General features: G+C 44.9%; 2 protein-coding genes across 3 annotated transcripts in view; one reads left to right on the top strand and one right to left on the bottom strand.

Annotated features, from left to right (window-relative positions):
* The window catches only part of LOC116822783 (charged multivesicular body protein 3), a 50,415-nt gene extending 50,000 nt beyond the window's left edge, over window positions 1-415 (bottom strand). Inside the window, exon 1 of one of the 2 annotated variants that reach the window (XM_032776875.2) lies at window positions 1-152. This exon is cut by the window's left edge and continues 368 nt beyond it. The gene's annotated coding sequence lies outside the window, so the exon portion shown is untranslated. The other variant, XM_032776872.2, reaches the window with a different exon arrangement.
* A 14,006-nt stretch (window positions 416-14,421) lies between these two features.
* RMND5A (required for meiotic nuclear division 5 homolog A) lies at window positions 14,422-51,473 on the top strand. Its single transcript, XM_032776876.2, has 9 exons — window positions 14,422-14,771; window positions 22,870-23,012; window positions 33,745-33,879; window positions 34,078-34,178; window positions 41,571-41,737; window positions 43,651-43,816; window positions 46,608-46,710; window positions 48,324-48,478; window positions 49,750-51,473. Exons 1-9 carry the CDS (start codon window positions 14,630-14,632, stop codon window positions 49,811-49,813), a joined length of 1,176 nt encoding a protein of 391 aa, XP_032632767.1. The 5' UTR covers window positions 14,422-14,629; the 3' UTR covers window positions 49,814-51,473.
* Window positions 51,474-72,089: the final 20,616 nt, after the last annotated feature.

The raw sequence follows: 72,089 nt of genomic DNA on the forward strand, positions 1-72,089 counted from the left end.
CCTCCTCGCCCCTGGCTTCTGGGCCCGCTCCTTGCTGCCCTCATCCCAGTCAGGGGTTGGGGGGAGGGAAAGGAGATCACGGGGTGTTACCAAGTTGGCCGGGGGAGGGTGAAAGGGGATGGGGGCTGCGCTCCCAGTGGGGACGGGGATGGGGGGGGCCTGCGGCCCCCAGGGAGGGGATGGGGATAGTGGGGGAGCTGAAGCCCCCGGTCAGGCCGGGGAGGGGGGGGGGATTTAAGGGGAGGCGCCTCCGCTCGGGGACTCCCCGGGGCCGAACGGTCAGCGGGGCAAGACGCTGGGCCTGGCGACTGCCTGCGGGCTCCGGGTCCCGGCCTGCCCCGCCCGGCCTGCCCCCAGCGGAGCCCGAGCCGCCGGCGGAGACATAACAAGTGACGTCGCAAGCGGGGACAGCCGCGGGAGGGGGCAAAGGGCGCCGGGGAGGGGGGAATCTCGGGCCCCGCCCCCCGGGCGGTCCTGGGCGCTCAGCCAGTCGCCAAAGGGAGCGAGTCCGGAAACACAGACCCCCGTGAGCGCTATTTGTAGGAGGAGGTGCCCGATCCCAGACAGCCTCCTGCTTCCCCGGCCCTGGACACTCACTGCCCCCCATCTCTTCTCCCCTCCCACGCCACTCACTCCCCCCCATCTCTTCGCCGGCCCCGCACACTCATTGCCCCCCATTCTCTCCCTCCCCATTCCCCGGCCCCGACACTCATTGCCCCACCCTTCCCCAGGCACTCACTCCCCCCATCTCTTCCCCGGCCCTGGACACTCACTGCCCCCCATCTCTTCTCCTCTCCCCCGTTTTCCTTGGCCCCAGACACTCACTGCCCCCATCTCTTCCTCAGCCCCGCACTCTCACCGCCCCCGCCATCTTCCCAACCCCAGGCACTGACCGCCCCGATCTCTTCCCCAGCCCCGCACACTCATTGCCCCCCCCGTCTCTTCCCCAGCCCCTCATCCGGAATGTTTACCCTCCCCTGCTTTATCTTGTGACTGGTATTACCCTTTGCTAAAGCACACGGGCAGCAGCAGCGTCTTTACCTCGGCCCGCAACTCCCGGGCCCCCTCTAGGACTGACCCGAGGCGGAAGCGGGAGGCTGAAGCGTGGGGCAGGCAGGCTTGTAACACCCCGAGCCTGGCGATTCCGCAGCTCCCCTCCCCACCCCCGTCCCTGCTGTGAAGGGCTGACCTCAAACAAACAAGGGAGCTCCAGGGCAAGTGAACGGGGGTGTAACGCGAGGAGCCCGCTCCTTCCTGCTCATAGAGGCTGCTTTAGCTATAGGCAAGCTAGGCAGCTGCCTGAGGTTGCAGGTTTGGCCCGCCCACCCGTCATGATGGAGAGGTGGCTGGGTCAAATCTAGGTGGCCTGTGTAACCCCAGGCACCAGGTCACCATGCCACTCACAAATGTGCCCTGGTTGCTGCTCCTCCATTGTGACAGAGGGAGGGCAAATCCGCTGTCCTTGTGTGAGGGGGCTCAGCTGCAAACTGAAGTTTTGCCTAGGATGGCAGATTGGCTTGGGTGGCCTCTGTCTGATGGAGATTAATATATGCTTTCCCCTTAGCTCACATGATTTATTCCTCTCACGAAAAGTGATAACAAGCAACCCAAATGCTGCTGCTCCCCAGGATCAGGCCCTAAGTGCTTCCACAGATAAGCCCCCCCAACCCCCGTGATTTGCCTGAGCTTGAGTTTAATCTAGGTGCTCAGTTGGACATTAATGGAAAATTCTATGGTGACTGATTAAAATGTCAAAAGTATTAAGTCTATAATGTTAAAGCATTTTTTATTGAAATTTTCATAATTGAAGGAAATGGGGGGCATCAGATATTATTTAATGGTAGTAGGCATTGAGATTCAAAAAGTAAAGTCTTTATAACCATTAAAACACAAATTCTCGACATCACATGCCAAAATATACAAAGTATTTATCCTTAAATCAAACTCTAAAGTTCTCAAGCAGGATTTTTCTTACATTGCCTCTTTACATTTCAATTAGCAATTCTGTCATTGTGTGTGGATGGTGAAACTGACATTTACCAATAAAGATGTGATCTCTGCCAGCCTAACTATAGAAAAGCCTTGCAGAGTTAGATCAGTTTAGGGTGACCAGATGCCCTGATTTTATAGGGACAGTCCTGATTTTTGGGTCTCTCTTATATAGGCTCCTATTGCCCTCCACCCCCTGTCCTGATTTTTCATACTTGCTGTCTGGTCATCCTAGATCAGTTGGTCAGGCAGCTTAGGCCACCCCATTTAAGTTTTGTATGGAAAGAAAAGCTTCACACGTCCACAGCACTGATGCATGTTCCATTTGTAACTCTTATCCAATAAGCCATGAGAAATCTGACCATAGGTATTGAAGTTCCTACAGCTCAAGCAGAGCTGGGACTGTGACTGCACAGGCATCTCTCCCCATAGTGCCAGCAGGATCCAACAATTCAGGTGTGCTCCAAGTGGGAGACCATTTGCTGCACAGAGCCCCCATGGTCAACTGGGAAGATGCGTGAGCTGTCCCTGGGGAGAAAATTGGAAGTAGAATTTTATGACATTCTTGGGCCTTAAAAGGGGGAAGTGTGGATACCTGTGTACCTGGCTGCAGCACAGAAGAGTTCAAATCGCTGACCAGAGTGGTCAGGATGGGTATTGTGGGACACCTCATGGAGGCCCATTATAGCAACATAATCAAAGGTGGTGTCTACGCTGATACTTAGTTGATATAACTCTGCCTCAAAAAGCTTTATGCCTCTCATCGAGGTGGTTCTCTTTTGTCAGAACAAGAGAGAGTTCTGTTACTGTGTAATGTAGACAAGGCCTAAGGCTCCTTAAATAATAGCAGGGCCTGCAGAAAAACAGAGTCTAGCAACAGCTGTCTCAGGACACAAACTCAGCCTAATTTCTGGTGCAAGTTAGTTCACAGCCAGGGCTCCCTCAATGAGAACACCATAGATACCGCAGCAAAGAGTTCTGTGGCACCCTATAGACTAACAAACATATGCATCCGACGAAGTGGGTATTCACCTACAAAAGCTCATGCTCCAATACGTCTATTAGTCTATAAGGTGCCACAGAACTCTTCGTCGCTTTTATACATCCAGATTAACATGGCTACCCCTCTGATATTTGACATCATAGATACCATTCCCCAGATTTGAACATGGCCACTCTTATCCTCAGTGTATTTGCTGAGTAGAGTTTGGGTAGTCAAGATTAATTGGTTTTAGTGGTAGGTGGTCACAAGCTGAGCCTTTTGGTTTTGCCAGCTTTGCTCCCTACATTGAAAGGGATAGTCCTTTATTCTTATTATGTACATTTGTGATGGGGTAGTCAAAAGTAAAGATTTGAAGGGTGAACCACGTAGCTCTAATACTGGACAATTAAGGACAAACCGATTTTATGAGATAGTTTTGCTAAATACTGAGCCATATGGGGGAAGACCAGCTTGAACAGAAAGTACCAACTGATCCCTGGGTATATTAACATTAGTCTGAGAGGGAAGCGTTGTAATGCTCTTGCATTTCTTCATAACATCTCACAGTCTACAAAACTTTTCAAGCTGACAAATGTGAGGTATAATTTCTGGATCTCTCTGTCAAATCTTCCATGCACTAAGGATCCATCTAAATAATGAGAAAGTGACTCACTGCTGTAATGACCACTAACAGGACTAGCCCCCACATACACCTCCTGCCCACACTGAAAATGGTTTGGCTACTAGCATAGATAGGACCAAAATGTTAACAGCATTATAGAAAGCATGTTCAACATCACCTGATGTCAGGCCCCTAACAGATTCTTTGTACCTATGCTGCAACTGGTTTGCAAAGCTACAACCCTCTTCTCCTTTAAATCCCTCTTAAAGACCTACTTCTTCTGAGACACATACAAGAACCTAGCTGACTAAATCTATTTGTTTATCTAAAGTGAGCAGCTCAGACATATGTGGAGTGATGGGTGGGAGGAAAGCAAGAGAAGCACCTACCATGTTTAATTTTAGTTACAAGTTTGTTTAGGGTTTTTAAGAAGCAGTGGACTTATTACCATATGTTGCTCATATGTTGTATCCCTAGCTGCTTTTGTGGTTTTAGGGAGTAGGGGCTGTCCAACTCCTCCTTACTTTGGAATGCACACAGCAATAATTAAAATAAGAGTCCACACAGCAAACTGTTTAATGTCAATTAAAGGAGGTGTGGTAGGTGCATAGAGACAATGCTTGTCTCTAATATGGCATTTGCCTATTGTCAATGGAGTAAGTGAAGCAGAACAGCATTACCTTTGCCAACAGCCTCAAAGTTAATTCCCAACATTCCCCCTACACTATTGGGTGTGTTTTTTGGTTAAAATAGTTTTAGGTTTGTAGTTCAACTTTCTGGCTGTTCATATATAGTCACATGCTGATATTTTGGCCAGTACACCAAAATATGAAACTCAGGAATATGACTGTCCTAATTGTAAGGAAACAGACATCACTACTTTTTAAAATTTGATTTTCTATCAAAGCCCAGAGGTAGACTGGGCAGCAAGATAACTGAATTAAACTTTCATTGCAAAGAAGTGGAGACAACCAATGTTTCTCTGTAGAGGAAGAAGGTTAGAAGAAGAAGGGCCTGTGAATCAGGATTTGGCTTAGCTTTAGTAGTTGAAAGGCTCCCCACAACACTTCTGCCTCAACTCCATTTTGCACCTAGGTGGTCCAGTTAGGGGAACTGAAGCAGGAAGAGCTCTTGAAGTAGAGGGCTATCAGCAGACAGAGACTAGGCTGTATCCCCCATCACATTGTGTTAGGCCTTGTCTATACTACAAAAAGTTTTGTCAGCAGAAGGCAGCTCTTGCCGACAAAACGGGAGGTGTACACATTACAAATCTACTTTTAGTTGACAAAATAAGACCACCTCAACAAGAAGCATAAAGCTTTTTGGGGCAAAGTTAAAGCAACAAAGGGTCAGTGCAGACACTGCTGCTATTTGTTGACATAACTGGCTTCCACCCTATTCTACCTCCTCTTGGATATATTACTACATTTTTGGTTGCACTTTTCCCCTCACCTGTTCATCTACACACTCCCCATCCATGGCCCCACAAAGTCGCAGGATCTCCTTGTCAACCTCCTCCTAGCCCTGGCCATCTACAAAACGAGGGAGAGGAGATTAGCCAATGGGGGTTCCTGCAACTGTGGGGCCTATTTCTGCTCCTTAGTCCGTTCACCCATCTGGGCAGAGTGTCTCTGGGCAGTGTCCGCTAGCTCCCTTGACACCTTCAAGGAGCAGTGGGTGCTGTCTGGGGTTCTCTGGTCGGTATCATCAGGTTCTCTTCGTTTAGCCCTGTAACCTCACTCTCATTCCTGTTATCTCCTTAGTTGTCCCCCACAATTATTTGGAACCCCAGATCTGTGGATCCTCCCCTTAGACTGGGGGGAGGTCCTTTAGCAGTGGGCAGGCTTCCGCCCACCCACTTCCTGGATCCCAGCAGGACCAGTATTCCACAGTGCCTGCCATGACCCCTCTGCTCACTGTTTTAATCTCTGCTGCCCCGCAGGCATGCACCCCTCCCCTCTCAAAGCTCCAGGAAGTATCTAACAGCTGAGCATGCTGCACCCTTTTGGGAACAAAGAGCAAATCATTAATGTGGAATGCTCCTCTTCTGCCCTGCACTAGGAACAGAGCAGCAGGCAGACTGCTGCTGCAAGTTCAGGACTGCTGTGCTGCTTTGACAGAGGGTAGGTCTACACTGGAAACTTCAAAGTGCTGCCATGGGAATGCTCCCACAGCAGTGCTTTGAAGTGCAAGAGCTCTCCCAACACTCCTAGTAATCCACCTCCACAAGGAGATTAGCTCCACATGCAGCTCCCAGAGCTCAGAGCCTGGCTACACTAGCAGTTTAAAATGCTCAGACTTGCTGCACTAAAGGGGGTGATTTTTCCACACCCCTGAGCCAGCAAGTTAGAGCACTATAAAATGTAAGTGTAGACAAGCCCATATTCTTCAGCAGGAAGAGCTCAGAGAGCTGCTCAGAATACAGCTCACCGCAGATGAGGCTGCTGTGTGAGAACTTGGAGGGAATCATAGAACCATAGGCAGGGAGAGTGGGCTGCTTCAGGAGAGACTGCTATGCCCAGCAGAGCCAGGGGCTGATGTGGGGGGGCATCCCCCTTCTCCTGCCTCAGGATAGGCTGTCATAAGTAGATAGATAAGGGTTAATTTTCTTTTACCTGTAAAGGGTGAACAAAGGGGGAACCAAACACCTGACCAGAGGACCAATCAGAGACCTGGATTTTTTTTTTAAAGTCTGGGAGGGAACTGGAAACTCGGGGTCTTTTTGTTTTTCCTCGGCTGGGAGTAAATAAGCTCTTCTAACTCCATCTTCTCTCAAATATTCTACTATCAAGTGAGAGTACAAAGGAACCAAAGTAATCGGCTGTGATGTGCTGTTGATTTTATGTTCCTGTGTGTTGAGTTTACTGGGACTGATAGTTTAGATTGGGCTATCTTTTAAATGCAGGGCTTTAGGTTCCTACTTTTTATAACCATATCCTGTATTGAGTTTTCTATAATGCACGAGTATGCTTCCTCATATGTAATTCTTCTTTTTTTTTATATAAGTTTTCTTTTTTTTTAAACTGTGTGGGTCTTCGTGTGTGTCCTAGTGAGGCAAAGGGAGAGATGAAATTTCTGGTGCCCTCGGGAGTCTGTTAACATTCTGTGAAGGATTAGGCGGGGGGCTCGGAGGAAAGCCAATGGCTTCTCGGGCCTCTTAACTGCGTGATTTATCTTTTCCTGATTGTCCCAGGGCAGGGAAAGTATATTGGGATAGTAAAGAAAGAGAGAGAGAATCAACTCTGTCTCTGTTCCGTATTGGCGTTGATTTCTCTCGCTACTGACTACGAGGACACAAGTGATGTGCTTATTGATGAATTCTCTTTGTGTGTGAGTGCTCTACTAGGGTGGTAATGCATAGCGTCTCCGAGTTGGGTCGGCAGTAGAATTTATCTCGCTGGTTGTATCAAGGAGGCTTGTTAAGGCAGCCAGCTCTGGCAAACTCCCAGGAAAGGGAAGGTGGGCTGTGATGCCCCAGTGGTTGCGCCACCTTGGAAATACCGGGTGCGGAATCACTGTTTTTTAGCTGTCGCCGAATCACAGGTGGGTTTCTCCTTCGCCACCGCCTTGTTATGACGAGGCCAGGGCCTCCTGCGAGCGGGGTTCGTTGTGGGAGTCGCGTGGGGTCGGCATGTTGGGGCCATCCCAGTGGGACTAGGTCGGGGGTTGGTCGCGTGTGGCCACCTCGAGTGGCGACGCTTGTTCTCGGCTGTGCCTGGAGAAAAACGGCAACCACTAGCAACAGGGGAGAGTAGACAAATAAAAGTCATACACACTAAATTTTTTTCAGATTATGAGAGGAGCAGACAAAAAACAAACCAAGCCCCCCACGGAGCCACCACAAGAAAAAATTATAACCAAACCCAAAAAATCACAAAACACCAAATTTAAAATAGTCTTTCAAGGACCACGATAAACAATAAAAAAAAAAAGAATGAAAAACGGAAAGAGGAAAAAAAGCAAAATAAGAAGGAACGATAATCCAAAGAGAGACAAACACAAAAAGAAATCAATAAAGTCGGCTCCAAAAAGTCGAACCAAAAAGAAGTAACAAGTCGGCTTTAGACAGCAAAAAAAAAAATCAAGAACAGCAAAAAAAGGAATGAGCAGAAACAGAAAGGAAGAGACTTAACTCAAATAAAGGTACACTACAGGCGGACAACGTGAAGGAACCATGATAAGGAGAAAAGAGGGTAGAAGCGGAAACTAGGGATAAAAAGAACGGAAACGACCCGCAGGAAAGAATCATACAAAAAACGACAAGAAGATACGGAAAATCTCTCATAGATGCCTCTCTATCACAAATGGAGGTACATAGGTCCACGGAAATTGACTAGCGAACCGCAAAACACACTAGCCAAAGAAGAAAAAAAAGGCGTGGGCGTGTCTGTGGCGGAGGATCCGCCCCCATCCTTATTAGCGTAGTGATATACCTTTTTGCATATTGGAACCGGGGTGGTAGGATGGGTTCGCAGGAACAGGTGCTTTCTACTCGGGAGGGGGGTACTCTGTGAATTTGTTTTCGGGTACCTAGTGGATTACGGACGCCACCAGAGCTGAAGTAAGGCTGAGCGAGAAAATGGAATTGGGAAACGAGGTCTACTTTCTGGCCCAGGCTTCTTAGTACTCGGCAGCATAGGTGAAGGATATACAGAGGTTTGGGGAGACACGACGTTGTATATCCCCCGAATAACGTGACCCGGGGTAGTTGCTGTCTAATAGGCTAAGTGCTTGAGGATAATGCCGGCAGCTGCGTGAAATCAGCTCCCAGGGTCCGCTGGAAGGGTACCAGGGCTTGCTCGGTTAATCTGTCCTATGTTTCGGCTGTCTCCCTGATGGCGCCCGGAGAGGTTGGTCTCACTTTTCAGAGGAGTCCGCTTTCTCCGGTCCTGGAACATCCATCGGAGGCATACGTCATCGTCTTTTGCAGACTCTGGGTCACCTCCTCTCAACCACCTGAACGACGTCGGGGCCGAGCAGTGCTGGCCGCCGGCTGGTCCTCCGGGAGTTGTCAACGCCCTCTGGTGGACGTCTGGCTCGCGACCAACCGGACGTGTCTTAGACGTTCATTTCGTCGGGGGTGGCGGCCACATCTCGGTCTAGCGCCATTGTCTCGGTGCGACCGGTTCATTATAATCTGTCGCGTTTCCCTGTTTAAGCGAGAGGACCCGTCACCTCCGTGAGTATCTATAGATGCCCAGAACATGGGCATTTGAGAAGTCATGCACTAATTTCACTGCGGGTACCTGGGGCCCCCCCTCAGTTTGCTAACCTTCGAAAGAGCACCAGTGTCTAGTTGCATAGTGAGGGATAGAGAGCTCAGTGCTTGTAATTCAGCGGCCTGTGTCAATGCAAGTACGCGTGGTCTAGCGTGGACTGCACTCCTCTTTACCTAACACTAGGAGACTAGTGTGACATGAACGCGCGGTAGTTTTAATGTAGAAAACAGCATAACTTGGTTGAAGACAAACAAAACAAAAACAAAACAAACCAAAGAACTTAGGTAGACAGGCCTAGTACCTAACACAGCCTCTTCCTCACCACTCGTTTTCTCCAACCTTAAATTGGACCCTACTTGTACATGATTTGTATAGACTAGATACAACATCCAACTTTGCTGATTACAAACCTATTTTTTCAAATTTAGCACCCCCTATATATAGAAAAGTCCTTAGTTCAATTGTTAAGCCTGTTATTGGTGAACAATGAATAGTGAGATATACATAGCTGTGTATTTCAAAGGCCCTATTTGTACGAGAATTAAATTCGTTGACGAGAGTATTTTGGATAATAGTGGTTGGTTAGGTCAAGATCACTCTCATCCTCCTGTACTCACAAAAGCAGAGTACTGTGGGTGTGTAGTGAGAGTACTCTCATTATTGGATATAATGTGGATAGTTGATTTATGTACAGAAGAAGGCTGAAAGATGGAGAAGTAGCATTTCTAGACATTACGGCTTTTCTCGGACAGTCAACAATCTTCATCGGTATTTACCTGAAGAACAGGAGTGTGTGAGCTGCGGAAACTGGGGACGAACCCTGTTTTGTCCATCAGTCAGATTGTACTTGAAAGCATGGTGATCGCACTGAGACAACATAATCAGACTTGCTTTCAATTCTCACCACTGCTAGTCTGGAACTAAAAGCAAGAATTCACAGGTTAGCTTAACCAAAATACAGTTAAAGTTAATTGAGAAATGGCATAAAAACCCAAAACTTTGCTAATGACAGGGAATAGGCTAGTACTTTCCAAGCCTTTAAGATGCAAGTTTACCAATGAAATTATAAAAAAAAGTTTTTAAAAGACACTCCAGTTAACAGTACCCTTTTAAATGGAATTTTCCATGAGCATAATACTCTTATTGTTGCAAAGGCAAGATATCATTGTAGTCTGTTATTACTTGGCAGTTTTAATAGTCACAAATTCACACAAATTACCAGAGCACTTGTGCTATCACAAATTTGTGAGTGTTCTGAGCTCATACCCTTAAGAACTATCTTCCACTCCTGTCGCGGTTATAAATTGAATTTGCAGAGGATTACACTGTCATGCTCAACATATTAAGCACAATTTGTTTTCCAGTGTAGAAAGATACATAACGTGTTTTAAGAATCACTTCTTAAAGCTTGGGATACATGTCATTATTTATCGACCAAGTATAAACAGTGAACAACGCAACATGAGCATAGAAACAGGCATTCATTATGTCGGAGATTAACGGCTCAGGAAGTAGATTTACCACCTGCTGGGGTCCACGGCCTGATGGGCTGAAAGGGATCGCCGGCCCATGGGATGCTGGAGCGGGCGTCACTTTGGAGCGTGGAGACGTTGGCCGCCGATCCGAGTTCCATCCCTGGGAGAGTTGGCCGGGGATGCTTGGGGGAAGAGCTCGACGCCTCGCTCCGAAAGACCATCTCTGCGGTTGCCCACGGAGTGGCTTTTGATTCGATATTACTCTACGGACCATCCTACCCTTTCATTCGGTGGAAGTGACCGCGTCCTCACTGCTTTATCTACGTCTGTTGAGAAAAGGAGGGGGCCCAAGAGACGTCCCTGCGTCCTGCGAGGGGCGGCCCCCTCACCAGGACAGCGGAATGGGACACTGTGGGAGGCGGGCCATGTTAGTGACCTTTTTCCAGGATTCGACAGTGCCTAACGCTTGCGGTACTTGGGCGGTCCCCGGTCGCGGGCGCCGGCGGCTGAGTCCACTCAGTGACCTCCTGTCACTTCTGGGGCTGGTAAACATGCTTGTTTCGGTGCGAAAGTCCATCCGTCGCATATATGGATCCCCCCTGACAATGACTGTGTCTGGGTTATATAGGTCGTCTCTGCGCCTGAGACTTTAGTGGTCACAGGTCTGGTCTGTCCACTGGTCCATTATCTGACATTGACAGTCAAAGTTGGGGGACTTACACTCGAATCCCCAAGCTCTACTCCAGCTTGGTTTTCTCACGCTGACCAGAACTGGGATTTGATTATGGAGAGACCTTATCAGATCCCTGCTTTATTCCTCCATGTGGTCGTACCTCTACTCTTTTCCTTGGTGGGTGACGATTCATCCTTGGTGTAGCGAGGAATTACTTCCCTTCCCTTTTGATCAAGATTGTGCTCTAGCGTTGAGTTCTAACCTGTGTGACCAAGAAACCGCTCTTTCTGTTTCCATCGGACAATGATTTGCCAATCAAGCTGGGCTCTGCACCCCTTGCTAGGGCGAAGGGAACTGTAACCCAGGACAGAGGATTCTTCATTCTCTTTCGTGTTCTTGCTTTTCCTGGACCAATAGGAATGCACAGCCTGGCCTTTCTTTGCCTCCTAGGAAAGAATTTAAAGGTTTACAAGAACTTTATAGAAAGATAGAATTATATACTCTCTTGATTAAGGAAACTCGATACGGTTTGTTATAGAAATCTGAGAAGTTGATTTAAAGTGCAATTAAACCACAAACGACATTACACCAGGTAATAACCAAAGCTTAGTGATTTTTGCGGTTCTTGGTCCTTAGATGTTTAGAAGCAGTTAGAGCCAATTAGAAGAGACTTGTTTTACCTCATAGCTAAGAACACGACCGAGTTATACAAATTCGCCCCTGACTTTAAATCCAGTTCTTCTGATTGGTCGCTTGGTTTGAACGTATTCTCGGTGTTACCTTTTTCAGGGTAAAGAACTTAGCGCCTTTTATTCCTTACTATCCATTTATGAACTCTGCCGTAAAATCTCGGCTAGTGGACGGGTGACGTGGAGTGTCTGACTGAAATATGTGGTTTTGGGACGGTGCCTCGGTACCCAGACCTGCTTAGGTCACACGTTGTGGCTGAAGTCTTTTAGCGCGGTGGTACTCCTCGGTTATCCAGTTGCAGGTGAGCTGTGTCACATTGTTTGCCAAGAGGGGGGCGCAGACTCTTAAACAGAAGAATTCAGCTGGCCTACTCAACAAACTCTCACCTCGACTTGGTACTGGAATGATATTACAAACCGGTGTCCGTATCAGCATTCTTAACCTACCCACTTGCAACTCGTTACCCCGCAGTAGCAAAATTCCTAATTCAACACTGCCGTATTCCTATTGCGCTTCTGGTTCTAGTTCCTGTATTTACTACCTTTTCTGTTTTCCTCCAACTTCTCTAGTCTCATATCCCTGAACATTCCTCATCGTACATGATAGAGTCCCAATGGCATAATCAAGGAGCAGAATAAGTTTAAGTAGCTCTTTAAAAATTCTGATTACTACTAGCCAACTATCTTCAGGTGTTGGTCACTGCACCAGTGGCTGCTATTTTGAATTCTCACTCTCTCACTCTACAGAAATTAAACATAAGAAAAAGATTAATGTGAAGCAATTTGCATGTACTGTAGTACAGCAGAAGCCCAAGAAGATGGACAACCTTGATAGTGCAGTTGAAAAAAAACCATAATTGAAAATAATCATTACGTTTATATTCACTTAGCCATAGGAATGAAGAGTATTCCATGAAGATAGAGTAAATTAATACTGAAGCATAATTTGTGATTCCTACCATAAGATTTAGCTATGGTGCCACAGAAGACAGAGCTTATGAGCTCGGTGCCTCAGTTTCCCCATCAGAAAAGTGGGAACACAGTGAATACCGAGTAAGTGATGTTAAAGAAATAGGATGAAGTTTTAAAGCAGGGTTTGAAAAATTTACCAGATACCAACTAGTCAAAAGATTAAACTCACTAGACAGAGTCCAAAATAAAAAGACAGGAGGAAGCTCACTGGTCAACTTAATGACCTAGTGAAAAGTCAACTGCCCTTCCCAACTTGCTGCTTACCATGGTGTTGTCCCTTAACCCTACTCCAGGGCTCCATCCTTTATGTCAGCTGCTTGCTAGTAGGTGTGTGACAAGTTTTGAAGCCCCCTCCCCATACATTTCCCTTGCAAAAGAAGGAGCATTTTCTCTACCAGCCCCTAACCTTAAAGTTGTTCTACTAGTTTATCCTCCACCTTCCTTCATACTCTGAATTTCCCTCTCCAGTAGTTTCTTTTGCTGCCACTCAGGATTTTTTCCAAGTAGCAGGGTTAAAGTGACATAGTTTTGGTCAGTTGCACTGCTACATATGTATGGGATGGGATTCTGAATAGCAACAGTAAAAGCTACCAAAATTCTGCTCTTATTCCAGACCACTGCTGTTTGAGAAAGCTCTGAACACTAAACTACATGCAGGTTCACGAAGCTAACAGCAATAAGATGAAATGATCTAGTTACATCCTTGGGAGGGTGTTGCAGAGATGGAAATAAGATCTTTAAAGCTTGATTAGACAAAGCAGGTGGTAAGTTTAGCTACAGAAGCAAAGTGGTGGAAATGAAGAGACTTTAAACAAGTATTATCTTCCATTAGTTTTCAAGACAAGATGCTTCTATTTGGGGAGAATCCTGGGTGAAGTCATAGTTCTAGGACTCCTCAAATGCCTTTTTCTTGAGCTAAAGTGCCAGCTTCTTCTGCAAAAAGGCCACTGGCAAGTCACAAAACCCAGGAAAGCAGCAAGCATAATCAGCCCCACCCTTCCACCCCTAAGCTAGTACTGCTCCACTGGTATCACCATAGCCCACCGACACCGCATACCCGTGTACGATCACGGTTTGTACAGTTTCCTCAGGGGCAACTATTACCTCGACAGCAACATGTGTGTAGCTGGAAGCAGAGCTGCCTAAGTTTCCCCGTCAGAAGCGCACCTGAGCATTTATATCTGCAGATACAGGACTTAACAACCCCCCCGCCCGGTACCTCACCGCCTCTCCCTTGCATGCTCCCACACCTGACGTTGGCTGAAGCAAGCCCGTTGCCTACCCAGGGACAGGAGATCCCCCAGGGCGCAGCCCCCACCCGCCTTCCCCCAAGCCGCCAGCCTTCTCCCTAGGAATCGCCTCTTCGCCCATAGGAGCAGCCAGTCGGCTCCTGCCACAAACCCGAGCCCGAGCCCCACCCCCAGGACAGGCGCGACAGTGGCCCCCCACCCCATCTCCGCCAACGGCAGCAGCAGCAGCCTGAACGGTAGCAAAGCCCCCCAGCCCTGCTGTCTATGGGGCTGCCTGAAAACCAACGCAGACGAGGACCCCACCTATCCATCCTATCATAGACCTTCGAAGACCCAAGGTGCCTGGAGCGGTGCCTGAAGAATAATTCCACCGAAGACTCCAACCGTCTGTACAACCACAGCACGCGGACTAAGCAAGGATCCGAGCGATCGTCCCTGATCCCGGAGTAACAAAGCCACCGACGACCCTCAGCGCATCGTCCAGCTGTTTTACATAGAGCTTTTCTCAGGACCCCGAGTGTCTACCATACAGCCTGCACAATAATTGCCTGAGGACCCCGGGTGCCTAGTACAGTGCCTGCGCAACGAGTGCGCCCGCTGCCGCTGAGGACCCCGGCTGCCTGTGCGTTGCCTGCACATTAACACTGCTCAGCCAGCCTCAGAAGTTCTAAACAAAATTCCGCCCGGCGAGCGGCGGGGAGCCCGGCGGCAGCAGGGAGACCCGGCCTGAGGGAGCGGGGGGCCCCGCCGCGCTCGCTATGGATCAGTGTGTGACGGTGGAGCGGGAGCTGGAGAAGGTGCTACAGAAGTTCTCGGGCTACGGGCAGCTCTGCGAGCGGAGCCTGGAGGAGCTGATCCAGTACGCGGGGGGGCTGCGCCGCGAGATCCTGCAGAGCGAGAGTACGTGCGGAACGCCGGGCCCGGGACTCGGGGGCGGGGGAGCTACCCCTGAGCCCGCCCCTGGTTCTCCTACCCTCCCCCCAGATCCCGGTTCTCCCCAGGCCCCCCTTCCCCCTTCAGATCCCGGTTCTCCTAACCCCCCTTAGATCCCGGTTCTCCCAAACCCCAGATCCCGGTTCATCCCTCAGCCCTCCCCAGACCCCACCCCAAATCCCGGTTCTCCTGTCTCTGCCTGCCCCCCGATCCCGTTCTCCCCAGCTCCCCCGAATCCCCGGTTTCTCAGCCCCTTCACCTCCCATCCCGTTCTCTTTGGTCCCGCCGTCCCCATTCTGCTACCCTCCACCGATCCTGGCGTCTTGGCCACTCGCTTCGAATGACCCCCCGATCCTCGGCTCTCTTCGGCCCTTCCAGAGTTCTCTAAGAAGCTCTGGGGGTTCCACTTCCTCTGTTCCGCTCACACCCGTGTCCCAAGAGACACGGACCCCCTTCTCCCCCTCTCGACCAAGTCCCAAGTCTGGCTTCTCCTTGGCCCCTTTTCCCGCCCCAGCCGCCCCTTCACCACCGACTACTACACGATCTGCCGCGCTTCCCCAGTTGGAACAACTCCCCAGCGGGCTGCAGGTGTCCTTTCTTTACCCCACCTCCCATTCATGGCCTCTATCAACCTCAGACCGCAGTGAAATTTTTAAAGCTACTCCAAAGAAATGAAATAGTGATTTCATAAACAGAGTGTAAAAAGGGGGAAAAATCCAGCCCATCAAAACATGTAAAAAGTTAAAGAAAACTGTTTTTAAGACAAAACTTCCTTCTTCCTTTTTTTTCCCTTTCTCTTGCCTTATACAGTGTTCCTAAAGGGAAAAGCCTTCGTTTACGGTTTCTGAATGGTATTAAATGCCTTGTAGGGGGACACGTAACCACATGTGGCAGTTTAGTGAGAGTGTTACAAATCATATTAAATTTAGACCTCTGTCCACCACTATGATTTATAGTTATAACCGAAACAATGCTACTAAGAGTATTTGAGCACTCATTGTTGCTAGTATATTGTCGGGGTTCTAGCAGAGTTTTTCATGACCTGCTAGACAGGGAGACAAGTGGGTGAGGTAATGATATTTATATAGACCAACTTCTGGCATACTGCACAGGAACAGGCAGTTTTCTGTACTTCCTGACAGATTAAAAGAAAGAAAGCAACTCTTTCATGCTCACATTCAGGGAAACATGCAGAATTTGCTGCACCCTCTGATTAAACAACTTATTGCTACTCTGGTCAACTAATCATAAACAGAGCCTTGTTTGGCTGATGGAGGAGGTAGGGACTTCGTTGGGGTTGAGAGTGGGAAATACGTTGGTTCCATTTTGGAGTGGCTACTCATCTTTAATGACTAAAAATATTATTCCGGTTAGGAGATTCTGCTGTGTCATCTTTATATTTGTCTAATATGTGTATATCTTTGATTCTTGCATTGATATAGTGAGATTAAGCACTGTATGAAAAGAGTCATAAAGGCCAGGCTGGGTGACATAAACAAAGGTTTATTGGATTTTCCTGGTGAAGAAATTTTAAATGGGCTTGTCAGATGAAGAAAACATAGCACCCCTAAGTATATAGTTGCAAATAATATTTAGCACTTTCAGAGTGTCATATTCCAGCACCAGCTTTTTTAACTAGTGAACATGCAAATCTTGCAAAATCCGAGAGGTGAAGTAACCAGTAATTTAAATACATGTAATGGGAAGGAGTGTGCAACAAATCAATGTGATTTTACCCACTGCCATAGAAGCAGTGAGTGATAGATTAAATGTGATTAGCGTCTGGGCATTCCTGGCTCTCACGTCCTGTATTTTACTGTCGCTAGGTTCAAGAATCCACGTTTGTTAGTTCCAAGAGTGTATTTGTTTGTTCTAGCATGCAAATCAGCATGCGTGCATAACTTTAACGCTCGCACTTGAGTCAGTTGGGATTACTCATGGAGTAAGTTTAGATGTTGGCAGGATCGGGGCTGTTATTTATATATTGGCAGTTTACAGAGAACAATTGAGCAGGCCCTGTTCTGATGTCTACGATTAGTATTGGTAGAAGTCCAGTCCAATAGAGCATGTAGAGTCCATCCTGGTGGAGTTCTGAACAAACTGTTACTCTGTTCCAGCGCACATTTTTCCAAGGAACGAAGTTGGGGGAATAGAACTTCCTAGTGGCTTATTACGACCAGAAAATAATTCTTAAAGAATCTTCCTCTTTGGAAGTACATTTTTAAGAATTCACTCAATTTTTTCAATGCGCAGCGCAAGTAAATAATATTAAATCTGTTTCCTTTCGCACCACCCTTTTAATCGTCCACAATTCAATAGAATTTTTTTTGTTGACAAAACGGTTGACTAAATGGCCCAGCACTTGTATGTTTTCTATTATTTTAGCGTGTGCATGAGTGTTCTAGCCCAGTGAGGCTCTTCAGTGGTGGAAATCGCGTTCTTCTAGGCCACCAACTGAACCTAGTCAGCGGCATTCTTGACATGTGCGTCGTCGTGTGTGTGCGCATCTGCACAAACAGGGCTGTTGCGACAGGTCTCAGTGATATCTGTTTCGATCTTGGTTGTCAACAGTAGACCGGCCCGGAATCCAAACCTGTTACCATTACCGCTGACATCCTGGCGTGGCCGATTGAAACCAAATGGCGAACGACGGCAGACGTGCAGAGTGTTGGAAAGGTGGTTGTGTTCAAGCAGCAAGCTTGATTGGCGCCTACTTTTCTTCGAGTAAACTGGCCAGTGGCAAACACGTCATCTGATAGTAGAGAGCATTATTGCTGACAGAACTGGGAGCCAGGGAGTGAGTCGGACGCAGGAGCCGGAATTATACACGTGGCGGCACGTAACGGTGAATTCGACCAGTTGTGTGTGAATACGACTTCAAAACTGGTTCAGTACTTTCGCACACCCGGAATTGAGGTGGCAAGAGAGCTGCGTCCGCAGAGGTTGCGAGATCGATGAGCATGCAAGCACCTGACAGTTTTCCTAAGAAGATTGGTTGCGCCTCTCTTACTTTAGCTGCTGTCTCTCTCAGGTGGGTCATGGTAACTCAGGGGTGTGTGTAAGGTTCACACCTACGTAGAACGGTTCTACTTCGTGAACTTCATCCGCTAACATTCAGATATACATTCAGTTGTCAGGTTGCCTGGCTGTGATTGAAGATGAACAAAGTGGAGATTGTTCTAAAGCTTGGCTGCGAGGTGGCCGAAAGTCTTACAAATACGTCACGTTAACTTTATCATGTCCCGGTTTAAGGGGAATCTGTAGATTGCCACGTATTCTGCAGGGCGAAAGAAAATGCAAGCCTGTTATTTACCAGGGCGCACGTGGCAACAAGACTAATAGTACCGAGAGATGCAAGGGAGAGGAAGCAACTGCGGGGTATCATTTTAATTTGGTAGGTTCGGGAATGATTGACTAAAACACACAATGCCTAAAATATCTACATATTAACAAAGCAGCAGTTAATAATATCATAACACAATCACGACCGCAACGTAGAAGACTCTATTTGAAAAACACCGATGAGGGGGGAGGAGGGGTTGCTGGACAGAACACGGGACACGTTTTCTCCTCTCTCTGCCTGCACATGGCAGGGCAACCCCTAAAATACCCACTATGACATCACAGAAGTGTCATAGTGGACAGACCCCAAAACCTGTGTGTGTTCGCCTCTGATTGGCACAAGCAATGTTTATACCAAATAGGGGAGCAGGTGCCAAAAAGTCTGGCTTTGCCCCCAAAAGGTGAGGTAATGCATATCGTTGTAGAATGCGTTCAACACTGAATGACAAAGGAAGAGGCCAGGGCAATACCGGTATGGCAAGTGATACAGGATGCAGACAGGAACCCATTCTAACAGCATCAAGCTCATGAAACGTCCAGGCCTGGGTACCGAAACAGATGTCGTCTGCGTAAATGAACTTTTGTGACTCTGTTCTTGGCAGGTCATTGATGTAGAGGTTGAACAGGGTTGGAGAAAGCACAGAGCCCTGGGATAACCCATTGTTCTGTTGTCTCCAAGCACTCGTCTTCTCCCCCATATGGACTCTGAACTGCCTACCATGGAGGAACAGTTCAATGACACCTGTGACCCAAGGTGTTAGGACCCATAATACCTTCACGAGTAGGCCAGTGTGCCATATTGTATTGTACGCCGCTGTTAGATCAATGAAAACAGCACCCGTTTTCAGGTTTCTCTGGAAGCCATTTTCAACAGATGTGGTCAGAGCAAGTACTTCATCGCATGTGCTACGGCCTCTGTGAAAGACAGCTTGGTGAGGGTCAAAATTCTCTCCACATCAGGTAATATGAGCTGTAGGACCAAGCGCTCCAGTACCTTGAAACACACTGACAATAATGATATGTTAAAGACAATCAATAAAATATACATCTTAGAAATTAAGACTCTTATCCTCCAAGGAGAGTTGTGTGGTAGGACCTTCCTGCTTACAGTGGGTCTTGTTGACCTCAGTGAGGTTCTGCTTAGCCAGAAAGATCAGCCTACAAGGATCCCTTTGTGGGATCCAAGCCTCTTACCTGTTAAAAAAACAAAACACTCTTGTATGTCTTTACTCTTCTGTGACTGTGTCCCCACTGTGCTTCTTTTCTAGACCTTTAGCAAGGCTGGTGCTATCTTTTTTCATATCTTGAAAAGGGCCATGTATGTTGTTGGTACCTAACGAGTGAGCAATGTGAATGTGAATATTGCCATTGCTTAGTAAACACTCTGGAATAAAGTAAGAGGTGTTTACTGTGCAGCTTCAGACAGTTTGGGGACATTATAAAGCAACCTTTTTGGATAGCAAAATTTCCAATTTAATTTTCAGTAGTTATTTATAACTTTTTAAATAGAACAAGGTGTTCAAGCTTTGCTTGTTATTAGTAATTTATCTTATTGCTTACATTCTCATTTTTACCATATAATTATAATCAATTGGAATATAAATATTGTACCTACAGTTCAATGTATAGTATATACAGCAGTATAAACAAGTTATTGTATGAAATTTTAGTTTGTACTGAGTCCAGGGTGGATTTGATTTAAATAGGTAGTAGGTTTAAAACAAATAAAAGGAAGTTCTTCACACAGCGCACAGTCAGCTTGTGGAACTCCTTACTTGGGGAGGTTGTGAAGGCTGGGACTATAACAATATTTAAAAGGGGACTGGATAAATTCATGGTGGCTAAGTCCAAAAATGGCTATTAGCCAGGAAGGGTAAAAATGGTGTCCCTAGCCTCTGTTCATTAGAGGATGGAGATGGATGGCAGGAGAGAGATCACTTGATCATTGCCTGTTAGCTCACTCCCGCTGGGGCACCTGGCATTGGGCCACTGTCGGTAGAGACAGATACTGGGCTAGAGGACCCTTTGGTCTGACCCCCGATACGGCCGTTGCTTAGTTCTTACCAAATGTATTTAGATCACTGGTCAGGAAGACTTGATTTAATCATGGTTTTCGTCTACATAAAAAGTGTGCATTCGTGTTGTGTTGTTATAAACTTAATACATATTCTCTTCCTCAACTCAAGAAGATGTAGGTTCATTTTTAGAAAGGTACAACGCTACATTTTGAAACAGTGATTTAATTGAAAACTTTACAGATTCTTTTAAGCGAATCAGAAAATGATGATGTTTGGTTATTCATTTACCGAAAGGTAATGAATAGATATTTTAGAGTCATTGGAAGGTGAACTATTCCAAATCAACAGGTTAATCGTTAATATTTGGAGGATTTTCTTGCCATGCCCTGAGTAGGAGGCAACATCACAAGACAGGACATTTAGAATGTTTAATATTTAAACTAAAACAACAACAATTAATATTCTGGATTTTTTTCTCCAACAGCAAACGTATAATCTTTAAAACAAAAACAGCATAGTCCATCGCTTCTCAATTATCTCTAGACTCCTTCTCCTTATCCAGAATCTACTTCGCCTCAAATATTTCTATTACATTGAACTTTTTGAAACTTTGAAACACTTTTAGGAGAGTAGAGGATTGACCTGTGACACAAATTTGCAGAGGCATAAAGGTTAGGTCTGTATGTCTCACACCTCTACCAATATTATATGTTTTTAAAGACATTTTTGCTGTTAATAGCATGTATCCTGGAGAATAATCCACATTTGAGAACATGCAAAAACTAAGCATCTCCGATGGTATCTTCTAGACTGAGCACTGAGTCCCATTGGGTAGATAGAAAGATTAATTTAAGTAATCTGTACAGAAGCCTGTGGAACCCCGTAAGATTGGGTCCCTAATCCATGAACTATTGGAACTCATTTACAAAACTTTTTCTTGAACATTACATGAATATATTGTCGCATACTATAGAATTAGAATTTATATTCCCTATTCCATGATGAGATATCTTTGAGCTATAATGTATCTTAATTAAAACTATTTTTAGATAGGGTTTTTCCTCAAAAAGCATTTTATCATAGTAGTTGCATTTTGTTTCTCCTCTCCCCACACTTGCAACTCCTGTGATGGCAGTTTGTTATGCATGTTGTAATGCCTGAAATATCAGAAGAGAAACTGGCTGAGTAACACTCTGCTCCAACCAACAGTAATTCAAGACACAGAATGATAAAAGAATAGCGATTAAGATTGGGGTTGCTTTTTGATCCTTGTTTTATTAAATGTTGTGGAACTATTAGGATCTCATCCTTTTAAATATTTCTCCTGGGAAGGATTTATGGGAAGCTAGGACTGTTAAGAAAACTATTCTTGGACTGGTTATTTACTTCAACCATCACTGTGTACACTACCTGAGGGATATTTTAACACAGACTTGAGCTTGTGCCTGATTGAATGATGTAACTCGTAGAATGAGCTGGGTGGAAGCAGTGATGAGAAAAATCCTCTCATTAGCAATAGGTTCCGACACGAGACTAGAGGAGAAAGTATTCCTGAATCTGGGATCCGAAAGTGGGACTGAAGCAGAACACTGAAGAGAAAAAGTCCATTTCTCCAACTGTGACTATGTCTCAGTTTCCCTATGGGTTAAATAGACAGTGTGAGTTGCCTGGGAGATACTGGGATTAAGTTTAGGGGTTCTCAAATATTTTCATATTTAATATTTTATACATAGAGTGTGCCTCCTCCCCTCCCGCTGATAATCCCATAACATTCCTGTGGCATCTATTGAAACTGATGCGATGGACTATCTGGAAAGGAACAATGTGTTTTTAGCTGTCACATGTGATTTAGCAACTGGAAATGAGGAAATCCAGCACAGTGTGACAAGCCATTTTTTTGTGGACCACCAGCTTGTGCTCCATGGCCCAACTCTGCTCTTTGAATCAGTATTTGAGACCTGTTGGTTTAATTATTTAGACATGGGATTGTGAGTTAGAAGATTTAGGACCTGAATTGTATTGCTTTGTATTTTGTTTTGAATGTAATATGCTACCAAATCAGAGTGGTAATACTGGGCACTCACTTTGCACTGGTGTAAATAGCTATATAAGGTGCAGGGCAACAATGAATTGGGTCTTTAGGTTCTAATCCTGGACTCTGTGTGTGTGCGTGCGCGCATGTGTGTGTGCGTGTGTGTGTGTGTGTGTGTGTGTATATACAATAATGTAATGCCTAGCCCTAGTACATCCTCAAAGAACTCCACAAATGAAAGCTGATCCTACGGTGAGGGTAGAAATGATACCCCAGTACATTCTGTGAGGAAGGTTGGTTTAATGTTAGTGCTTTGAGATCCTCTGGTGAAAGGCACTAGAAAGTCCAATTTATCACTAACCTTGAATTCATCAATTTAAAAAAACTGTTATTCCATTCAGGAGAATTTGTACCTGCCATAGCAAAACCAGGACTGGCATCTTAATGAAGTTGTCCCATATCCTATAGGTTTTATTTTTTTTTAAATGGTGTTTAGCTGATGATACTTTGCCTACACTTTCTAAAGATTGGCTTTTGACTTTGTTTTTTTCAGAGCTCTTCACTCTTCCAGTACCATTTTCATCTTTTATTATCTTCACCTATTTGGGAAGGATTTAGCATTATCATTTGTTTATAATAAAGTTTGTAATCAATTTTCTTGTCTTCTGCCTAGACCAAGATGGAGCCTTGTCAGGGACAATTTCCCTTGTTATGACACAGTGCTGTAAAAGAATAAAAGACACAGTTCAGAAATTGGCCTCAGATCATAAAGACATTCACAGCAGCGTTTCCCGAGTCGGAAAAGCCATTGATAAGGTATTTACATTATGAGTTTTATTGTGTTGAAACTTGTTAAGTATTTTTTCCCCTGTATTTTATAGTATATAGTCAACCCTGCTATATTTGGAATCAGAAGGTTGGGATTAAATCCTGGCCCAATAATTGGAAAAATTCCATGGACTTCAGCAGCGCCAGGATTTTATCCCTGTGTATAAATTAATCTTCTGAAAGTTCAGACCACTCTGTATGGAGACTGTCCCCCTTTCAAGCATATGAACAAGAAAAAATGCCCATTAGCATATATAGGATTAATAGTTCAATGTCACTTGATCATCTTGATCGATCGGTCCTTCAGCCCTTGTATAGATTACACTGACAAAACACGTTTTCCATTCTTCTCATATCCTGGCCTTCCGTCTCCATGTGCAGCCATGTCTTTTCAAGATAAAATCTTCCCATCTCTTTGGAGGTCGGCCAAGTGGCCGTTTCAGTTCCCGTGGGTACCAGTTGGCAACAGCTGCAGTCCATCAATTGTCAGTGAGCTTCACTATATGTCTGGCCCATCGCATTTTACTATGCCTGCTCTCAACAACAACGTTCTACACTCCACTCTGCTGTCTGATCACTTCACTGGGGACTTGATCGAGGATTGAATTTCCCAGAATTCTTCTTTCCATCACCCTCTCTGAGACAGACAGTTGCTGCTCCTCTGTCTTTGTCAGCGCCCATGTTTCATTGCCATACAACATTGCTGGCAGTACTGTTAAGTTGAAGAGACTGGTGCGTGTTGCCTTGTTGATTTTTTTCCTTGGAGAACATCCTTGATAGAATTGAATGCACACCAACCTGCTTTCTTTCTTCACAAGAGTTCCCCTTTCTGATCGTGGCGCATGTTCATTTCTTGGCCCAAATAGACATATTGCACAACTTCTTCTGTTTGTTCTCCCTTGATTGTTGTTTGCATTTCTGGCAAGGTATCAGACTGCATAAATTTTGTTTTGAAACGGTTAATTTTCAGTCAGACATGGCTGCTTTTTGTGTTGCAATCTCGTAGCATTTTCTGTAGTTTGATAGTATTTTCTGCAATCAACGCAATATCATCCATGAATCTGAGATGGTTCAATGTATTATAGTAATATAGCAAGGTGCTAACAGGATTAATAGAAATCTTCTAGCTAAGAAACATGTCTTCTTTCTGTCTAATCACTGGTAACAGATGTTTAGACAGCTGTATCCTGTTTTAGGAGACCTGTTAATCTGGAACAGCTTTATCAAGAAAGGCATTTTTGAAAGATTTTTTTTTTTCTAGTTTGCTTTTGCTCACTTCACTGAGGGCTTGGTCCTGTGAGGTGCTGATGACTCTCAGTGAGAATACAGGATGCTGAGCACCCCACCGGATCAGGGCTATTAATATGATGCTTTTGTGTACTTAATAAAGAGAGCACAAAAATTAATCATAGTTGAAGCTTTTCTGGTGAGATATTCTGATACAAATTCCGACTTCAAGGATTTCTGGGAGCTCCACAAGTTACTGTAGGATAGACTTCAATATCCCTTCGAAAAAGTACCAGAATTCTCTCTCACAGCAATTGATGCCATTTGTAAACCTTCAAACCACCCTTTTCCATGAAACAATATTGTGAAGCATTCTTCCCTCCCGTGGAAGATAAATCTCTGTGTAAGAGTAATAAACAAAACAAAACAAAAAATCCCCCAAACCCTTTTTTCAGATTTTCGTTTGTGTTGTGGTTTAATATTTAGACATGTTTAGATCTCAGATTGTGATTTCTTAAACACAGTGACAGACATAGAGTTGGTAGACCGCAGACAATCCTTTTATAAAGAAGACCTCTGTGAATATGTCTCTTGCCTCTAAAGAGCCAACCCAGCTATACAATGTAAGGATTAATCTTTTATCTTTCATAACCAGGTTTAAACAAGACATCTAATCTATTAAATTTTAATTTAGTAGAGCAGAGTGCACTAACAATCGCAATACACAGCACACTGCATTATTGGGTGGAATATCTGTGCAATTATTATGATTTTTTTTTTTGTTTTCCCTGTTTTTAGCTATCATGTAGATCTAAAAAAGAATGGATGGGTTAATACCAACAGTGCTAATCCAAGCATCAGTGTGATATTCAAAGCTTAAGGATACATCTGTTCATGATCCTAGCGACTGTATCTAAACCAATTAACTAGAGTAAAAGCAATCCATCCTTATTACTAGCTTGAAACCTGCTATAAATCCGTTTAATCTTGTCTTGAGTTTGAAACTTATAACTTTCAGTCCTCTTTTGATTTAACAGATGGACTTCATATGAACCATTCTGAATTTGATTAGGTTCTTTTTCTATTTAATTGCTCTGGTAAAACGGAATAGCACTAAATAATAGCAATGTAATTTAGGTGGACTTGAGTACTGAGTGAAACAATTGGGATATTGTTTGTAGTAACCAAAAAATAAGAGTATAACCCGCCTGACATTTAGGTATTTCATAAAATTAGACATGGTCTTTTGTTTCCAAATAACTGTTTCAGTTATTCACTCGTGTAGTTTCCCAATAGTTTTATTGTCACTTTTCCAAATTAAGTTTGCCCAGTATTTAAAAAATGGACAATATAAATAAAAGTTTTATTAAACTGTAGGAACCACATTTTTAGAGACTGACAGAAACAAGAAGTGGAAAGACATCAACAAGTTCATCTGGTCTGTGCCCACAGTGGGTGCAGGATTGCCAATAAGGACCCATAGCTGAAAGTTCAGTCCTGCGATATTCTGAGCAACCTCAACTCCCATCAATATCACCGGGAGTTCAGAGCACAAACACTTCTTCCATGTTATTTGGCACTTTGCAAGATCATGCCTTGAAACACAGACTTTCTGTGAGATCTTGTGCAAGTCACTTGAACCAAAAGCTTCAGTCCATACAGCTGGAAAACTGGATAGAAAGCAGGAGCTGCATCTGCTGAGAATTTCTCTAGATAAATAAACTACGGAAAATATATTCTAATCCTTGGGCTATTGACAAAATCCATTGTATAAAGTGAAACATAATGATTTCATGGATAGTCAGGTTGAAGAAGGTCTCGTGGGGGGGTTCATCTAATCTATCCACCTGTGCTGATTAAGATAATGTTTGCATTTCAAACAAATCTGATTCTGTCTAGTGAAGTATCTATTGGCTTATTAGGGTTCCATAACCAATTTAAATTAAAGTCTCCCCAAATAATATACTTAAGTTTTAAAACAAGTCAAAGAAATTAGATATAATTGATCTAGTGTGTGGATCCCTCATGGCTTCCAGACAAATACTAGACAAACTTTTGCTTTCAATAAATAAAATCCTCATTAGAACCCGACAAATAAGTCTTTTACTGTCATTCACAAGATGTAGGTTTTGTATTTACAATAGCCTTCCCGCACCATATTCATTTTCATCTTTATTTTTACAGATAGAATAAAACCCCATGACAATGGGATCGGTGTTTTGAAGGTCATCATGTTCTTGTTAAGATATGATCAGATGTGAACAAGTGTATCTCACATGAATTTATCGTGGTCTTCAAGATTAGAGTGAGGCTTCCAATATTTATTGGAACTAATTTTAGTTGAATGTTACATCGCAGTGATATCTATTGTTTCAAATCAACCAGTATTTCCTGCTCAACAAGCTCAGATTTTGATGGAATTTGGTGTGCAATGAGTCCATAGCTATAACTCCTTAATCTGAACTCACTATCTGACAGAATAGCCAGATATATGCAGCTCTAAGTGGCTTTGAAAAGAGTTGCAAGGTTAAAGGACCAGATGTTATTTTAAAACTAAAGTGTTGCCTTAACAGTAATTAAAATAGCTAAAAGGTGAGGGAGTTGAGATATGCATGTAGTTACTAACATGGGAGTGAGTAGGCAAATGAGATGAGATAATAGTATAGGAGTGACTATGCTAGTGTTACACTCCCAGACCAGGAATGGTTTTAAAACTAGGGTTTTATTAAACATAATATCTACAACCCCCCAAACAAACGCAGCTTCTAAAAGTTCAATCTCACTGAAGGACAACAGCAATCCTCCTGCGATCACATCTTGCTTCCCCACCAGGGCCGGCTCCAGGCACCAGCTAAAGAAGCAGGTGCTTGGGGTGGCCAATACCAAGGGGCGTCCCTCAGGCCACTATTGGGGTGGCACGTCTGAGTCTTCAGCGGCAATTCGGTGGCAGGTCCCTCTTGGAGCGAAGGACTTGTCACCGAAGAGTGGTTGTTTCTTTTGCCGCTTGAGGCGGCAGAAAACTGGAGCTGGTCCTGTTCCCCACTGTGTTCACTTTAACCTCATCAGCAGAACTCCAGACCCTTAAAGGGAGAGGGCACAGCCTTAAAGGGACAGCGTGCAGGTAAATATAACCCTGGCATTCCATTATGAGTACTAGTACCTGTAAGCCTCTGACCACATTCGGTATGAACTAAAGGTTCTTCTTTGAGTGATTGTCCATATGGCTTCCATTCTTGGTGTGCATGTGCCTGAGGCTAGAGTCTTTTTGCCAGCAATGTCTGTTGGGGTCACACCTGCACCCGAGGTATTCTCCCCTCATGCACACTCCCACCTGAGGGTGTAAAGAGCAGAGTGCACCCAGCTGTCCCTCAGTTCCTTCTTACCACCTATGGCAGTGAGACAGAACCACTACAATGCCAACTTGCTTTCTTGTTTCCTATAGACACTGTCCTAATGGTTGGTTAGTTAGTGTTTTTAATGTAGATTTATTTTACCCATTGGCATAAAATCCCCCCCCCCCCCCATATCACTTAATAGGCTCGGCGCCCCCTTGTACAAGAGCTCTAGCCATCATAGCAGCAGCAAAATCCCCAGGGGTCAAAACTTTCCCTTCTTGGGAGGCTGCTGTGCCTCTAAATGATGGTGAGGGGCATATACCATAGTGCTCTTCCATCTACCACTCATTTTCCAAGTGGATTCAAAAGGCCTGGGAAACCCATCTGTGATTATTTCTTCTTCAGTGCTCCATGAAGACCTCTTCACACATGGAGAGAAGGACCTAGTGAAGGCTTGTTTCTTTTTGAGGAGCGCTGCGGTGAGCCATGATTCAACCTTGAGCTCCAGAGCAACGTCGATTTAGAGACCCCAGTCGTTGATTTCAATACTTTTGATGACAGCTTTGGAAAGGGACAGGAAGGAGCGCCTCTCCAGAGTCGAGCCAAAGTGTAGGTCACCCTCCCTGCTGCCTACAAGGTCCAGACAAAAAGTTAGTGTGGGTCTTACTCCCCTCAGACTAAGCACTTGAACGGCAGCCATTGGTCTGACCAAGGTTTCTTGGGACCAGCTGTTAAATAAATGCTTGTGGTACCCCTTATACCTGCAGAGTGCTATTCCTCTGGCTTCTGGCACTTTGTCCCTGCTGGTACCTAGAACATTCATAGATTCATAGACTCTAGGACTGGAAGGGACCTCGAGAGGTCATTGAGTCCAGTCCCCTGCCCTCATGGCAGGACCAAATACTGTCTAGACCATCCCTGATAGACATTTATCTAACCTACACTTAAATATCTCCAGAGATGGAGATCCACAACTTCTAGTCCAATATGCCAGTGCTTAACTACCTGACAGTAGAACTTTTTCCTAATGTCCATCTAAATTCCTTGCTTGCAGTTAAGCAATCTTCGTTGTCTATCCTATAGGTAAGGTGACAATAATTTCTCCCTCCCTGATGACACCCTTTTAGATACCTGAAAACTTGCTCATAGTCCTCTAGTCTCATTCTCTTCCAATAATAAACCCAGTTCTATCAGCTTCCTCTAGGTCATTTTCAGACCTTTAATCATTCGTAGTATGCTTCTATCCGGACCCTCTCAATTTCTCCACTCGTTCGTGAAAGCGTTGCTCGAAACTGACAATACCCAGTTGAGGCTAACCAGCACAGAGTAGAGTAGAAGAATGACTTACTCTGTCTGTGTACAACACACCTGTTAAGCAGCCTCAAAGCGACGTTTGATTTTTTGCAACAGTATCACACTGTTGACTCATATTTAGCTTGTGGTCCACTATGACCCCTAAATCTCTTTCTGCCATACTCCTTCCTAGACAGTCTCTTCTCATTCTGTATGTGTGAAACTGATTGTTCCTTCCTAAATGAAGCACTTTGCGTTTGTCTTTACTGAACTTCATCCGGTTTACCTCAGACCATTTCTCTAATTTGTCCAGATCATTTTGAATTTATATATATGGTAATGACTGATTTAGCTGTGAGTTTAGTACTAGAGTCACCTTTGGAGAGATTGAAAGAGGTGCTGGCTGTACCATTGGTCACCAAATCGGCTGTATTGGAGTGGTACCAACTCCATCCCCTATTTGAGTAGAGGGATCATTAGTGTCCTTGTACATCTGAAAGTGTTGCCCTACCTCTGTACTCCTCATCCTCTCTGTCAGTGCACAGTAGGGACTCAAATCCCACTCACCTCTATGGGGTCACAGTAGGAATACAAGAGGGATTCCAGGAACTGTTCTCAGTAGGAAAAGGCACGAATCTCATAGAGATCAGCATCCTCCTCCATGGGTCCATTACCCATATGCCTATGAACTTTGATGTTACTGGGTACCTTGTGATATGGAACCCAGTTCCGGCAGGTCAGTAGTTATTGGGACACATGGCCTCATGTACCTCTGTGACACATGTTGCTAGACTTCACCTGTGCTCCATAAAAGGGTGGCTAAAATGGGTGTATTTACCCAACTCGAACCACACAGACATGATGGTTATGGTCCCACAAGAAGTCCTCTCTCTGGTGGAAAGACCCTCATGTGGTGCGGAACAGAGTACCTTTCTCTACACTTCTACCTACCAAGTCTGTGGTGACAGATACCTCAGGGATGGGAAACTCACCTAAAACATCTTTGTACTCCGGGCCTGTAGTCCCCTCAGGAAACTTATCTGCATATAAACATCCTAGGGTCACAGTCATCCTTCTAGTATGCAGAGCATTTCTGCTTTTTACTCCAGGGATCCATTATCCAAGTGCTGACCCCATGGCTATGCACTATATCATCAGACCATGAGGAGCCAGGTCTTATCCACTCTGTCAGGAAGTTGTTAAACTTTGGCATTGGTGTATTTTTCACCATATCAGACCACTCACCTTGTGTCTGCCAGGTATTCAGAACTTGCTAGCCGAGCACCTCAGCAGACAGTTCCCTAATAACCACGACTGGTCAGTCAAGGACCCAGTGCTTACAGAATGTGTTTCACAAGTCGAAATAGACCTATTTGTCACAGACCAGAACAGTACATGCTATGTATTCTGTTCCAAAGGGGATCTAATTCAGGCTTACTGTTGATGCCTTTCTCACTTCCTGAACACTGGGACTGAGGTATGCCCTCCTCCTCCCCCGCTTATGCCCTCCCCTCGGAGCTGGTGAATCTCTCCGCGCGCAGCACCCGATCACTTTTTGGTGCTATGCCTAATATAGTGTGGCAGAACAATGGTCATATTTTTCAACTGACAGCTTGGATGCTGGCTGGATGATGTCCACTGAAAGAAGCTGTTCAGCTGAAGTTCGGAACATTATCCTCCAAAGCAGGAAAGACAGACTTACGAAAAGGTTTTCTATTTGAGTATCTCAGCACTGCTGCCTTCCTTGACAACACCCACTACAGCAATACTATTTTTAGCCCTGAAACAATCTTGACTTTCTATTGGCTTGGTAAGGGTCCATCTAGCAGCAATATCTGCTGCAGTCCAGGGTCATACTGAAAGTTCTTACCTATAGTGGCTTGATTAATTGAAGATCTAATTTATGATTTTTCTCCTAGTTCAGGAGCCCTCTCCCATTTGGAATTTCACTATAGTATTATCAGAGTCGATGAGTTCCCCAAGCTTGGGCCCTTAGCAACCTGTTCCCTATATAAGTGGTTCTCAACTAAGGGCCTGTTGTCCCCTAGGGAGCTGTGAGCAGGTTTCAGGGGGTCCTCCAAAGAGGGCCAGCGTTAGACTTGCTGGAACCCAGGGCAGAAAGCCGAAGCCCCACTGCATAGGACTGAAGCCAAAGCCAGAGCAACTTAGCTTCATGGGGGCCCCTGCGGCATGGGGCCCCAGGCAATTGCCCTGCTTGCTACCACTTAATGCTGGCCCTGGCTCTTATATGCAGAAAAACAGTTGTTGTGGCACAGGTGGGCTGTGGAGTTTTTATAGCATGTTGGAGTGGGGTCGGGGGGGTTCAGAAAGAAAAAGATTGAGAACTCCTGCCCTATACCACCTACCAATGAAGACTGCGTTTTTTGTAGCCATTACATCAGCTCAAAGGGTAGAGGAACTTCAGGCCCTCAGGATGGATCCCCCTTATACAATGTTTCATAAGGTCACGCTCAGGCCTCATCCCGTGTTCTTTCCCAAGGTTGTTTCAGAATTCCATATAAACCAGTTCATTTGTCTCCCAGTTCTCTTCCCCAAGTGTCACTTAACCTTGAGAGAAGCCAATCTTCACACGCTTGCAGCAGTAAGAGCACTGTGTTTTTACATGGACAGGACAAAACCATTCAGAAACACATCTAGACAGTTCGTGACCTCTGCAGAGAGGGTTATAGGTCAGGCAATATCTTCTCAGATTATCTGAGTAAAAGGGCATATTATGAATTAGCCAGATTAAATCCACCCAGCCACATTAGACGGATGCCTTCTTTGGTAGGGCTGTCCCACAGTCATTTAAGTAGGACTCCTACTACCCACCTCCAGACAAACAGATAGCTGTGTATTAGTCACCAAGAGTGGAATCCATCTGGACAATTACCTGAAGAAACAGCAGTGACTTCCCTTCAGTAATTGTGGTTCTTTGAGATGTGTTGTCCACATGGTTTCTATGACCCACCGTCCTTCCCCACTACTATGAAGCCCTACTCCTCATGAATTCTGTATTGGCAAAAGAACTGAAGGATGGTTTGACCTGCTCCACTCTTTATGGCATCTGGTTTGGGAGGACATGAGGACATCTAGAGCATAGGCACAACCCTAATAGACATTACAGATTAGACAGATCTTATCTTGCATGCATGTTCACAAAGAGTGGGATCCACATGGACAAGTTGTCTTGAAGAACCACTGTTACTATAAGGTTCTTTAGCAGAAGCCTAAGAAGAATTGGACCAATCTGAGTGCTTATTTGTAGTTGTGCATTCCTCCCTGATAGAGCAAACTCCTGAATGCTTATTAAATATCACAGCTGTAAAGGGTTCCATCTGTCTAGTCACAGTGTGGTTGGGAAATTGTCCTCAGGATCGGTGATGGAGATGATCCTTGCATGGGTCACAGGATTGTTTCAGATACGAGGATTATTATTATTACGCTCTAAGGTGCTCAGGGCTGTTCAAAACAAACAAACAGTCTGTACCTCACAGAGTTTACAAATTAAGACACCTAAGACAAAACTCTTGTTAAATGTGAGACAGCTAGTGAATGGTCATAGCTTTTATATTTTTAATATTGTGCTTTCTGTATCACTCTGTGTCTCCCCTCTTACAATGAGGTGGAGAAGACAGTTGGTTGACTTAGGGCTAGTGTTTTTGTTTCTCACTAATGATTGTGTCTATAAGATCGGAAGGAGATGATTGAGGCCTTATGCACTGAGCGAAGGAGGTTGTTCCATATGTAGGGGGCAGCGGGGAAAAAGGCGTGAAGATGAGATTTGGTGCAGGAAATAAAGGGAACAGTGAAGCTGGGATAGATTCATAGACTTTAAGGCCAGAAGGGACCATCATGATCATCTAGTCTGACCTGCACATCACAGGTCACAGAACCTGACCCGCTCCCTCCAGCAATAGGTCCATAACCTCTGGCTGAGTTACTGAAATCCTCAAATCTTGGTTTAAAGACTTCAAGTTACAGAGTATCCCCCGTTTACTCTAGTTCAAACCAGTAAGCGAGTTGTGCCTGATGCTGCAGAGGAAGGCAAAAAACTCCAACGGTCTCTGCCAATCTGACCTGGAGGAAAATTCCTTCCTGACCCCAAATATAGAGATCAGTTAGACCCTGGGCATCTTTGGCAAGTGAAGGGGAGCTGTAGTTGAAAGCAAGGATGAGTAGTTTAAATTGGGTAGAATAAGCATGTGACGTTCCCACTTTAAACAGAGTATCTGCCCAGTGTTTATAGTCCAAATGTACCCCTTTTCTGTGGTTTGGCTTCATTGTTAACTAAAACAACAAAGCGTACCTCAGCCTCAGGTTAAACTTTCCCTGCAGGACAGCTTCTATACTCTTAATTTCCTCTACCAAGAGAGATACTATAGTCTTCCTGATATCTCAGTTGGAGCTAATGATCCACCTATTAACATAACTCAGTAGCGCCTTTATGCAAGATTCTAACACCTGACAACTTGACCAGGATTCTAGAGTTTCCCGAATAGATAGGGGGGAGACAGTGGAAGGACAGATTAGAAGATACGGAAAACTCTTCTCTGCTGACACTTCTCTGTGAGGACATATCATGGGCTGGAAATCCTTTTATTAATTAACTAGACTTGTAATTTGCTAGCATATTTCCTTATATTGGATAAATTTCAGATTCCAAGCAAGCAAGCCAAGGATTTCTTCTTACAGCACACAGAAGATAACGAAGTATGTTTCTTTTAAAATGGGAGGTAATTGAGGGCAGCTGAGTAACAAGCAAAAAGCATCAGAGTGTAGACATAGGTGTCTCTGCCTAATTAAAGAATAATTACATGGAGTTACTTGTTCCAGCCTATTAAATGTTAATTTGTACGTTTCAGAATTTTGACTCCGACATCAGCAGCGTGGGGATAGATGGATGCTGGCAAGCTGACAGCCAGCGAATTCTCAATGAGGTGATGGTAGAACATTTTTTCCGACAAGGAATGCTGGATGTCGCTGAGGAGCTCTGTCAGGTAACCATAGCTCAGGATGTTTAACATTACCAATAAGTAGAAATTATACCCCTGATAAGCATCTTTAATTTTGTTAGCTGAAACTCTCAACTGGAGTATTAATATTAAAGTGTAAATAATTTGAAAAATGATATACTACTTTGTAAACTTTTTGTGGCCATTTTTCTGGTAACTAAAAGGTGTGACTTTGTTTTTCAGGAATCTGGTCTTTCTATAGACCAAAGTCAAAAAGAACCATTTGTGGAGTTAAATCGAATATTGGAAGCATTAAAAGTTAGAGTTTTGAGACCCGCATTAGAGTGAGTTTCTCAGTTTTCTTTATTTAAATACTTCAAGTGAAAATCCAAAGGGTGGTAGAAATCTTGGCATTGACATCAATACACTTTAAGGAGAGTATCATAGTTTATAGAAGGTTTAGATGTTATTCTGTGGTCCTTTCCCCCACAGCTAGTGCTGACCTTCCAGGTTCTTTCTCCCGGTCGAATGCTTAATTTGAACTGCACATGGTATAATCCTGTTACTAACTTAAGCTTGCAGGAAAAACTGTGTCAGTTACAGAAACAGTTGTATGTCTTAAACAATGAAATGTTACCTAGACTACAATGAAACACTGTCACTTACTTAAAAAGGGTCTAAAAGTAGAGAGTGCCAAGTACCTCGTGGCTGTGCACCCCCTGTTCCCATTGACTTTAATGGGGGCTGAAGGTGCTCAGGGCCCTGCAGGACCATGTTCAAAGCTATTCATTTTGTCAGTTTTACCAATCAAACTCAGATCAGAGAGATCACAAGAGAAGGGAAAAGCAGGGTGATGGAGGAGCACACGGTTTGAAGGATAGGTCCTTTTCATGGGCTGGTGGTGATAAGCGAGTGGTGTTATTAGCTTCACACTAGAGTTTTGCTTTTTCCTCAGGCAGGTAGAGTCCCTGGTTCACCTGAGGTCAGATTGGGAAGATGGATTGCAGGTGAAGTCCTGCTATTAGACAAAGTTATCCTTTCTCCCAGGGGCAAGAGCCAGTGGAGAATGGTATCTGATGTGCAAGCAAAGACCATCTAGCATATATTGCTGAACTTCAGACTATGATATATCTTGGATTTAGTAGGCTTTTCCTCTATTAGACCTATAAGGGAAAGTGAAAGATAAAGAAAAAAGGCAAGATGATGAAAAATCCCCTCTTTTGGATTACATCGTGTTTTCTGCCTTTCCAGATCCTGGATAACTGAGTAGGATGTGCTCTACAACTTGCAGTAAAGCATGCAACCTGGAAAGAGATTTTGGCACTTGAGTCCAGTTCTCAGTGTGCATCAAATTCTATGTAACTTAACTTTAGCTTCTCTCTCATATAAATAAAACTAGACAAATTAAAGAAAGAGTTGTTAAAATACATCTTTGGTAACCTGTGATATTTATTCTGTATTACTAGAAACAGTAGAGCAAAGGAAACAGAAATCCTTTACATTTTATTGCATATGATCATCGTGCATTTAGGACAGTGTTTCCTAAACTTGGGATGCTGTTTGTTTAGGGAAAGCCTCTGGCGGGCAGGGCTGGTTTGTGTACCTGCCGCGTCTGCAGGTCCAGCCGATCACAGCTCCCACTGGCAGGGCTGCTGGAGGAGCGGGGGGAAATGGGGCAATTTGTCCCGGGCCCCACAGGGTCCCCCCTGAGAATACAGTATTCTATAGTATTGCAACTTTTTTTTGTGGAAGGGGCCCCTGAAATTGCTTTGCCCCAGGCCTTCTGAATCCTCTGGGTGGCCCTGCCCACTGGTCTGGAGCAGTGAACTGCAACCAGTGGGAGCCACGATCGGCCGGATGTGCGGAGGCGGCAGGTACACAAACCAACCCGGCCTGCCAGGGGCTTTCCCTACGCAAGCAGCGTCCCAAGTTTGGGAAACACTGATTTAGGATATCCAATTTTCTTTGTTGTTCAGTGAAATAATTTTCATATGAGCAAAGACATTTTTCCCTTGATACTTGTGTTCACTCGTAACTACTAGTCTTATAGTCTGACCTTGAAAATCTGTGATCATGAAATTGACGTCAAAGTTAAATGCACTGACGCTGTGATGTTTAAGCCATTACTCCACATACACCAAGTACTGAAATCTTTCTATAGAACATGAGGAGGGCAGCATAAATAATTACTCATTGAATATGCTAAGGTGAATAGAATGTTGAGCTGATTCAGTGCCACTGAACTAGATAATTACAGGGCATGAATAATCTAACGATGACTTGGATGTACCAATTGAAATGGCATCACCTGCCATTTACATACACCTATTTCTTGTAGTTATAATAGTAGCACAACCTTAGTGAAGGGCATTACCTGGAGATTGACAGTCATTAATAGCAATCAGCAGTCATCTGCACCTTGGGGCAGCAAGTCCTCTTGCCTCCAGCTAGCTACATATTTCCAGGAAATACCCTGTACCTCGCTCATTGCTACTTGTTTATTTCTGGTAACTCCCACAATGTGCTAAGCACTTGCCAAACAGAAGGGAAGGCATGGTCTTTTTTCCAAGGATTTCATATTCCAAAGACAGGGGTTGGAAGAAAGTAGTGCAGCATATAAGGTGGTGGTTAATCACATCTTAATTATAAAAAGTTGTGTGAACAGTGTTCTGAACGAATAAAGAGGTAATATAAGCGATTCCCAATTACTCCTCACACTTGCGATTAGTGAGCTAGTTTCCCATGGGTCCCGCAGCAGAAATGGAGCTTGAGGAGGGAGCTGAGTTTGGAAAGGGTAGAGGCCTGGGGGGTGAGCTCAGGAAGATTCGATCCATGCATGGGGACAGCATAGGAGGAGGCATGGCAATGTTTGTGTGAGAAGCCAACAAACAGGCAGACAAGGCTGTCAACATTAAATGTAGCTTTAAAAGAAATGTTTAAATAGCAGGCTCAGGTACTTGGCTGACCTGCTTCCAGGGCTGTGCTGCTGCTGTGATGGAGCATAAAGGTGAAAACAGGGAAAGAACTGTTAATTACCGCACCATTAGTTAGGCAGGGGAAGATCCAGTGTTTGGTTAGTTACACAACTGCTCACCCCCCTCCGAAAACAAACAAATGAAAAAACAACCACCTAAAGATAATTGCTGGCCATTGTTTTTTTTTAAATGAAGCCACTTTTTTAAAAGGAACACTCAATTAAAGTTCCTGTGCCCAGACAGAGTGATGGAAGTTTATGAAATAGAGAGATCTATCTGTGTTACTGATTACCCTTTAGATTATTAAATATAAAAGCTATAAAACTTTAAAATTCTAAGATTGGTAATACATGGGCTAACATTTATATTTAGTTGACTTTTTTTTTTTTTTTTAACCAATTTATACTGTTTATTTACTTTTTGTGCATTTCACTCAGCTTGAGCAGGTAGCCTACTCAGCCCTGATCCTACATTCTAATCCCTGAGATTCCTGCACTTGTGTAAACCCCACTGACTTCAAAAGAGCTCTGCATAGCCAAAGAGGTTTGCTCGTTCAGTCTGATGGCTGGGTTGAGGCCTTAGGTCCTTTCCAGATGGATCCCTGTGCCTCTGTGGAGCCCCATTGATTTCAGTGGGTCTCTGTGCGGGTGTAGGGGTTCACTTCTGCAGAACAGCTTACAGGATCTAGGCTTTCGATTGTAACTTCTTCAGGGAGTGGATTTGTCTTCCGATGTATCTGTACTGCCCTGTGCACAGCAGAGTCCTGATATTGATGGGGGTCTCTGAGCACTACAGCAATATAAAAATTAGGTGAGAATGAAGCTCAGCTTTGAAAGTTGTTTTTAATTATGTATTGTATAGAAATAAATGTTCAGCTGGATTTGAATCACAAAAGTGAATATGTAGAAAAGCAAGTATTGTTCGGAAAGAAGTATTAGCTTTCTTCGGAAGGGCAAACAGTGCAGTGACTAATACTTCATTTCAGAGCTTGATAGAGCATATATGGGGGTTGAACTTGAACTTAGTTAACAAATGAGTGTCACTTGTTGCTTTAGCAGGAATCTTTTTAATAAGAACAGAATGTCCTGGGCTGCTGTCTTGGATTGTGACATTAGTCAAAATGATCTGGACAAACTGGAGAAATGGTCTGAAGTAAATGGGTTGAAATTTAACAAAGACAAATGCAAAGTACTCCACTTACGAAGGAACAGTCAGTTGCATGTGTGCTAAATGGGAAATGAGTGCCTAGGAAGAAATACTGCAAATCTGGGAGTAATAGTGGATTGCAAGCTAAATCTGAATCAACAGCGTAACACTGTTGCAAAAAAACGAATCGTCGTTCAGGCATGTATTAGCAAGGGAATTGTAAGAAAGACATGAGAAGTAATTCTTCTGCTCTATTCCACACTGATTAGGCCTCAACTGGAGTATTGAGTCCAGTTCTGAGTGCCACATTTCAGGAAAGATGTGGACAAACTGGAGAAGGTCTAGAGAAGAGCAACGAAAATGATTAAAGATCTAGAAAACATGACCTATGGGGGAAGATTGAAAAAAATTGGGTCTGTTTAGTCTGGAGAAGAGAAGAGTGAGTGAGAGGAGACAAAAGAGTTTTCAGTTACACAAAAAGTGGTTATAAGGAGGAGGGACATAAATTGTTCTCGTTAACCTCTAATGATAGAACAAGAAGCAATGGGCTTAAACTGAAGCAAGGATGGTTTAGGTTGGACGTTAGGAGAAACTAGGGCCGGCTTTAGGCTGATTCCTCAATTCCCATAAATCAGGCCCCACGCTTCAGAGGGCCCGCAGTGTCCGGAAGAGGGACCCGCAAGGTAAAGCCCCAGAAGACAACTGCTGCCGAGGAAGGATCCTCCGCTGAAGTGCCGCCCTAAACAGCAGCAACTGATTTGAGCTGCCACCAAATTGCCACCACTATCTTCGACGGCAGCTCAATTGCTGCCACTGTCTTTGGTAGTATTTTGGTGGCAGTTCTTTCGAATTGGGCCCCACACGTCCTAAAGCCGGCCCTGGGAAAAACTTCCTTTCAGGGTGGTTAAGCACTGGAATAAATTGCCTAGAGAGGCTGTGGAATCTCTTTCATTGGAGATTTTTAAGAACAGGTTAGACAAACACCTGTCAGGGATGGTCTAGATGATACTCAGTCCTGCCATGAGTGCAGGGGACTGGACTAGATAACCTATCAGTGTCCTTCCAGGCCTTTGAATCTGTGATTCTAGTTGCAGTGTTTGCTGAATACACTTTCCTACTTATGAGCCACTTAATTACTCTGGATGACATTTGGTGGCCCTTATTTCCTAGTAAGGGTCTGAGCTTCAGTGACAATAGTCAGCTGACCAGGACTGTACCATGGACAATATTTTCATGATACTAGGTTCCTGGTTGAGAAGTTCTATTGATACATTCTTCAGTGACGTTAGCCACTTAGTGGAGGTACAATGCTGACAGACTTGGTTGGGTTGAACCATCTGAGACTTACATTGCACTGCTGAAATTCAAGCATCTAAGTTTACTGATTGTCAGGGATCCTAGTTTTCCATGAATAAACCCCCCCAAATTTACCGATTTTTTTTTTTTTTTTTAAAAAAAAACATAAATCCGCATTTTTCCATGATTATGATGAAATGTTGAACTTCAGTTTCCCTAACCATAGTATGTATAGGTATCAATTGAACACTGTTGCAGGAGGGATAGTTCAATGGTTTTAACATTGGTCTGCTAAACCTAGGGTTATGAGTTCAATCCTTTGGAGGGCCATTTAGGGATCTGGGGCAAAAATCTGTCTGGGGATTGGTCCTGCTTTGAGCAGGACTAGATGACCTCCTGAGGTCCCTTCCAACTCTAGTATTCTATGATTCTCTGTTTTATTGATATATTTACAATATTTAAGCAAGTTCAAAGCCTACCAGTGCCATCAAGCACTGTAATAAAATTAATAGAATTGTAATTTGTATTTCTTACATATACCAATACTTCTATGTCTCTATTCCATACAGTAGAACTTCATTTATTTGAGGCTCCCTTTTCCAGCTCTGCATATTACCTGAACCACCAGCCACCTGGGGCTGATGGTGGTGGGGCTCAGGCTGTCAACCCACGGTGGCTGGGGCTCTAGTTGTCAGCCCTGCTGACTGGGGTTGACCACTCGAGCTCTCGCCATCCAGGGCTGACTGCCCGAGCCTCCCCACTGCCAAATTAAAATCGGGGATAGAAAGCTCTTTGCCAATTCTCCTGATTATCCAAATTTTTGATTATCCAATCTGGCCCTAGTTCCAGTTAGATCAGAATAATGGAGTTCCACTGTGTTTTTATTTTTTCACAAAATGGAAAAATTAAAGATTCTCTGTAAAAATGCAAATTCTGCATTTTTCCATGGCAAGCGGATTTCTAGGCTCCCTGCTGATTATGAAGGTTATATTTTCCACCGGGCATAGTTAAAAGTACAAGTCAACAGTTCTGGTTTCAAGCCCACAATGCTTAAGTCAGGATTGTGACTTTCATTGCAATAAAATGGAAGTATGCGTTTGCTTGTTTGGAGATGTAAGACCTGCCTACCCGGGTGATTTTCACTAAGCGACTGAAGTGTTTTTGATATGATAGAGTGGTAGGGTGATATATTTCCTTGCTTTTTTGGATTGTTAATTTCACCTGGACCCAGTCCAGCTCTTCCTTGTAAAAGACATTATTGACTACATCACTTCCTTGCTGAGAGGTGGAAAGCTGCTCTCCTAGCTTAATGGTACTCCAGATAAGAAGCAGGTATCCACTAATAACAAACAGGTGTGACTGATCTTACTAGAATTTGGGCTTTATCAAAAGGCTTCTTAAAGGAACAAGACCAGATTGGTTTAGGTCCAGCCGTGTTTAAAACATCAAAACGAGGTTCCATAAAACCTAAACAATATGAATGTTTCCATGAACTCTTTAGAATATTCCATTACAGTTTATCTGGTTTTTATGTAAACATTTTGCTGTGATATTTGCAACTCAAAACATTGCAGTGTTGTGATAGTGCATGGCAGGAGGAAGGGAGATTAGCGAGGCTATTTTTATTGTTCAAGCTGAAGATAACAGAGAAAATACAGTAATAGCATAATCAGTACAAAGTTCAGTTATTAAAACAAAGATTTTTTTTAAAAAGTCAAGTGTTAGTAAGATCTGTCGTAAAGAGCTCCCAGGGGAGACTGCTCCGGTGCACATCCATAATGTGGTGATTCAGTAGATGACACCTGGAGAGTGGAGAGGGGCATCATGTTCTTACAGGTTGAGTCTTTGGATGCTATCTAAAATAGGGGTCCTGACAATTTGTGGCTGTTAAAGATTCTGTAGCAACACAATATGGGTATTAATCTCAGTGTCTTGGCCAAATTCCAGCTCTATATTCTGCTTAATTATACTCCTCCTACAGTTTTAGCTTGATATATGGTATATACTTCCTGTCCTGGGTTGTTGGGTAGTGTTACTGTGTGCAGTTAAATGGGGCTGTGTTATTCAGCCCCAAAAGTGGCGGCATTTAAGTGGTAGATTAAGTGACCCCTTTATATTTATATGTATTCCTTGTCTGAGCTATGAGGCTTAATTATTTGTAAAATGTTTTGAGATCCTCTGAGCACTGAGTATTATAATGGAAGTGCAAGATATGGAGCCATATTCTTACTGAGATGCTCCTTGAAATGAAAATTATAATTTTAACAATTCTGTACTCTTGTAGGCCGAAACTGATTTTTTCCCCCCAATTTCCCTTAGGTGGGCAGTATCTAACCGAGAAATGCTTATGGCCCAGAATAGTTCCTTGGAATTTAAACTACACAGGCTATATTTCATTAGTTTATTGATGGGTGGAACAGCAAATCAGAGAGAGGCATTGCAGTATGCTAAAAACTTTCAGCCATTTGCTCTAAACCATCAGAAAGGTGAGTGAGTTTTAGTTATTTTTAAATTTGTAACACATTCAGTACTTGGCATTCAGTTTGAGTTGTCTTTGTATTCTGTTGCTGTTTTTCGTCAAGTCCCTTATTTACTTTTCCGGGGAAGATGTGGAGGCCTTTTCTTAATATAAGAATATATTCAAGAGCAAGTTATGATGCCACAACGAACTCTCAACTGTTAATAAACACAAGGAATAATGTGCTAAGAGCAGCTTTACATAGACGATAGAGCATTGAATAAGTGAAGGGCAGGTTGAGTTAAGTATTCATCTCTCCAGAAACCCCAGGGTGGAATTACAACCATGAAATAGTTTTAAGCACACTAGCTGGAAAGTGAGAGGGTGGGAATCATGGGTTAGTGAGACTGGCTGTATCTTCCTTCATCTGAAGTATCAATCTGTCTTTCTGTTCACACTTCCTACATCCTAGTTTAAAGCTTGTGTAATCTTTATAGACTACAGCTAGTAGAATGCGATATTGATCAGGCTTGACACTGACATTCTGTCCACTGCTGGGGAAGGATTCGGAGGAGAAACAACCTGAATATATTATTCAGTTGACTTTTTTAAAGTCACTCACCTGATATTTTGCCTTTCTCTCTTCCACTCTTTTTTATCCCTCTCGTCTCTCCCACCCACTTGCATTCCCACTCCTCTGATTCATCCTTGCTTTGCAGCATCTCTCACAAGTAGCCAGCTTTTTCCAGCAAGCTAACACAGAACCTTTCATTTGCTCATCCTCTTAATAGTTTTGAAACTTGTCACTGCATCTTGAAATGTAATTTTTTTCCCCCCTCTATGTTCAGGAATACTGTCCCAGCATCCTGGTAGCTTGAATTATTTTTATCTTTTAAAGGTGACAGTCAAATATATTCAAATATGGTTATAATGTTGTTGAGCTTTTTATTTAGGTCTCCTCTAATATAGATACATTGCCAGGGTAAAGTGTACAAAAACACACACACATACTGTTTGGGCAGACGTCTGGTATTCCAGCTGTATGTGACAATATAAACGTTTTTTTTGTCGTGAGATGCAGGTGACTTGATATCTCGAGAAGCTGGGAAGCCATGAGTGAGTTAAACGTGCCATCCCAAATGGGAACTTCTTTAGAAAAGTGTTAGGAAGCTTTGAAAACTTCTAGTACTAGTTTTTTCATATCTCACTGCCTGTATAGAAAGATTGCCCTATTAACATGAGTGCAGCTGTATGGGCAGGGAGAGAAATTAGTATGAAGCGGTAAAAATTTCAGCGAATGATCTTAAAAAAGAAGAGTATATTTCGATAAATCCAGGTGTCATGGCCCTAGTGTTTCTGCTGTGCCAGAGTCAGAGACAGATTTGTATCCTGTTGAAGAGTGGAATTCCAGCTCCAGCATCATTTGTCTGAGTAGTTTGTGAGACATCTGATCTTAAAACTCTGTAGTCCTGGACATTGGACTAATAATCTGTGCTCCAACCTCATCCAGGGTCCGACCACCCTGTTGGTAGGGGAGATGTAACATTTTTAGTAATAGCCTTTCTAAATAATAGGAGCCTGACATCTGAAAGCTGCTCAGACATTAGGCACATTGTAAGTAGACCTGGTAGAAGCAGGTTGGTGGGGGCAGAGTGCAGGTGATAGCAGAAGTGCAAAAATAATGCAGCCTATTCCATAGCACTGCGGTCTATTCTGGTTACAGAAAGATATCTATTCTATGCTGGTCATACCCATATTTGGTATTGAAGTGTGTGTATATTTCTGAATCTCTTGTAACACAACTGGTAATCGTTGACTCAGTATACATTAAAATTATGTTTTTTTCCTGTGTAAAGGGGAAAAGCTCAGACTAATCTTCCCACTATAACATAAAGCAGTGTAAAATGTAATAGCTAAAGATTTGCTTTTTGTCCTTCACAGATATTCAGGTTTTAATGGGCAGCCTGGTGTACTTGAGACAGGGTATAGAGAACTCTCCATACGTTCATCTACTAGATGCAAACCAGTGGGCAGACATCTGTGACATCTTTACAAGGGACGCCTGTGCTCTCCTGGGTCTCTCGGTTGAATCACCTCTGAGTGTTAGGTATGCTATCTCCCACTGAAATGTTTTGAAGGCCACGGTGCCTAACCTTTTTGCAGCTGCGGGCTGCAGTGCTAACTTGACAGGAATGCAAGGGACGTGGCTAATGTGCATTCAGTAGAGCCAGTTGTAAGACTACAGATTCCAGCATGCAGTGTGGCCAAATGGCCGCCTATTGAGCTCAAAGTGGAACATTGTATGCTAGGATTCTTAAGCTGCTGTAGGTTACACACCCATATTAAGGATGAGGCTGTAACCAACCCCTCTTTGAGCATAGGACAAGTGTGTGAAAATGAAAAAGCCTGAACCAGTTATCTACTTGCTAACTAACACTTTTAGTCAATTTTGTTATCTTTAATTCAGTTTTCTCATTTCGCATTGGTTCTGTGTTGAGGTTCTGTTTCTAAATATGCTAGAATGTGATTTCAGCTGGTAAAATTTACAATCCACTCATGGAAATTCAAGATTTGCAAAGATGAAATCTTGCACTTTCATGGGAACTGGTGTTTCCCGGCTCTGTGGTGAATATTAACATTGTGTTTAACTGAAAATACAGAAATCTAATTTTTCTTTACATGTCTACAGCCATCAAATTGTAAACCACCCTTTACCCAGATAGTGAAGAATTAACCACCACTAGGACTTTGAGCGATACATCCCCCAAATGCACTGTACCTGACTTTCCTTTTAGAGGTTACATGAGAAGAGAGATGGTTTTGTCTTTCAGTGGACTCAATCCTATGGAAGTGCCAATATTTTGTTTGTGGTTATCTGCTTGCTTGTGACTGTTAGTTACGTTCCTGTTTAGTTGACCACTTTTAAAGATGTATAAACTCATTACTGCAGCATTTCACAGACATTTCATTAATATCTTTGGTGATTTTTGGTGAACCAGTTTCTTTTGGAGCCAGGCTCATGCATTGGAAAGGAGCAGCAGAATGGAAAGGAGAAGTATGCCTGAATATGCATCCTCCTGTAGCAGCATTTATTGATTAATTTTAGTTTGTGGGTGTAAAAATGAGCACTGAGGAATCTGTGTCCCTGTAATAGATTTTTTAGTCCATCTTTTTTCCTCCCAGAACAATATCCTGCGAATTAATAGTCACTCACTGACATTTTAATGCCCCGTGCATTGACTGAGTAATGTGCACAGTTCATTATCAGTACAAGTATATGAGTTGCTACCACTGAGGTGGAAAAATCCCCTCCTTTTTATTGATACTTGTGTTGATTAGACAGCCGTTTGGGGCCCAAAGTGAAATCAATTGAACTGTGACATTTTATTGTGCATATGTTATTGACATTCAGGGCATAAACAAGACTGCTCTAAAATGTAGCTATTGCACGTACGTAGCAAATACTTTAAAAATTAAACCAGTTTGAAATAAAAGCCTGCCTACAAAATTTCATTTTCTAATATTTTGGTGCAGGACCATTTCTCTTTTTATGACTGTTCAGTGGCTTACAACAATGAGAATCCAATCTTATTGGGACCCTTGGGGCCTGATCCAAACCCATTGAAGGCAGTGGAAAGACTCCCATTGGCTTCAGTGGGCTTTGAATTGGGCCCTTTAAGCACTATTGCCATCCAAATAAATTGTCATGTGTTACATCAGTTTCTTTTAGCTACTGTTTGTCTTCAGAAGGCTCTTTGACGTCCCTCGCAGCTGTTTTCTTTTAGGACTACTAAGTGAGGTGGTGCTTTTGTTTGTGTAGAATATAAATCTTCCAAGTGAATGTGGGCTAATGCTGTAGCTTTTTGTGTCCCTCTACTGGCTAGAGCACAGATAATGGTTTGAACTGGCTACTGTGTCTGAGGTAGTGGATCTGACTCTTTAGCTCGGATGCTACAGGCTCATGCTTTTAGATCCAGAGGTTCCAGGTGTAGTCCCCACAGACGACCCTGCCAGAGGCAATGTTCTAAAAGCATTTTGTTAACTAAACCTCTCAAAGCTCCTGTGAAGGAGAAAGTATTATTTTCACAGATGATAAAACTGGCACAAATAGTGACATGGCTTTGCCAAAGCAACATATTACATCAGTAGCAGAGCTGGGATTAAAACTCTTGGCTCCCCTTCCTGTCCTCGGTTAATTTGTTGCAGGGGGTACTCAGTGCAAAATATTCAGACTTTCCTGTTAATTTGCCCAAAATCATTTCCACACTTATTGTGGCAACCTCTTGGAGTACTGCAAAGGAATAGAATATACTTGGGTAACAGGAAGCTCCTGGAACAGACTCTGTGTAGCACCCAATCTTAGCCCATTTGCAGCATAAACAGAGCAGGTTGCATTACCTTCCTCAGCTCCATTCTGTGGAGATTTCTTCTCCGTCTTAATCCCAGGGACCACAGGTAGTGAGATCTGTAGTCTCTTGAAGTTACACTAACACACTATTAAAGGTCTGATTGTGGTCCATGTGCGTACAACTCCGTAGGCTGCATTCAGATCACATTTTGGCCATGCCAGTTATGTAACAGTCTCTTGACCACATGTAAAGCTGTGCGGTTTCCAGTCTCTTTTTCTCTTGGACCATGGATACCAAAACAAATGGTCCAGTAAATCAGATTATTGATGTGTTCCACTCAAATTGTTACCCTTCAGCTTGTTGTACATAACAGAACCCAGAATCCCAGCAACCTGCAGTCTTACTTGTTGGGTGGTAATACAGAAGGAAAGAATGGAATGAGGAAATATGACTGTCTTTTGTCCCCATTAACTTACTAATGAGGTACAGCTATGAGAAATGTTCATTCTAAAACAACGTCCTGTGCTAATATTTCTGTGCATTCTGCAGTTTTTCAGCAGGTTGTGTAGCATTGCCAGCTTTAATTAATATCAAAGCTGTGATCGAACAAAGACAGTGCACTGGAGTTTGGAATCAGAAAGATGAATTGCCGGTGAGTATGTTCTGTACTTTCAGACAGACTAGGATTCGGACAATGAGCAAGCCTTTTGAGTTTCTCTTATACTAAAAGTGTGTATGGATTTTCTGTCACCTCGAAAGTCAATGTGAACTGTATAACTGCTAAAAGAGCCAGGAGCGTATGCTGCCATAAAACTGGGGAGGAAGAAAATCAGATTGTTATATTACCATTGTTCAGCCAGACCTGAGCTCCAGTCACAGCTTGCTGGAGTATTGCTACAACACTAGGTGGGCTTGAAATGACCAGGAATAGCATCGTTGCATGATTGATGGACTGAATCGGGACCCACAGATGCACTTAAGAACATAAGAACAGCCGTACTGGGTCAGATGAAAGGTCCATCCAGCCCAGTATCCTGTCTACTGACAGTGGCCAATACCAGGTGCCCCACAGAGAGTGAACCTAACAGGTAATAATCAAGTGATCTCTCTCCTGCCATCCATCTCCACCCTCTGACAAACAAACAGAGGCTAGGGACACTTCTGGAGGAGCTTATTCATAGCAAAATCTGTGTGACCATGTTCATGAAACTGTTCAAGGCTCTCTGTTCCTGCTTTGAGAAGGAGAAAAAACTTTTTAGGTGTTGAGCTGGGCAGCAGCAGACTTAACATTCCTGACTGTAGTTGTGATGAGGATCCATGTGTGGCACCAGTGTGTCTGCTGTGATCAGTCCAATATTGCTTTTATAATTGTGACTGTGGAATCTGGTATAAGGTGGGTGACCAGTTCATGCATTGGAGCCCTGACAGAATGACTGGAAAGAACATGGTTTAGCAAAGGATCACCTAGCAGATATGGATTAGTTAATAGTGCTTATATAACTGCTTGCATATTCTAAACACTTCACAAAGACTCCTGTGAGGTGCTGAAGGTGTGGAAAGCATTGTTGTTATTTTACATACAAGGATCCTGAGAGATTAAGTAATATCAAGGTTACAGGACTCAGTCAGAGCCAGGATTAGAAGTTGGAAGTTCCTAGTCCCCACTCCTTTGCCTAAAACACTGAGCCACATTTTTCTCTCTCTGTCTTTGCTCTTGTCTGTTCCTGAAATCATACAACCCTCCTGCCTGAGGAGTGGTGGCTGAGTTTTTGCCTGGACTTGTATCTTCTGCATTGTGATTCCAAGATGTTACATGACTTTTGGTGTGAATCATATACGTGTTGGTGGTGGGAGTTTTAAAAGCACTTTAGGAATGTGGATAATCAGTTCTAATAAATTTCTAATGAAAATTAGTCATCAAATCCCGTAGCCAGCTTTGGAAATCTCTGCCTCGAACAGATAAATCCTGTGGGATCATGAGGTCCATTTCCCTGCCAGTGCTGGTTTGTTCTACAATGCATACCTACAAGTGGAGTGCCAGCACTATGCTCTGTTTTGAAAAAACCTAAAGCAGTTTAATTTCAGATCACTCTGAGATATTTCTGGCTGAAGGCTTCTCACTCATCAGCACAAGTGATTCTGGTGTACTTAAAAGTTGTATTGAAATGTGGTTAATGGCCCTGGAGAAAGTAGTGATGACTGTCTGCTGGAAATGCAGTTACACAAGATACATGGTGATTTTAATTAATGTTTTATTTTATACAGATTGAAGTGGACCTTGGAAAAAAGTGCTGGTATCACTCAATATTTGCCTGTCCCATTCTTCGTCAGCAAACAACAGATAATAATCCACCTATGAAACTGGTCTGTGGTCACATTATATCAAGAGATGCTCTGAATAAAATGTTTAATGGCAGCAAGTAAGTCTCATTCTTTCCCTGTTAGCAAAGTGTGGGCAGTGACCAATTTTAAGGTTAAAATAGTGAGTTTGGGGTGAGAGAAGACTCCATAAACACAGAATGGGTGGAAGCTAGTTGAAATTCTGATGGCTGACTTCAAAGCAGGATAGCATTGTCGGTGCACTAGAACAATAACAGTGTGAGTTGGCTGTATATTATACTTTTATACAACACTGAAGGACCTGATATAAGAATCTCAATAGATAGGATTACATCACTTTGAAAAATTAGCCTTCCATTTTACAAAAACTATAAGTACCAATTAATTATTGCTGCATGAAGGCTCAGGTTTTCTATACATTGTGTTTTCTGTTGAGAGCAAGGTTAATCACACACTAAACAAATGTTTTTTTAAAAAAAGGGAAAAAAGGGTCGCGTGGGGTGGGAGAGACCCTTGGACGAAACTAGGGTAATCAAATAACTTAGAGCAGATGAATATTTCTGCAGTGGTGATTTCATGTTATTCGTTAGCTACTTAGATTTGGAGGGGGTGGGAAGAAAAGTGAGAAATAAGGAAAGTACTTTTTTAGGAAGGGAACCTCTCCAACTATTGATAATTCCACTTCAGGACACACTGCATCGATAAAGCATAGAGAGCTGCACAATCTAAATACACTATAAACTTAATTTTGGCCCAAACTTACCTTTTGTAGTACAAAGGTTTTGTGAAACCAAATAGAGAATGTTGCTGGGTTTTTTTCAAATGAAAATTTTGGATGTCTTCTGTTTTTCATATTCACTGCTGGGTTAGAAACTATCTAGATGTTAACTGTAAGTGACCAGTCTAATTTCATAAGTCCAAACAGTAAAATGCAGCAAACAGCTGCACAGGATAACAAATTAATTTTAAAATCTAACGTCTTCATTTTTAATAATCTAGGTGTGACTAATAAGGTAAGTAGCAACTACATCTTTAAAAAAAATTATTCTAACTCTGGTTAGGGTCCCTTTATAGCTAGGGGATCTGTTCAATGGAGCAGAGGAAAGCATTATGCAGAAAGGGCTATCTAGTCTCTTTTTCCTGCCTACCCTATCAAATTTAATGGACAACGAGGTGCTATCATAATATAAATAATAATGAATGTAAATGCCTAGTGCTCTGTTATTTCAACATGTCAAAACACATTGAGATGTCCAGAAATTGCAGTTGCTGCTCCACTGCAATTATTAGATATTTTATTATTATAATTGTTCATATTAGAACAATCCTAACACATTGTCTTTCTCTCTAGATTAAAATGCCCTTATTGTCCAATGGAACAGAGCCCTGGGGATGCCAAACAGATATTTTTCTGAAGAAATGATTCAATGTGCAGTTTGTAAGTGACACTCTGAATTACGGGTGCATTTCAGAAGAATTAAAATTAAAAACACTTGTTCCATTTTACGCGGCAAACTGAGGACTCCTGTGTTTGTATAAGCTAATGCTACAGAAACTTTGCCAACATTTAGTATATACATACAGAGTGGAAATGCTACAGAAATAATATTACCATAAAGCTTTACTATACTCTTGGTCTCCATATCTGATCAAGTTACCACACCAGCAGTTGTCATTCAGTGCAGGTTTTTGTACTTAATTATATGGTGACTTTTTAAAGCATAAACCAATCACCTCCTCCCTCTTCTCCCCTCAGTATGTTTAATATTCATCCTGCTATTCTTCTGTCATCTTGTTGATAACTGTCACCCTAGGGAATGTTTGTGGAAAAAGTTTTATTTCCAGTAATGTGTACATAATTCAAAGTAAATACTTCCGAAAAAGTTTGATAAATTGAATAGTGTTATAAAACTAATTTTTTTTCCTGGGAAAAAAAAAGCTGTGATATATTCTGAGTTTTCTTTCAAACATTTTTTTTCAATTTTTACATAGAACTCAAAGTAAATGTGCATATATATAAAATATATAAATATATAGCCCTGAGGGGCTAACTGTTAAATTCCATCACTGATTTATAAAAGTGGTGAATGGATAAATTACTACTGGAATGGAGTGGAATAGGGAATCCTATTCCTTTTGCTTTCGTGCAAGAAATGTTTGTGTAACAGAATATTCAATAAAATGGAGTTCTAAGTGGAAATGCTTTTAGTCAATGACACTTGCTCTTTGGCCTTTGTAGTCACGTTCTTTGAACTTTGCATTCAGGATTACGCTATAAATGTCATATTGCTGTATAGTTTAATAGACAGAGTGTGTTATTTATAAACAGTTAGCAAAACCAAATAAACGGTCAGAGTATTCATTGTTAAATCGGAAAAAAACAACCACCCATGTCCTGATGCAATCTACTGATCACAAATCTGCACCTTGCAGGATTGGGCCCTACATCCTCATATTAGAAGCTAGCAACTTTTCTGTAGCTTGAAAACACTTTGCTTCTAGCCTTGCATTTCGTACTAGACTATTACTGCCAGTGCCACTTTTTCCTGCTCAGTTTGTTTTATCGTTGACTAGGTGAATTTGTACTCATAAACCAGATGTAGATCATGGCAGTTAAACCTTTTCTAGTGTGAATATATTTGTATTTATTGCACTGTACTATAGTAGGGCAAGCAGCCATATGGCATGTTAAGATACATGTAAAAATATATTTCTGTATTGTGTAATAATCCCCCCCCAGCTTATTTGATTGAATTCTGACACACTGTTTGAATGCACTAGTACAATGCACGACAGAGAAGAACATCACTGAGAAATCTACATTTTTGCATCCCTGTTTCGTCTGATTTAAGAGATGGACTTGGGCTCAGTGGCAGTGGACACTCTGAATGAGACAAGAGGAGCAAACCAAGACACATTAAACTTTGAATATGTGTTCAGTACGTGTGTGGAAAAAATAGAGCGCTGTGTGTGTGACTTTTTTCTGCAATTAAATTGTATTCATACTGACTTAAAAAAAATGAGACTAAGTGGTGAAATCAACAATAAACGGGTGAGGATATTATTTTTAATGTAGATTTTTAGTCTTGGTGAAGTTACTTTTAACCTTTATCTTGAGTGGAATTTCTTTATTTGGCATTTCAGCAAAATAACGTGTATTGTAAAGAAAAATGATGTAAATGTAATTTAAAAAAATGTTATTTTATCTTTCCACTTTGTAACGTATAGTGCTATCTATAATGCTGGTGCAGTGGGATCACCATAAACAAAAGCTAATTTATGTGGTGTCCTGAACAGAGAATTGTTCATAACATACAAATGGTGCCATTTGTATTAAGTAGGTAGATTCTCCTCTGTAATCAAAATATGCTCAGGCCTGGGGACAGAGATAGGGATTACCAGGGAACTGGTTTTTGTTCTCCATCTGGCTCCATCCTGCCTTGCAAGGACCAGTTTCTAATCCATGGCAGCTGATTGTCCCTAAAAAGACTGGTTTCAGGAGAGCCCGCTGGCCCTTCCTCCAGGATCTCCCTAGCTGGGACCTTGTGGGCCATTTCCACTTCCTTTGCATTGCCTGAGTGGTGCAAAGAAAGCAGAGCAGGACCAAGCACCTGGGCCTCGTTAGTGCTCCGCCTGCTGCTTTTCCCAAATATGGAATCTATGTGTGTTCTTCAGCGTTGGACTAGCTTTGAGCTCTGCCTGCTGCTTTTCCCACGCTGCATGTGTTTTATGATGTTGAATGCAGTGAGACCCCCTTCTTTTTCCAGGGTAAAAGTCTCTGTTGTCTCTATTGTTGGCATTTCTGTAGCAAGTTGATTTTTTACGGGGCGGAGTTGCTAGCCCCACGCCCAACCCTCCTCCTTTATCCTGACTTGAACACCAACCAAAATGTCCCCTTTCTGGCTACATGCATGGGGTCTTTATCTTGCTTCCATGCAGTAAGTGTTGCTTTCCCATGTCAGTGCATTGATTAGGGTCTCCCAGCTGGAGTCTGATAAAGTTGATAGTGCCTGAGTGGAGCTGTTCACTGCCAGGACATCTGGGCTCTTTTAAGTGCAAAGTATTGCAGGTTGGAAAACATCATCCCAACTCTCCGTACAAAATGATGGGGTCTAGATTAGCTGTTACCACAAAAGAAAAGATCATGCCATCATCATAGCTAGTTCTCTGAAAATATCTGCTCAATGTGCAGGAGCAGGCAAAAAAGCTACCACTATTAAGAACCATTGGGAAAGGAATAGATAATGAGACAGAAAATATCAAAATGCCACTATATAAATCCATGGTACACCCACTCGAATACTGCATGCAGTTCTGGTTCCCCCATCTCAAAAAAAATATATTAGAACTGAAAAGGTGTGGAGAAGAGCAACAAAAATGATTAGGGGAATGGAACAGCTTCCATATGAGGAGAGATTAAAAAGACTGGAACAGTTCATCTAAGAAAAGAGATGACTGAGGGGGGATATGATGGAGGACTATAAAATCATGACTGATGTGGAGGAAGTGAATAGGGAGGTGTTATTTACCTTTCACAAGAATCAGGGGTCACCCAATTTAATAGGCGGAAGGTTTAAAACTAACATAAGGAAGCACTTCACACAATGCAGTCAACCTGTGGAATTCCTTGCGAGGCGATGTTGTGAAGGCTAAAAGTATAATTGGGTTAAAAAAAGAATTAGACAAATTAATGGAGGATAGGTCCCTGAATGGCTGTTAGGGATGGTCAGGGATGCTCTGGGTGTCCCTAAACCTCTGACTTCTGGAAGCTGGGACTGGACAATAGGATGGATCACTTGATAATTGCCCTGTTCTATTAATTCCCTCTGAATCCCTTCTGGCACCGGCCACTGTTGTAATACAGGATCCTGGGCTACATGGACCATTGGTCAGACCTAATATGACTAGGGCCCTATCAAATTCATGGTCCCTTTTGTTCAATTTCACAGTGATAGGATTTTAAAAATAATAAATTTCATGATTTCAGATATTTAAATCTGAAATTTCATGGTGGTGTAACAGGTGTAGGGTCCTGACCCAAAAGGGAGCTGTGGGGGAGTTGCCAGGCTATTGTATGGGGGTCACAGTATTGCCACCATTATTTCTATTCTGCTGCTGGCTGGGAGCCGAGCACTGAAGGCAGCGCCACCATTTGCAGCAGCGCAGAAGTAAGGATGGTATGGGGCAATATTGCCACCCTTACTTCTCCACTGCTGCCTTCGGAGCTGGGCCCTCAGCCAGACACCCAGATCTAAAGGCAGCAATGCAGAAGTAAGGGTGGCATGGAATGGTATTGGCATTCTTGCTTCTGTGCTGCTGCAAACGGTGGTGCTGCCTTCAGAGCTGGGTGCCTGGCCAGCAACTGCCACTCTCCAGACACCCAGCTCTGAAGGCAGCGCAGAAGGGTGGCAATACAACATCCCCCCTATAATAACCCTGGAACCCCTCCTTTTGGGTCAGGACCCCCAGTTTGAGAAATGCTGGTGAAATATGTAGAGAATAGGGTAAAAGTACACAAAAGACTAGGTTTCACTAGAAACCAGTCCGTGACGGGTTTTTAGGGCCCTAAATATGACATTCTTATTCTCTCTTGCCTCTTGAGTATTTCTCAACAGGTTGTTTTACTGTGAACAAGCTTCTTCCTGCTTGGGACTCTGGGAATGCTAGCTTTATGTGAGTCCAGTTCCTGAGGAGCAGTTGTTTCGTGTTCATTCTGTCACCCAGTGAGTTAGAAGGTGCGCAGTTTGTGCAGGAAAAATGGAAAAGCCTAGGCCAGAGTTGCAACCTTGCAGTATGAGGAGACCATCGACCTTATTCATCTTCCCTCATTCTCAGTGAATGTGAGGCAGGTATGAGTCATTCAGCCATGCCAGCAGAATCTTTATACCACATCTTCATGTTTTGCCTTTTATCTAATGCATATCTGTAAATATATTTAAATGGAAATAACTAAAACAATAGGTTTACTATTTTCATCATACCCTGATTTTGCATTATGTGTACTAAGTCCTTTGCAATCCCGTTCCTGGTAAAAGCAATCTACATTTGCGTTAACAGGAATTATTTGCAGTTTTTAACCCCCACCCCCACCTCCAAGAGATGATGCTAGCAGGTGTTTTTTTAAAAAATAATATTTTAAATACCCATTGTTTTATAGCAATGGAATAGCGGTTCTCAAGCACTTTCATAGCATGAACTATATTTAAGTACTGTAAAAGTTCATAAGACATCTCCCTTCCCGTTTGTGAGGGCTTCTCCCACGTGCCATTGCAATAATGTCCCTTGTAGCAAATCCAGAAAGTGCTTACATGGAAAAATGGTTGGAGCATTTAATGAGTTTACAGCAGTCTTTGATGTAATTTAGCGGCTGTCAATAGGAGACAAAACACCATATGATGTAAATGCTTCACAGAGCGATTCACTATAAGAGCTGCACAGTAAAATCAGACATGGATGTCAGAGCATTCTTCTTCCAGCTCTCTCGTTCTCTGGCATTCACTGCGAGCTTCTCCCATTTTAATGGTGATGAAATGTTAGTTTATAAACCCAGGGCCCAGATTATCTCCACCTGCTGTAAGACCTAAGGAGAGGGCTCTAAGGGAGGGATTTCTGTGAGAATTCCTTTCAGAAATTCCTCCATGCTGCTCCAAGCTTTGTTCCTTGTGTTGCACCACTGAGGGAAGCAGATGTTATAGTCCCACCTACCATGGAATCTCTCTGGCCATGGCTGCACTCAGGACCTTCAGCTAGGAGCTCTATAGAAAAGATAATGCAGGCTCCGTCTGTGTAATCTAGTCTGGGGATTCTCCATGGGGACAGAGAGCAATGAACATGACCCGGCTGTCTTGATCTACCTACCCCACCACCAGTGTGATCCCATGGGGCTGGATTGGGGGAGATGGTGCAGCAGAGTGCTGGGGGCGGGAGAGGAGTGATGTGGAACCAACTAATTTATAACACAGAATAGAATAGTTTGTTTTCATGTGGATATTTAAGAATCTCACATTCATAGTCAGTGTGTGTGTATAAGTAGCACTGATCCCATGTTCTTTGGTAAACAATATATATATATATATATTTATATATATATATATAAAAATTCCCTTCTCACCCCTATGGGTGGTATGTGTCTTCCTCAACCTCGGGTCCTCTACCAGAGGCCTGGGAGTTTGAGGGTTCTGCGCAGTATCTTAGCTGTTCCTAGCACTGCACTCTTCTGGACAGAGAGCTCTGATGTCAGTGGAGTGCTCGAGCCACTATAACCAGAAGCTGAAACTTCTTGCCACCCGCTCACAATCAGTCTTGATCGCAGTCGCTCTGTTGGCAGCGCAAAAAGAGATACACTGGCGCACAACTAAGCTACGGCTGGTTCATTTCTCGATAAGAACCGATGAAAACCAAGGTATCGAAGTGAAAGAGAAGAGGAGTATAAGATCAGATGATGTTATAAGATAGATCTAATATTGCCAATGATGCCAATAAGCACGACTCATTGACAGATCCAGTTAACATTCTCTACTTGAGGCTTCAGATTCACGCCAGAGTTGGCTGAGCTTTGCTAGTTAGATCACACAGATAACGTCCAAACCAATGAAAACATTGCGAGTATGATTCAAGGTGCACCAGCAAACTGGGCCAGCTACGTCGTGTACGCCACTGGACGATTGCTCGTTGGGCACTTACACGATCAAGAGAACAACAAGATATCTACCACCTCCCTGGACAGACAGGTATGCAGAGATAAGAATCAAGAGGACTGACCGGATCAGAGGATAGTCAGACTGGGTTGGACCGTTTCACTCGAATGTGGTTCGTAGAGAGAGTTTAAGGTGATAAGATTGAGCGACCTGCTTGAGAAATATCCATACAGGTGACGGACGTCACATAGAGACCTAATCTGCTCATGGAGAGATGTGCAGCTCATATTAGCCCAGGGAGCGCCTCACAAGCTACTGGTGGATACAGTCTAAGGGATAGACTAGAGAGTCAGGCGGCTATATGAAAGTAGATAAATATTGCCAGGCCATTTGCTCTTTGCCTCTTTCAACCACTTCACCAGTGAACAAGAACTTTCAGATAGAGATGAAGATGCTCACTCCAGACGATGAGGCTAGCCTAGCTCGATACTGAAATCAACAGAATAATCAGCAGTGATAAGGAGACATGGGTCGGACAGGTTACAGTGCAACCTGTGACCACGCACCTAGCATCATGGTGTAAAACAACAATGGGTACTCGTAATGTGCCGCACACAATGATGAAAGTTCTATGTAGGTGTTGTTTATGTATTAGGCACAAGAGAATGTTAAAAGCCCTGTTCTCTAAGGCCATTAAGATCGTCCAGTTACGTTTCCCAGAGAGTGGTCAGCATAGTAGATTGGCTGCAGGACTGTTGCCCGCCTACTAACATCAGGAGGGATACATTGCAGTGCTAGGCAGGATGTTCTGTGGCAGGCCAGTGAGAAGAGAAGGGAAGAGACGCTGAGTGGAGCTCACGCGAGGCGGAAGAGATTTCGCATGCGGCATTGCCGTACAGATAGCATCAGATCGATGACGATCCCAGCCAGAGAACACTAAGATGGCTCTGTAGTGGACGTCGAACCGGGTACATGCAAAGAGGAATGAAGGGAACTACTCGGTGCGAGCGGTCAGGTGAAAACCAAGGGTCTCATGGATAAATCGCAGTAAACGATGGTGGAACGGAATAGGTCGTCATGAATCCAACTCACCGTGGCTGACTAAAAAAGGAAGCATAGTCGCAGGCATTGAACGTCGTAAAGTACTCAAGACTCAGATGACAGTGCTAGCAACAGGCTCCCACCCACTTGGTGCTCAGTAACACAAGCAAGGACAGTGCTGATTCATCGAAAGACTCCTGGCAAGGGAACGAGGTGACAGTTAACCGTATGTAACAGAGCCAATAGAACCTGTCACCTCCGCATTACGCATAGAACATGGAAATTCTATCAGGTCGTAGATACATAGGGCCGACCATGGAGTGTTGGACTACAAGGGACAATTAATAGGAGGAACAATCTGTTCATGGTAGCATTGCAAGCAAGATCCAGCCTCAGGATTGAGGGGCAGGTAGTGAGAGTGAAAACACAGCGACTGAGGGCCAAAGGCGATAAGTTGTTCTAGTGCTTGGAGTAGGCTAACAAGCAGCTCAGCCAAGTTGACTGCCAAGGTCTAGACTCCATGAACTCTCTTAACTCTGCATCTGAGCACAGCCTGGATTGACTACAGGGTGCAAGCCTAAAAGCCAAACTTTATCACCTCCATATTGGCGCACATAACAAAGTTCATCCGTGATGGTGGGGCGGCCGAGGGTACAGAGTGGGGGTGAGGGGGCTGCAGGGTTGAGCAGAGTGGGGGGTTGGGTTGTGGGCAGATGAGGGCTTGGGCTAGGAATGGGAGGTTTGGGGTGCAGGCTGCCTCTGGGTGGTAGTGGGGAGAGAAGACTCCCCTCGCCTCTTTCGCAACAGCTCGGGGCCAGCTAGGGGAGAGAGAATGCGTCTCTGGCCATGGCAGTCCGGTGGCGGCTCGGGGCTTGAGGGTTAGGGGCTCTTCTTTTCCCGGCTGGGGATGGGCAGACAGACGGCGAGTCGGTAAGCTTTAATTAGTGCAGGATAGGAACTGAGCTCACGTACTTCGGTGCGGATCCGATTATCGCCCTGGTAGGGGAGGACTTTTTTTTTAATATAGTGTTTTTTAATGCGAGGAATATCTGAAGGTAACGTACCTTTTTTTGGGTATCGCTTGTGGTGAGAATGAGAGGAGAGTGAGGTATGGGTGCCGGGTTGCAGACATGGATGGAGGACTAGATATAAGGTAAGACAGAGGCCGAGTAGTATTGCATCGTGGATGTGAGAGCAGCCACACAGAGCTTTTCGCTCACTTCGAGATATGTGCAAGAGGCTCTACGGGCGCGGGTGTATTAGTATTATTACTGAGTTTGGAGTATCCTGGTGCAATGCTTATGGGAGGACTCTCAATTACAGAAGTATCTTCAACTTGCTCGGGGGTTCCTCGCTTGTTAGAGGGAGGCAGACCTTGGTGTGGTGGATGTAGAGTCTATGTGAGTCTTGGTCAATCACTTCAAACCTTAGAAACAAAATGGCGTCCGTAAACAGTGCGGTGTGGTGTTCAACACGTGAAGGTCCCCTGGTAATCTGTGTCCAGTAAGTTGTGCGCGCGACGACGGTGGACGCCTAGAATGGTGCGGTGCTTATGAAGACACCACATCAAAGAGAACACCATTAGAGTGACGCTTCCGTCAGAATGTCGGAAGTAGGAGATCTTTGGAAGAGAAAGCAGGGGCCAATAGAGTAGTACATCTAGGAGGCTGCTGTAGCCACGCGAGACCCCATGCAAAGCTGCTTAGCTTCATAGCAAAGGCGAGGAGCAGCATAGTCCCTGTGCTGGTGATCTGTCGATAGGCTTATTAAGTGGAGTGTACGTGCCAGAGAATGAGGAAGGTTGTCTGGAAGTCCGGTGTGTAATGCTAGAAGGAGTTGTTAGGTAGCGCTGAGATCGACAGGCTCCGTTTAGACTCATGGATTTGCTCATGTCGAAAGAGCTATGGTGGAAGGGCGTGCTGAGCCACCGGCGGGCATGAGACAAATTTCGATTGCGCAGTAAGGTACACCCGGGTGTGGCGGGAGCTACATGAGAGGGCATTAGAGAGAGAGAGAGACAGAAGGGAAGATGAAAGTGTGTGGCATCTGGACGGCTAGTTAGTAGTAGAGGGAGAAGGTAGTAGTCAGAGAGTCTTTCGAGATGGCGTAAGAGAAGTGCGTACACGACGCCGGAGCTTGACAGAGAGCGGTGCACATGATCGTCGAGCTAAGAAACGCAGTCGGCAAGGTAAGGTGGTGGTGGTATCCACAAGTCACATGGAGAGCGCGCCGATGGAGAGGGAAGGCACTACGGAAGAGGAGCGACAATAAGCCACAAGTATCATTAAGGATGTATTAGAGACAGGGTCCACTGAATGAGCGCAGACGGGTGGGAGAGGACAAAGGAGACTCGCGCTCCTCAGCTAGAAGCCCAGAGAGATGTGCACGTGCGGTCGGAGCTTAGAGGTATTTATCCTTTGTCTGTTGAAATGTAGTGGCACACGTGTGGTGCTGCAGGACACAGCAGGCTTCGGGGAGGCTGCCGATTGTGAAATACCGAAGCCTCACAATGGGCAGGTGGAGTTCAGCCCAAGTCCAACCAGAGACTGGTATAGGCTGAGCTGAAAGAAGGCCGGGCGGGCTTGGTGATCGCGTAAGCCCACTGTCACTCAGCGAGGGAAACCGCGGACAGTCCAGGGAGTACGGATCGTAAGAGGGCTCACCACAAAAGTGAGACTCGCTGGAGAACTGTCCTGCAGGCGATGCGCAGTCGACATGCCGTGGAGGCACACGACCAGGTAATTGCAGAAGACAGGTGCCCCAGTCGGCACGCGCCAACGACCCTCACCGTCGGAGAGACGCCTATTCTTTCTTCTCCGACCTAGAATACGCTCGGACGCGTCGGCTGACGATGGGGAATCGCTTACTCAGGATGACTGCTGACTAGACAAGTGGAGAGAGCAAGAGCGGAGCAGAAGCCTTGGGTTGACTCCATGCCAGGCACTGAAGCCTCTAAAGCTCCACCTCCTTCAGCTTTTTTCTTCGCCAACGGCGCACTGGAGCCAGCATCCAGCTGGGATGCGGGTTCTCACAGACGCCACCTAGGAGCAGCCAGGTCGCCAGCCTTGTGCGGAGACGCCTCAGATAGACAGTCCTACAACCATATGTGGCAGGCTGTAGTGATGCAGGCATGGAACAGCATTCCTGACTGAAGGCTACACCATGGTGGCGCTCGGCTTGGGTGTACAGGAGCGCGCGCACGCGTATGGGTACACCCTCTCTCAACGAGGCCTTTGTGGATGGTGAGGTAGGTCTCCACAGCTGTTGGTTTGTGGCAGAATTAAGTTCGGTTAGGTTTGCTATGGTATTCTGTTTATTGTGGGACTGGTGGGCTTCGGCGGAGTATCGCAGAGCGGTCGTTTACTTGCTGCAGAGTGTTGCGTATTCTTGGGCTGCAATTTCTGGGAACGCTGCGGAGCGGAGACAGGTGGGGATCGAAAGTCGTGGAGCAGGTTAGATGGCGCGCTCCTGTCTTGTCACTAGCGGGACGGTAAGACATGTCTTCGTCTGTCCCATCGCTTAAAGCAGCTGACTAACGCCGCGAGGATAGTTGAGAAAAGAGTAGTAGTAGGTGCGCGCGAGCGATTGAGCTTTACTAGCTGTGTGCTTACCTCCTGTTGTATGCGTGGCCCCAAAGTGGACACGTCATGCTCACTCTCGGCCTCAGCAAGTGTGGGCGACAGTGAGGCGGTGTGATGAGTGGACGGTATGAAGCGCGCTAATGGGAGGGGCCGCAGGCTTGAGAGCCAGAAGTCTATTCAGCGGCGGAGAGGGAGAGGATAATTGGAGGAGCAGGCTGGAAGGAGGAGCGGGGGCTCGTCATGAGTGGATGCGAGATCCTAACGATTGTCGTGCTGTGGCGGCGTGGGCGCGTCCCCCGTTGGGAGGGCGAGGACGTGTGTGGGGTGGGTTGGGGTGGTGCCCGGCGAGGAGGCGAGGACCGGGTCTTCTGTTTTGTTGGCTCGGCTAGGTTCCAACGGCGTCTGTTGCCCCTATTAGACAATCATGAAAAGATATAACGTCCTTATGGCTGTAGAGTGTGTCTGTGGGGCGGGTGCCCTCGAGCACGCGATCTGCGGCCGTTCTTTGGCACTGCCTGTGTGCCGACAACACCATGAGTTTCGCGATTCCCTAGAGGCAGGGTCTGGTCGGGCGCAGTCCCTGATTCCTCTTAATGAGGTTCGTTTCCATGTTCTTTGAGCTAGTTGCCCTCCTTCAGCTCTCATCAACAGTTATACATGTGTCCTGAGGCATGGAGATGTGCTCTAGTGCATTATAGAATTAGCCTTCGGCTGGGTGTCGCGCAGCCGCGTAACTAGGGACGCCGGTTCTCTCAATACTTGCGTCGCGGCTTGGTCGTAGACAGAGGGAATTTTTGTCCATGGCGGCTTAATCCCCTTGTGCTCAGAGCTGCATTGATGCGCTTCACGAGATGTACTCTGCAGCACTTTGACGTTAGAACAGTTAGGGATCGCCTCAAGCCTTCTCCACATGCATGTGATGGAAGGACTACTCAATCTATGAGATTGGTCTGCTGCCCAGTCTGCATGTGGCAGTTTTCTTACAGGGGTATCCGGTTGTGTAATGTTTTGTTTCGGACTTGAGTAAGGGGATAGCCCCTTTTTGGATTTAAAGGATGGCTGGGTTAATCAGTACTGCTTGATGTACTCATCGTTTTGTTTAATGTTTTGAAGATGTATGAATGGTAGCCTTCTCATGTTATGGGCTCTATCAAATCTAGGCAAATAGGCGCGTGATCCCGGGATACTGATACGTGAGTTTTTTCCTGAGGTGTGGTTCTCTACGGCTGACTTTTTCGTTTAGCTTACCTAATCAAAGTCGGCAGGCAGTTGGGTGAGTGGGATCTATCAATCGTGGTACGTTTTGCTATTTCTGTCAGACACTCGTACCATCCACTCTCTCGTTGGTTCTATTGTGTGTGGCCGTAATGCGTTTGGACTATGAGATTCTTGGTCTTGTTATATGAGGGTACAGGTGGTATGGGCTTGCAGTGGCGTCTCTCTGCGACCGGACTCATTTTTGTTAGAAAGGGAATAATCATAGAACTATTCTGTGCCCTTTTTATATCTGTGATTCGGTTGTATATGACTTTGGGAGTTTGTGGCTTCGTTAGCAGTTGTGGCTTATCTTTTCCTTCCCTGTGGATCCTTAGGTCTCTCCGCTCCCGATGGGTTGGGCTCAAGCACCAGATAGCCCTAAGTCATTCGCCAGCCTCGCCAGTTGGTACTGTTCATGGGCCTTCGGCCGTAATGGAGAATTGACCAAACTAATGGATGGCTATGATAGGTGAAGGATAGGGGTTGTACGCTAATATCTTGCGTAATCAGGTGCACTGCGGTTCATGTGTTGTCGCGTCAGGGTTCGGCGGTTTACGGGCCTTAAGTGGTCTACGTTGCTGTTCCTGCTATTCAAGTGTTCTTTCTGTGCGCGGATTGTACCACTCTCCTTTTCTCGGCGTCGGTGGACATTTCATTGGCTGATCTATGTTAGCTCTTACGACACGGTTGTTAGATCTGGAGCGTTCGCCTGGTCTGATTATTCTTTTTGTTCTCCGCGACGGCGTTCTGTGAGGGTGTGAACGACGTAGGTGAAGGGCAGGTCCTTCCCGTCAGTGACGTGCTCAGGCACGGCCTGCATACTCGCCAGGGCGCCGCCGCAGTAGATGGCGGTTCGGTCTTCATTGGTTTAGGTTCGGGCGCCATGAGGATCGCTTCATAGGCAGACAATAGGCGCGGGAGGCTGCCAATCTGTTGAGCCGCTGCTCTCCATGCTCGGTGCCCCATGGCCACTGGTTCAAGCGACAACAGTCTCTTGGTATGCCCGCGCACGGGAGTATATTCTCTGGAAGGGAGGGATGGTGATCTCGCTGAGACGGTTGCGAGAATTTCGCTGGCTCCGATATCCGACAGATAGGTTGCCCGTAGAGGTCATGCCGTGTATCTGTCATTCTTGCTATCTGTGTTCCTGGTTCTTTGGTCCCTCAGGCCGAGGGACTAGAGTCCAGGGTTGCTGTGGAGAACTCATCGCGGTTCTCGTGGGGTTTGTTTTTTTTGCCGTCACTAGTACGGCGGAGCTTTGCTGAATACCCGGCCCTCCTCTAAGTGCCATCCCACCATCCATTACTCTGTTAGGTCCCCGCTCATCACACATGTAAACCTTGCATCTTGCCTGATGGGAGAAGCTTGGGGCGAACTCGAATGCAACACTGGGTCGGCTCGGGCCCAGAGAAACCTGGCACTGATTCGGTATGAGCCTGGTACGAAGAAATCTGCCTCCTTGGCCGTTGAGTGGCTCATTTTCTCTTGGGTTCTCTCGTGTACGCTCTGCATTTGTCTTACCACCGCTGTCTGGGCCTGTAGCCCTTCTTTTATTTTAGTGGTAATGGTGCCGGCCTCGCTGGTGAAAGCGGTTTGCTGGACACTCATTGGTGTTTTCTGTGTGCCCTATGTTTGGACTCACGCTGCGCGCTAAATCTGTTAATATTCAAAAGACTGTCTGGGTAGGACCGACTCTTTTATTTAAAGTGCGGGCCAACTTCTGGATGGGACTCTCATCAATCATGAATCTTTTGGTTTTTCTCTAGATGTGGTCAGACGACAGTTGATGAGGACAGCGGGATATGTATTGTGCTTTCGGATTGTTTGGCTGTCGGCACGGTGGATAGGGTGAAACAGATTTATGACGCGGGCAAACAGGGCGGAGTCTGATGTGGACGTTATGGTATCCTTCCAAGCACGATCTCAACGGGATCCGGGATGAGGAGCGTTTGTGTTAGACCTGTCTGCTGTTTGTGGTACTTTTCCCTTCTTCTTAACTCAGTGTCGACTTTGTTTGAGCCATGATATCTAGGATTTGATTTCGTTATATCTTCTTTGCGAAACACTATTATGTTTTGCTTGGTACAGTCACTCTTAGTATTGTATATAGCACTATTCATTTACTGATAGTAGGTGGTGCTACTTTGAAGTCACATATATTGGGTGTATGTTTCCTTTGAAGTGCTGTATTCCCGTCTACTGCGCACTACTAATTGCCACTAATGGTTTTTTAGATTATCAAACTTTTGAGCTGCAGGGGAATCCACAGTGGTATTCACCAATTCCTGGCTAGTGGGCTCAGTAGAGTGTGTTCTTTCAAATTATTATAGTCATTGTTAGCCGCATTTTGCAAGATACCTAGGTGGTTCATTGTAACAAAACTACCTACTTGCGTAGCATACAGCCGATCATCTATAGACTGCGTCTTCTGAGGCTTTCGGTCAAGTTTGAGGGAATTCCTGAGTGTGGTGTGGCCGGTCGTACGGCTGGCGATTTGGGTCGGTTAAGGCGATCCGGCCGTCTGTGCGCACTCACTGCACACTGCTCTTTACCACGTCTCACGCCCGTGCCTACATCCCCCAGGCCGGTTTGGCCAACAGTGTTGTCTTGTCAGACGCTCCTATCATGCTTCCATGGTATTCCGGCTTTCTCTCTTTCGTCTGAATGTGAACTGTGCGAATGAGTAATGAGGCTTGAAAAATCATCAAACTGACAACATATTGTCTTAGTGAATTGGGTTAAATCATCTGCAAGAAACTTGGGACATAGGTTATACCCACTGCAGATCAACCGATGTCGTGGGGAGTTATAACTGGGTGTTGGGTTCGTGTGTTTTGAACTACGGGTTGGTAGTAGAGCCCGTCGACACTAGGGATATCTGTACAGGTGCGACCCTTGGCCGGAAAAGGCTAGACTATGATTACTGGTCCGTAGTTTCGTGTCATATGCCTATAGCCATTTGATGGTTGAATCTTACTGTATCTTCGTCCGAAATCGTGAACTCGTTCTGGGTTATTCTCTTCCTCCATTCTGCCATCTCACTCTATGGCAATGCTTCTAGTTTCGTGAATGGGCAGGGTTGGGGAAAGTGGGCTTAGGCAAGTGGACTTGTATATCCTTTCGTTAGACTGAAGCGACGTGCTATCATTAGTCGTTTAAGAACGCCGTGAGAAAATTGAGTGATAGAGGTAACCGACTCTCCTTCAAATATTGCTAGTCCATAATTATCTTTGATTGTGCTACCTAGAGGATAATCACCAACATGTGTCAAAGACTACACACTGGGATATATTCTAGATGTAATTGTAATGTAGAGTCCAGGATCCTGATTTTGTTACTGCAGTATCTTGCTTAGGTCTGCATCAGTTGGGATGGGCTCTGAGTCGCCCCAGATGGGACGTCCTCAGTTATGCTGGTTCGCAGCCTTTGATTTTGCGACATTTAGTAGATAAGGTAATACTTGAGAGACATGTGCTGGGGATGGACTATTCTGGGAGATGTCTGCCGGGTGGTTAGCACACAATCAACATCAAGCTGCACCAACACTCTGCTCTTCTGTGAAATTCTGTAACTCACATCTACACCCTATGTACACTTATTTGGACAGTGGAGGACGTGTTAGACGTCGTTGGGTCTATACGCCGGGTAGCCTGCACTAGTTCGCGCGAGTGCCCTTTTTTAATAAATTTTTAGGATTGTAGCTACTACGACGCAACGCGGCTAGTCAGTTGAATCGGTATTGTTGGGTGGGCAAGATCTGGAACATAGCTCCACTTAAGGGACCTCGGTCTGAGGTCTGAAGCAGGCCACGTCTTTGGCATTAGGTGTGGCCTGGCTGCAGTTACCGAACACTAGGTTTTTGAGAATGTCTACTGGTGCAGACCTTCGGTTCTTGTGACGCATTGAAAGGGAAAGATGGAAGAGATTATGCAGCAGAATGTTCTGAGTCGACCCATTTTGACACATGGGGAGACGTGGGCTTGGAATGGGGGCCTGAGGCATCTTTTCCAGACCAGTGGGCACTGTTTACATGGTGGAAGAGTTGTTGTGTGGGACGATACCGATCTGCGAGACAGCCGGACCAGGGAGGTGGATTCAGCGCCGTGGGAGTAAAGCAACGCCCTCGGCGTTTCTGGTGCGCGGTTGCGTTGAGGGTGTGTGAAGTATTCCCACGACATATTTCCATCGGCTTTTGAATTGGGCGTCGCGACGTTAGGTCCTGCCCATTCTTTTGCCAGTTCATGGGCCTAATGTCTGCAGTGACCGACAGCTGGCGCAATCCCAGGTAGGATCCCAGGGCCCAGTGCAAGGGAAACGCTTTCCACGTGGATCAACCGCCGGTGTGCGACGCGAACAATTACCCACTTTGTGCATCCCCGTATTTCGGATGCGCATCTGGCCACGTCGCGGGCTGCAGTTGCCTGCGATGTGCGCCAGTTCCAGCTAACCGCCTGGTGCGTCGCCGCCCCCCCGCACCGGCAGCCTAACTCAGCCCGGCACCCAGGGAGGGCTCCCACCTTCTCGTTAGACTCTGGGCCCCCTCTCGGCACGGCCCCCTTTGTTTCTCCGGGCCCGCGGCCGTGCGCGGGCCAGCGCGCAGTTCCCCAGCACAACTTAATGGCTACCTTGCCCACCCCGCACAGCGCACGCATCGGCAGCTCCCTGGCTCTGGCGGAGACTTCTCCCTCAGCTACCCACGCCCCGCACTCGCACAGGGGCTCCACACCCTGCCTGGGAGCCTCCCAGGCGCTCACCTACAGCTCGCCTCGCCTTGGGCTCTCCATCTGACTATCGGCCACCGGCAGGTCCCCGCTTCCTCAGGAGAATGCTCGGTCCCTGCCCAGCGGCGGCACTCTCGATCGGAGGACAATTAGCTGCTTGAGGTGCATAGCTCAGGCGGAGGCGGCAGAGTGGAATCGAGCTGTGTGGGGGCAGCGCTGTTATCCTGTTGCCTGTGCGCGGTTGTTCGGACCCCGCTTTGGCTCGGTCGCGGTCTTGTGCGGGTAGATTTTTCCTCTCCCGTGGGTGCTCCCGCCGACGCACCTCGAGGGGCACCTGGTGCTCCTACCACCTCCTCAGGCTGTGCGGTAGGGGGCGGATTTAGGCGCCTCTATATCCCGGATAGCGGTTTTGCGGGGCTGGGGGGGTGGGGTGCTCGCCCTCTGGGTAAAAGGGAATAAAAACACGGGTTGTCCCGTGGGGGCTTGGTGTTGGTGTTTCGGCCGCTAGTGGTGCCGTTAACTGGTTGGCTCCGCCCTGCTCGGGCGATGTGTTTGGCGGTGGGTACCCTTGGCAGTGGTCTATAGTTCGCAGTCGTGCTTCCGCGTCTGGAGGTTACTTAACTCCATGTGGGTTTAGGCATCGGGTGTGTGTTGGTTGGAACGAGAACCTTCACAGCTTGTCTAGATTGTAATTTTGGTGATTGGAGGAGTTAAGGGTTTGGGAAAAACTCAATTTACAGGTTAGTGTCCGTTTATGGTTGTCAAGATCCTTTGATTATGTTGAAAGAGCCGGGAGAAAAGGGTGCTCTTTACTAGATTTAGGGGTGTATTTTAGGGCAACGAGGCCCTGCGACGCAGAACTGGGAAAAATTATTTTAGCAGTGCTTGAGGAGCACCCTTCGCGAGCTAGCTTGCAGTTGAGAAACCAGACTAGCTAGAACGGTTGAAAATATGCATGAAAAATATGCTGATAGGAAGGTAGAACCTGCTGAGACCACGTTAGTAATTGCCCTGTTTTGTTTTGATTACATGAACTAATAGAAATGGTATAGTATGGTTGCCTATTGTCTTACGGAATAGAAGCTTCATGTGCAAAAGAGTGGGACGAGTTGTTAGTTACCTTTTAGTCGTAGAACATAGAAGGAACAAAGGAACTTGTCTCATTCCTGGAGAGCCAGCCTCTCTGCACCAGGCAAGATTATCGAGAGCAAGAATCCCTATTCCAGTCTCTTGTCGCGGATGGCTGGCTTTGGTGTATGTTGTGTTTTTGCACCGAAGTTCCATGGCTTGCTCGCTTCGCTTCGCTGTGTGTAATCAACATTTCTACCCCCTTCGACACTCCTGTCACTCTCTTACTGGTGAAATCTTGCTCTCTTATCTCCTGCTGTGGCTCAGGGTGGAAGTGTTGTAAGCCGATGGACTTTGGTGCAGTACGATGATTGGAAAGTCAATGGGAAAGTCTGTGTCTGAGGGCATTGTATTCCAAGGCGTTGTGTTTTGCCCTAAATCTGTTCACGCTCTTGTGGTGGTTGTTGAGATAAAGTAATCTGATTTCACTTTTGGTGTGATAGTCTTTGAAAGGTTTGATTTTAGTCCGGTACAAGTCAGGGGTGTGAGGATTTATTGTAATTCTTCTGGTGAAGTTGATCTTGGGTGACGTTGTGCCTTAGCGCCAGATCATCTTGAAGTTTGGAATGTGTGTTAAACACAGAGTATCTGCGTGGTCATCATCATGTTGCCTATGATTATGCCTGCTGGCGTTTAGGGCAGTGGACGGAAGCTCCTCCACTTCCTATTTGTTCGGCGATCCTTTCAATTGTCCCGGCTCAGCTGTGCCCCAGGTTTTTTCAAGGCTCGCTTTCTTCATAGCTCTCATGTTGTTTTCAGTTACCTTACAGCGGCTGTTCATCCGGGCTTTATTGCTCTAGGGTACCTACTGGTGTGAATGCGGAGATTGGACATGGTCCCATGATCATACGCCTAATTTCCAGTTTTTCCTTCTCTGGTGGATGGTGGCTTCTGGATCCTTTCTGGGCTCACTATGGCAACTTAGATCTTAATTTGAGATTGGCTCGGGCTCCATAAGATTGATGGCAGATTTTTCCTGATAGTTTGCTACGCGCTGCTGTTTGCTGATATGGTGTTGTGGTGGTACATGACTTGTATTAGTGTTTTGAGAGCAGATTCCTTCCTTTGTTGTCTTTCCTTTCCATTTTTCCCTCGCCGCCCTTTCTACGTCTACTATATTTGTAAGAGGTGAGTTTGTGATAGTACATCATGCTCTGATATAGATTCTGTTGAGTTTGGTGTCTGGGTATGTTCTTCTGAGACAGAGCCTGAGTGCGAATTTTTAACTTTACCTCCTGAAAAGATTAGTTAACCTAGAGGCTTGATGAGCTTGTGGATGGTTTGCCTTTGTCTGGGTTAATGTCCTGGCCATAGTGTCCACGAACTTGCTGGGCATGATGTTGCTTTCAAACGCCATACCAGCCAAATCGCTGATTCATGACATGTGTGCTAATTCAGTAAGAGGTCGATGGAACATATCCTCTCACTCCCGTTGGCCGATAGAAGTGAGTGCACATTATTTAAATGGCTGGTGGATTGAGCATCGTCGTATGTTGCGGGCTGTTGATTCCTTTAGAGAGTTGCAAATTGAGATGGTCTGTGCTGTCTAATGTTCGTGGTTCCTTTCAGAGTTTCGTTCTATGTCTCACAATAGTAGATTATAATATGTGTGATTTCCACTGGGTGTGTTGATCACGTAGTAGAACAGATTCATAGCATCTGGCGGAGTTCATGGTCTCTCACACATGCGTGGGGAATGAAAGTGAAGTAGAGTGTTCCATATTCAATCGCACTCTTTGGCTATGCTTTTTGCTGTTGTCTACATTGTGCCTGACATTCACACACAGGCTAGTTATGGCCATGTGAGAAGCAAGGAGCTTGCTGATGCAGACATGACAACACCTCTCTTGAATAGTACTCCTGTAGCTTTAGATGTACTTTCTGTAATGCAATTTGACGCTCCGTTACAAGTTCTAGCAGCTGGTGTGAGTCTAACTCACTGCCATGGCTCAGATGACTTGTCTGGACTAGGCGCTTTCTTGTTATTGTCCTTATACGTCTACACTTTATAGAGGCTTAATTGAGAATAACTCAACAGAGTTTTGTGTCAGAGGATCCTGCTTGCGGGGACCGTGTTTTGGCTTTACAATAATCTCAAGCCCTTCACAGACGTGCCGAGCACAATTTGTCTGTTCTCAGGCTTTATTCTATCAGGATCTTGAAGCACTCAGGACCCCAACCAAACTGAGTCCCCAGATCTGAAATGATTTTTTATCTCAGCCCTACACACACTGTCCCACGTTAAAAAACGAAAGACCTCACATTTTGGACCTCAAAAGGGCAGGGGTAACTCAGCAACCGCTGGTTAGTCAGGGGCCTATACTTGTCAAAACCACTTGATCATATCCACCTCTCAGACCCCGCGAAATACAGATATAAACGGAATTCCATATAGAGGGGGTGACTGTATAGAATGTGCCATACAAAGCACGCCTGGATCCGGGATGTGAAATGCTATCAACAGCCTTCAATTCACAATCTATGAAATTGCCAATTCTGAGGCATTGTTTTTATTGACAAGATGTGGTTCGTAGAGCGAAAACTTAGTCTGGTCTGATGCAGGCCGCCGAGCAACGCCCTTTCCTATAAGGAGACCAGCTAGTGTGTGTTCTTGTGTTCTCTGCTGAGAACGCTATCCTAGGAACATGCACCCTTAGTGTATTGTATAGGGTGCTGGACGTCTTAAACGTTGATTTTCACCATCCAATAGAGTTTGAGGTGAGGCCGTTGGAGGCTAGCGGGAGTGATAGAAGGTGTGAAGACATTGGGTGGGCCAGTGTACCGAGAATCACATCAGTGGTGCACACCTATTCTGGGGAGTTGGCGGTATTCCCCACATGTTCACATTACACGGGCGGAGGCATTCGTGGCGCAGCAGCGGGGAACGTCCCCTTCCATGCATGGGGTCACTGTTCGATTTTAACTCATCAGTCCACTTGGCTGGCACGACCCACGGAAAGGTAGACCGGGCTCGCAAGAGGACAATAATGCTGCTGACACCAATTCAGCCTAAACAGTCTGCTTGAAGGATACCTCCTTCATTCGCATATTATGCTCTAGACGCCATGGGAGCCTTTCAGTTCCCCTATTTTTTGTAGGGAGTTGATGGGCTTGGAATACGTGCTCTTCTGAGGAGTCTGGGGAGGGGGTCGAGTGCTTGATAAGCACGATCTTACTGGCCGCGAACTGGCAGTGGGTTGCCCATCTTCGTGCGCGGTGGTCGGCGACGGTGTCAGGGGCAATGTCTCAGTTTGACAAGGAGCGCTGTGAGCTGCGTGCGGACAGCGGCATTTTCTTCGTCGCTGTTTTCGGTTTATTGTGTAGGCTGTGGGGGTGGGGGTGGGGGCAAGAACCAAATGTTGTTCGGGGCAGGGCGTTCCCTCTGTGAGAGCTCGCTTATCGGGTGCGAGTGGGTTCTCGGCCCATGTCCTGACTCACTGAGGGTGTAGGGGGGGGGCGGGCTTCGTTGTGGTGGATCGCGTCGATTGGAGAAGAGTCGTTGTCGGTGGTGTGACGGGCTGAGTTCTAAGCGAGCAGATGCCGGCGGAGGCATGCTCGGGCTCGAAGGCTTATGCGTGTTTGGCCGAGAGTTCGAGGGAGAAGAGCCAATAGATGTAGGAATGCGCATTTGTGTTGCTCTGAGCCTTGAACGAACGGGGATGGTGATACCCTTCCTTGCCACGGCCGTTTGACGGGCCACGCTGTGCTCGTGTGCTATCAACTGCGCTCCGTCGGTACTCTATACCCGTTTAGGCTTCGCTTGGGGACTCTATCTCGCTATGTTTGTGTTTATTTCCACACCCCTATGAAGTGCTCGTCTGGATTGTGTCTGTGGGTGTTTGCAACAGGCGTGTGCTAGAGGGTGTGTGGCAAAATGTCCAACCATCCTTCTCTTTACGCCTGCGAGCAGCCTAAGCCGAGCGCGAGGCAATCACTTATTTCTGAACTTGTGTATTGCTTTAATAACCAATTACGTCACAGTTAACTACCTAGTCCTCTCACTTTTCATCTCAAACGTTGATTCCATCTGCTGTTGTCATCTTTGCTATCCCCCTCAGACCTCTGTTCCCCACTAAACAAATGTGATGTTCTTCAAGTGCTCCAGCGCTCAGGCCCATCCAAGGTCCACCAGATGTCAATATGTGTGCTCAGAATTTTGCTGTAAAAATGACTTTTGTATCTTCATATTAACATAATAGCTCAGGTTTAAGCGACAAAGTGCCTAGTGGATAGGTGTCAACATGACGCGCATACCTCAGCTAGGTCTTGTAACTATATCAATCAATTGTAGATCTTGCTCCTAATATTAGCACCCTATACGCCTTG

The sequence above is a fragment of the Chelonoidis abingdonii genome, chromosome 5 (genome assembly GCF_003597395.2).
Source record: "Chelonoidis abingdonii isolate Lonesome George chromosome 5, CheloAbing_2.0, whole genome shotgun sequence".
Taxonomy (NCBI): domain Eukaryota; kingdom Metazoa; phylum Chordata; order Testudines; family Testudinidae; genus Chelonoidis; species Chelonoidis abingdonii.

Coding starts and splice junctions, on each gene's coding strand:
- RMND5A (XM_032776876.2), top strand. CDS start 14,630: ATGGATCAGTGTGTGACGGTGGAGCGGGAGCTGGAGAAGGTGCTACAG. Junction 41,738..43,650: donor TGCTCTAAACCATCAGAAAG/GTGAGTGAGTTT, acceptor TGTCCTTCACAG/ATATTCAGGTTTTAATGGGC. Junction 48,479..49,749: donor AAAATGTTTAATGGCAGCAA/GTAAGTCTCATT, acceptor CTTTCTCTCTAG/ATTAAAATGCCCTTATTGTC.